At 38.9% G+C, this 72,089-nt stretch overlaps 1 long non-coding RNA gene across 1 annotated transcript; it reads left to right on the top strand.

Annotated features, from left to right (window-relative positions):
* Window positions 1-19,855: 19,855 nt before the first annotated feature.
* LOC139158524 (uncharacterized) lies at window positions 19,856-58,035 on the top strand. Its single transcript, XR_011557706.1, has 4 exons — window positions 19,856-19,971; window positions 21,377-21,486; window positions 35,615-35,704; window positions 57,798-58,035. It is a non-coding gene; the product is annotated as an uncharacterized lncRNA (long non-coding RNA).
* The last annotated feature ends 14,054 nt before the right edge of the window (window positions 58,036-72,089 follow it).

The following is a 72,089-nucleotide window of genomic DNA, read 5'->3' as shown; positions in this document are numbered from 1 at the left end:
TTTATTTATTTATTTTATTTATTCAATTTTTATGCCGCCCTTCTCCTTAGACTCAGGGCGGCTTACAACTTGTTAGCAATAGCACTTTTTAACAGAGCCAGCATATTGCCCCCACAACCTGGGTCCTCATTTTACCCACCTTGGAAGGATGGAAGGCTGAGTCAACCTTGAGCCGGTGATGAGATTTGAACTGCTGACCTAAAGATCTATAGTCAGCTTCAGTGGCCTGCAGTACAGCACTTTATCTGCTGTGCCACCCCAGCTCTTGGGTTTGGGTTAGGGTTAGGGTGCCTGGCCTCTTCTTGCCTCAAAGAGACACAATTTCCCTTACTATTATTGAACATCCAAAATATACTATTTAATTGTATGTACATTACTTAAAAAAAATAAAAGGAACACTTAAACAATATAACTCCAAATAAATCAAATTTCTGTGGAATCAAACTGTCTACTTAGGAAGCAGCACTGATTCACAATCAAGTTTACATGCTGTTGTGTACATTCAACTTTGTACAGAACCAAGTATTCAATGAGAATATTTCATTCATTCAGATCTCATTATCATTTTACATGAAAACAAATTGTTCAATGTATTTATTTTATATCAATCATTTAATTATCCACATAAATTTTGCATCCATTGATTCATAACCCTATCTTGTATTACCATGTACTTCACAATTACTTCACAAATACTTCACAAATACTTCATTTCCACCTATTTGCTCTTATTTTTCTGTATTTCTTGACACAGTCAGCTCTCAGTTCTGTATAGCAAAGTGGAAATAAACATCTTATATAGGTTTTTTTTTTTAATTTTTTCAATGAACAATAATTTTCAATAAACGAACACTACACATATTTACAATATGTAATATTTGAAATACAAATACTTGAAAATCTTCAATCCCCCCCCCCCCTTTCATATTCAGTAAATATTTTATCAGGGTAGACTTGGTGGTCTAGTTTTCCAGTTTTTATACATAGCATAAAGTCTTCAGAGAGGGGCGGCATACAAATCTAATAAACTAAACTAAACATTCACTTAATTTATCCTGTCAAATTATCTATTACTCCTTCCTTAGATGGAGGTCACATATACCTTGGTCTTTGATACAATAATTGTATCAAAATTATGGTTTTACAGTCAGTGGCTGGATTCAATTTTTTTTACTACTGGTTCTGTGGGCATGGCTTAGTGGGTGTAGCAGGGGAAAGATACTGCAAAATCTCCATTCCCCCCCCTCACTCCAGGGAAAGGTTACTGCAAAATCCCCATTTCCTCTCAAACAGCTGGGATTTGGGAGGCAGAGAATAGGAGTGGGGCCAGTCATAGGTGGTATTTACCAGTTCTCTGAACTACCGAAATTTTCCACTGCCAGTTCTTCAGAACTGGTCAGAACCTGATGAAACCTACCTCTGATTAAAGTCCAAGGATATTACTTCATACAATGTACCCAAAATTCACTACAAATAATTTGCCTTCTTAACCAAAATCACAGCTTTGTTGCTGATAAAATTAATATTCCCAACCAGCACACCACTAATGTCATCATAAATATTCCTATGCATACAGTATGTCCATGATTCAGCAACAAAGGAGACAATGTTTGCCTTACTATCTGCTCCATACTGAACCATTTACTAAATGTTCCAATTATTCTGATACATACTTTCATAAACTCCCATTTGGTTGCATTATCATCATATTTCTCATGTATGACTGTTGCCATTATCCTCCCCAACATTAATATTTATAGAATTTATTTCAATTCCAGTTTTGGACTATCATTCTTATACAACTCCCCTCTCCTTTCAATTTAACCTAAATTATCCTTTTTAAAATTCACTTCATTCCTCTAGAGGCTATTTATTTAATTCCCTTCATCCATTTCCAATGTTTAATTTCCATCAAAATTGCTCTGGATTCCTTATTCCAGATTTTTTTCAACTTTTTTCTTCTTGCTGACTTTGTTCAATATCTTTCTCTTGTTCTCATTTATTTTTCAGGATGTATTCTATTTTTTCCATTTTTTTATTTTTCTCCTCTACATCACATACAAGTTAATATGCATATACAATAATAATAACAATAACAATAACAACAACAAAACAACAACAACAACAACAATAATAATAATAGATTAGATTTGTATGCTGCCCCTCTTATTAAAAATAACATACATAGTTACACATTTTTATCAATTGCTCAAAAATCAATATCTTATTCTGCCCTTACATCAACAATAATCAATCTGCCCGACTTTTTTTCTTGCATTGCCTTCCCTACTTCATCCTTCTACCTTCTTATTCCTTAATTCCCCCACTATCTCTCTCTACTGCTCTTCCTCCCCTTCTACTTCCTCTTCCACCCTCTTAACCTTTTCCGGAATGTTTTTATCCTAACTCATCACATAATTAGCAGACTGATGATGCATTCTCAGATTTAAAACTAACAGTAACTCCTCCAAAATTGTTATTATTATAACATTTACTTACAAGGAAAACTCTTTATTTTAGGTATATATCGCCAAAAAAAAAAAAGCTACCTCCAAAAGGAAAGCATAATTTTGTCTTCTGGGTTCTCCATCAATTGAATCTAGATTTTAACTCCAACTTTTAGCTGCTGTTGGCTTATCATTCCAAAATAATTATTATTTCTTGTGCCTTTTAATTTTAGGTCTACTGCTTCTTCCCCTTCCTTAATCTCTTTCCTCAATGTTTGTTTTTCTTGTCCCCACTTTTATCATATCTAAGTACCTCTAGAATACATTTTGACTTATAATTTATCACATTATCTTGTGCTCATATTAATTATACATTTCAGTTCTGTCAGGATTTAAAATCTCAGGTAATATTTCAAGTACAGTGGAAATGCTACAATTACTGTAAAGTAGAAAGGCTGCTGAGTCTTGATGCATCAGCAGCAGAATGATGCCATCTGTTCTATGACCTGATTGGTCAATACTTGTATATATTGCAATACACCTTTGCATAGGTGTAGTTTGATAGTAGTTTGTGGTTTGTAGTGGTCTAGTTGTTTGTTGGTTGGTCTGTGATAGTATTGTCTAGTATAATAGTTTACTTAAGTGTTCTATATTCTATATAGTATAGAATTAATAGTTTTTCATACTAAGAAGAAGTAAAAGTCTTCTGAAGAAAGAACTCCTGCTATAGTGTCTTTATTAAGGAAACTGTCCAGTGCCTGGTATCCTCCATGTTTCCAATGCAAGTTCAAAATTAACTCTGAGAAACTCTTCTTATTCATCATTAGAATTCATATATTATTCCAAATCAATTAATTGTTCAGACCTCCATGTATAAATTTCAAATTTTACATTTAAACAGATCTCGTATATAAGGGTAATTTCTATCTCAGTAGATATAGAAAATTAATCAACCATTATTGTCCATTCCTTCCTCTGTTATACAATATTTGTTATACAAAATGAACAAAACTCTTAACAAAGTAATTTATTTATTTATTTATTTACTTACTTACTTACTTACTTACTTACTTACTTATTAGATTTGTATGCCACCCCTCTCCGTAGACTCAGGGCGGCTAACAACAATAATAAAACAGCATATGACAAATCTAATATTTCAAATAATAATAAAAAAACTTATTAAAAACCAAACATACACACAAACATACCATGCATAAATTGTATAGGCCTAGGAGGAAAGGAATATCTCAATTCCCCCATGCCTGACGACAGAGGTGGGTTTTAAGGAGCTTACGAAAGGCGACAAGGGTGGGGGCAATTCTGATCTCTAGGGGGAGTTGGTTCCAGAGGGTCGGGGCCGCCACAGAGAAGGGTCTTCCCCTGGGTCCCAGCAAATGACATTGTTTAGTTGACGGGACCCGGAGAAGGCCAACTCTGTGGGACCTAACTGGTCACTGGGATTCATGCGGCAGAAGGCGGTCCCGGAGATATTCTGGTCCGATGCCATGAAGGGATTTATAGGTCATAACCAACACTTTGAATTGTGACCGGAAACTGATTGGCAACCAATGCAGACTGCGGATTGTTGGTGTAACATGGGCATACTTAGGGAAGCCCATGATTGCTCTCGCAGCTGCATTTTGTCATCAAAATTCATTATGTTCTTTCAAATCAATTAATTATTTAGAATTTCACATAGTAAATTTTCAAATTTTCCTTTAAATCAATCTCTTGTATAAAAATAACTTCTCTGTGTATATTTATTTAATCAAAAAAGAAAAAATGCTCCAATATTATTATCTACTCACCCCTGCAGTATACAATGTTTTATTATATAAAAGAAACACAAAAACTCTTGATCCAGTAATTATATTTGATTGTGTACATCAAGTTCTAAATAATTTATCTTATAATCACTATTAAGTCCAATTTAATAATTATAGTAAAAAGAAAAACAAGGAACAATTCTATAGTATTCTAACACCCATCATCCATTTCCTTTAAATTTCTCAACTCTTTCCTGTTTATATATGTATTTTTTCCATCTCCATAACTTCTTTTCTTTTTTTTCTTTCACTTTCCCCAACTATTTTCTCCTTCTTTGGTCATTATTAATCTCCATGTAATTATCAACCCATTCATTTTTTAATGCGTTTTCCTCTTTTCTTGGTATAGCTATCAGTGTAATCATAATTATCAAAATAACAATCATAACAATATTCATGGTAATTTTGGTATTCATGGTATTCATCGTAATAATCATTAACCTCCATTTCATTTCCAGTATTTTTTTCTTCATCTCTGTGTATCTCAGTACTTTCATTAATCATTGCCTCTTCTACTGTCTCTTCCTTTACTTTCTGTTCCTCTTGTAGTTCATTCTTAACTTTTTCCTTTACTTTGATTCCCCAGATTCTTCTTCAGATATCAAACTTTTTTTAAAAAATCCAACCAATTCCACATAATTAATTTCCTCCATGCCTACAATCACAGTCCTCCAATCCAAACATCCAACAAACTTCAGTTATAATAGAAAGTCTGCCTCCATCAAGTCCAAAGGCCTTTCTGTGTACGCCACTAGTCCTTAAGAGTTGCTTACCTCCAATTCTCAAGATCACAAATTGTCCATTTTAAAATTCATCCAGCTGCTGAATTTCATCCAGCTGCTGAATTAGAGCCAGGGTGGCACGGTGGTTAGAGTACAGCACTTGAGCTAACTGCTAACTGCTGTAGTTCAGCAGTTCAAATCTCACCACTGGCTCAAGGTTGACTCAGCCTTCGAGTCTTCTGAGGTGGGTAAAACGAGGACCCAGATTGTTGTGGGCAATATGCTGATTCTGTTAATTGCTTAGAGAGGGCTGTAAAAGCACTATGAAGCAGTATATAACTCTAAATGTCATTGCCCTTGCTTTTGTATCGCCACCAGGTCATTTAAAGCAAAACTCCCCAGCCCTTAGGCATTAGTTACAGTTCTTTTAAAGGTTTTTTACTCTATGGTCTCCATTTGCTACATAGCCACTCCTTAATTTCTGGTCTCTTTCTTTTTTCCCTTTTAACTGATAAAATACTTTTCTAATGTTTTGGTTTGGCAAAATCACTCACCAGTTTCTGCTTTCTTCACACTCTCCAGCACTTCACTTTAGAATCCTCTTCCCACTTGACCCCAATCTTTCTGTTTTAATCCTGCACTTGATGTTATCTTCAGTTTGCTGCAAGCTAAGAGGACAGAGCTGTTTTCCTGGGGGGTTTGCTGCTTTTCCATCTTACCAGCAGGTGTCTCTCTTTTTCCCCACCCCTTCAGGGTGGTTTTCACCTGGTTCTGGCTGAACTGGGTCTCCTGGCAGTGCAGATATTGGGATTCCCCAATGGAGTATGGGGAACTCCATAGTGCCATGGCGTTGGCCACACCCTTTCTTCAGGAAGTATTCTCCTGCATGGTTGTTTCTCATCCTCATTCTCTTTCACTTCATCACCCATAAGCATCCTTTATCTTGCTCCCTATTGCCCTAATTCCATACACTTCTTTCCCACATCTTTTTTTCCTCATGTGCTACATTTGTTCTGCATTTTTGTTATATGTTTCAGGATGGATTGTTCATCTGAATCCAAGCAGAACTGCTATTCTCTAGTGCATACAAAACTACCAAGCCAGGGAAATCTGTGAAGATTAATTTTGTATGAAAAAGCATTCAAACATTTATCTCCCCAATGAGCTGTTGAAATGATACTGCTTCAGTGACAATTAGATCTCAGTCTCGATCATAGATTTGCTACTGAGAATTCAAAACCATGGCAAAATAATTTTATGAGCCATTCAGCAATTAATGTTTATCACAAAACTGGAATACAATAGCAATAGCATTTAGACTTACATACCGCTTCACATAGCCCTCTTTAAGTGGTACAGAGAGACAGTATATTGCTCCCAACAATCTGGGTCCTCATTTTACCGACCCCAGAAGGACGGAAGGCTGAGTCAACCCTGAACCGGTCAGAATCAAACTCCTGGATTGTAATCACTGTACCACAATGTCTCCATCGATATATAAAGATATGAACAGACAAACATGTTCGTCATAGTTTTAGAAATGTGCAAGAGGATATCCTTACCTGTAAGGATAAACTTACAGCATAAGTTTACAGGTCTATATAACTCCCCAAAAATGTTGGAAATGCTGGTGGTGAGCAATATTTTTAAAAGGTGTCAGGAAAAGGATAGGTTTTAAGGAAAAGAGTAGTGATCAGTATCAAGTTCTTATTACTGCCGATTCAATATTTTTCCTAATTTCTGAAAAGAACAATTATTTTTGTTCACTTCAGCTGTTTTAAACACATCAGAGACTGTATTTGAGGCTCTCAGCATCTTTAGCAATAAATAAATAAATAAATCACACACACCTGTTTGTAGAGTTAGGTGTTAACATAATGATCCTAATATCCAGATATCTCTGTACATGGAAAATTGTTTTTGTCTTTGTGCTTCTTTGTTTGGAAAAAGGAAGTATGAATCTTTAAAGTCACCTTGCAATACTATTCTTAACTTTCCATAAGAACTGAACAATACAGACAATCATGACATTAGATCTGATTAAATATTTTCTGATTTGTGAAGGTAATGAAAAATCAAATCTAAACACATTGAAGTGAATTCTTATTTTAATAGGAAAAATTTAAAAATGCTGGATACCATCATCAAAAGGAACCTTAAAACCTTGTTTTTAATTTAAGTATACAGCTTGCATTCAGTATTTTCACATATCCCTTTATATTTCGATAAAAGGGCAATAAGATAAGCTCTAAACATCAACATTTGTATGTTACTATATCTTGTTCATATTTGCTTTTCAACAGCTGGCACTTGAAAGATAAAGACAAAAAGTCACATAAAGGTCATTGCTTAAACAGAAGTCTCAGGTTTGGAGATTAAGATTCTAATGACATGTTGTATATGGCACTTTCTTGTACTTTTTCCTTTTATTAAATCTCAACTCATTTTGGAGCAAAAGTAGGGCAATCATCTTGCGATGGACTATGAAGCTGAAAGATAGATGATGGAGGGAAAGGTTAAGCTATTTGTCTTTATTAGCCTTTATCCACTTGGATACAATGGTGGAGGGTTCACTGAATTTTGATTGCAATGTGTTTCAAGCCTTAGTGATAAGAAAAAATTAAAATATCCCATATCTGTGAAGGCATGCAGCCCTCCCTCAGTGGGTCGACCTCTAGGGAGGCACAGCATGCCATAATTGCCACATCAGAATGAAGTGACAGAGAGAAAGTTTTCTCAGTGAGGCAACCTCTGTTAAATCAGGATCGCTCCTTTTATTGTATTTCACTCTTCTGACATGTGGTACAAAATAACCAATTCGCGAACGCCACATACATTAAGCCATCCCCCTTACTACCATTCACTCCTACACCATATAAGGCTTCTTCTCATGACTTCCCTATAGATAATTAATGGAAGCTCCATTCTTTGCCTTTTTCCTGGATTGTGTGTTTGCAAAGGAATGAGAGTAAGGCATATATTTCCTTATATGGAAGTTAGCTATAGGTTTTCTTCATGTGGCATACCAAGTTAATTGCTTTCCCGTGGTCATGGATTCTGCAGGATGCTTACTCAGCCTGGACTTTGCTGCCTTTCCATAGAGGAAGAATTAAGGTTTTATACAGCACACAATTGGGCTAAAATATCACCCTCCAGTAATATTCCATTCCCAAAGTTCAATGCTTATAAACCTATGATTACAACAATCTGGGCTAGTCTAAGATACTTGCTTCCTGAAATTAAGGATAAAATGGTGCTTATGATTTCATGAAAAGAAAGCAACTAGAGTGATAATTGAATCTCTTTTCTAGGAATGTTTCTCCAGCCCTTCTGAGTACTGTGAGACAGTTTAGGAGAAGTATCTTGTTATTTCTTATTTTGTCCTCCACTATTCCACAGCCCCCTCATACATTGCCTGAAGTGGATATCCAGCTTTATCTACTAGAAGGGCCAACTCTCCATCTCCCATCTCTTCTTTTCACCCTGGGTAAATGGGGAAACATGACATAAAAGGGTCTTCAAAACATCATTAATCTCAACCGAGCTGTCAAATAAATTAGGCTAAATGCTTTTGCACATATTAAGAGAGAGGTTTTAAGAAAAGGCCAGCAGTCATATAAGCCAATTTCTCCACAACATTGCTGACTGATCTTTGTCATGTAAGTGGGCCATTTGTCATTAGGAATAATCTGTAATTGGAGAAAAAGGGTTGCATCAGTAACCTTTTTTTTTTTAAAAAAAAGAAAGCCAATTGCAGATGAATGAATCAGTTACAAATAAGATAAAAGTCAATTAGAGATGAGTGAATGGTTCAAAACAAGTCATGATGACAGAGAAATGCAGAGTATCAATAAATGAAGGATCAAGAAAATGCTTTTCAGAGTCACTTTTGCTCCTACTGGGAACTTAGTGTTTTAGTCTGCTTCCTCACAAAAGATTCACATGCAATTTTTTTTTAAAAAAAGAAAACCCTCTCAGAACAGATTGTGATATTCTCCCATGAACACTAAACTGATTTGCCACACTTTTTGCTCTTATTCTTATTGAGGAACCCTATATCCATCGCATGGGCCTCTTCAAATCATTACATGAAAAGTTTCTGTCTTTCCTTTTTAGTCAAAAACCAGGAATTGCCATCCCACCCCCACTATGATCAGATACATAGAATTTTAGAAATAGGAAATCCACTGCCCAATTGCATCCATCTACTTTTGGCTAACAGAATGCCATTTTTCTCCTCCAATATGATATATATGGTTTACTGATACATTTCATTTGGTTAGATATTGATATGATTTATGAACCTGACCCTTGAATGAATTGTTTGCATGTACACAGACACAGCAAAAAGTTGTTTTTTTTTTTAAATAGAGTTTATTGAATATATATACAAAACTATATACAAAGACAATACAAACAGTATGGACAGGACAGGGTGTTCTTATCATATGTATCTAATTGTTATTCTCATTAAGGTCGAACAAACCATATTTAACACTAACAAAAAAACAAAACAAAAAACAAACGTAGGACGCCCCTTCCCCCCCCCCTCTGCCAACCTGCAGTTATATTTATATTTCATTTTTCCGGTTATATTTTCAGTGGTATCCTGTTTCTTAAAATTTGCTTGATCTATTAGTCTAGTGTTTCCTTTTCTAGGTGTTGCGTTTAAAATTCTAATTGTCATGTTTCTGGTATATTCCTTCATATTGAATAAATAAATAAAAGAATAGAATATCGGCGAGCAATCAAATAAGTTGTTTTGTCTTGTTCTTCTTCTCCTTTCTCTTCATTCCTGGTCTCTTTGTAATTTGTTCTAGTTTCTTCTCGTTTCTGTCTCTCTCTCTCTCTCCTCAATCCAGTTATAGAATTTATCCCATGTGGTTATATTTTCTGTTTCTTTATTATCTTTCAGTTTTTGTGTTAGGGAATCATATTCGGCGCAGTCAAATATTTTTTTAATTATTTCTCTGTCTGATGGTACCTCCTCCCTTTTCCAGTTTTTGCTGTCATGCTGAAGCATGCTTTTGGAACTGTAACAGAGGGAGTCTATCTTCGAACCAGATCAGACAGAAAACTCTTTAGCCTCCTTAAATTGAGAACAAAATCTAAAATCCAGCTGAAATGCTTACAGGATTTCCTTTTTGCTGACAATGCTGCCATTACTGTTCATTCTGCTGAAGACCTTCAGCAACTCATTGACTGTTTTAGCAAGGCCTGCCAAGATTTTGGATTAACAATCAGCCTGAAAAAAATGCAAGTCATGAATCAGGATGTGGATTCACCTCCCCATATTACAATCTTTGCACAATAATTGGAGGCTGTCCATGACTGTGTATTTTGGTTCAACCATTGCCGACACTCTCTCTCTCTCTCTAGATACTGAGCTGAATTGGTATTGGTAAAGGGGCCACCACATTCTCTAAACTCAGAAAGAGAGTATGGCTTAATAAGAAGCTGGCAGAACATACAAAGATCCAGGTTTATAGACCATGTGTCCTGAGCACACTCTTGTATTGCAGAGAGTCTTGGACCCTTTATGCACAGCAAGAGAGAAAGTTTAATACCTTCCATATGCTCTGTCTCCAAAGGACTCTTGGCATCACCTGGCATGACAAAGTTCCAAATAGCACAGTCTTGAAATGTACTTGAATTTCTAGCATATATACACTATTGAAACAGCGACATCTTCGCTGGCTTGGGCATGTTGTGAGAATGGATGAAGGGCGGATTCTGAAAGATCACCTGTATGGTGAATTGCTGCAAGGAAAGGGCCCCAGAGGAAGACCACAGCTGCAATATAAGGATATATGTAAGAGGGATTCAAAGGCCTTGGGAATGGACATTAACAGCTGGGAAACCTTGACTCTGATCATTCAGTTTGGAGGCTAAAGACGCAGCATGTCCTTCTCCATTTTGAAGAGACACTTGTTCAGCAGGCTGAGGCAAAGAGGAAGTCCCGGAACCAGAAAAATCCAGGGCCAGGCAGGGGACAGAATGGCTCTGTCCTCAGTGTGGAAGGGATTGCCATTATAGGAACTCTTTCCAGAGCATGATACCATAGTCTTTCAAGACTGAAGGTTGCCAATAAAACACACACACACACATCTACATAGAACTCCTCTGGAGCATGAGCTATATTTTCATGCTTGGGGTCGAGAATGCCAAAGGTCCAAATCCAGTTGTTAATCTCTTAATAATCTTAGTCTCTCTTTATTTTTGTTGGAAGTACCTGCATCTGATGTTCTTTGTGGTCACTCTAAATCCCTCTTGGCATGGGTTAATTGAATGGACATATTTCATTAAAGAAAGCCTTCACCATCTGTTTCCTTCCAATTATGAATGCAAAAAGAATGCCTGTGTGTTTATGCATACAATATCTAGAATGCATGTCCTGAATGCGTGTCCTGAATGCAAGGTTATATATATACAGTGGTACCTCAAGATACGAACCCCTCGTCTTACGAACAACCCGAGATACGAACCCGGGGTTCAGAAAATTTTTGCCTCTTCTTACGAACTTTTTTCGTGTTACGAACGCCAAACCCGAACTTCCAGGTTCGGCATTCTGGAGGCTGCTGGGAAGCCCCGCAGCCCGGCTGTCACCTTTTAAAACAGCCAGGGGGCTTCCCAGTTGCCTCCCGAAGCCAAACCCGGAAGTTCGGGTTTGGCGTTCGGCTTCGGGAGGCTGCTGGGAAGCCACCCGGCTGTTTTAAAATGTGACAGCCGGGCTGCGGGGCTTCTCGGCGGCGGCAGCAGGTACGTAAGATGGAAAATGTTCAGGAGGCCGCTTTGGGTTTTTGGTTGGGAGGGAGGGCAGGAGGTCCGACGCTGGGGGAGGGAGACAGGAAGGTCCTCCTGCTCCCCCCTCAGGGAAAACACAAAGACGGTCTGCCGCCGCATGACAGGCAGGGCGGAGCAGCGTGGAGCAAAGGGAGTCTGAAACCGCCAGCGGCTTCAGCTTCCCATTGCTCCGCGGGCAGCGGCAGACCGCCTTTGTATTTTTGGCTGGGGGGGGAAGCAGGAGGCGCAGGATCGGGCCGGCGGCGGGCGCGGGGAGAGGCAGCAGGTCTGCATCCTGGGCGGGTGGGCGGGTGGAGGGCGAGGAGGCGTGACCGAGCGGGCCGGCTCAGGCTCCGGCTAGGACGGGGTGGGCAGCGGCTGGGCGCGGCGGCGAGGGTGCGTCCGACTCGGGGCTGGCGGCACCTGATGCAGCAGGGAACATCAGCGTGGGAGGCAGGAGAGGACCAGGCAACCGGAGCAGAATCGCCGCCGCTCCCGCCTTGGCTTCCCTGGCCGCCTTGGCTTCCCTGGCTTCCCTGGCCACTTCCCTGGCCGCCTGGCGCTGCGATCTTCCGATCTTCCGATCTTCCCTGGCTTCCCTGGCCACTTCCCTGGCCGCCTGGCACTGTGATCTTCTGATCGCAGCGCCAGGCGGCCAGGGAAGCGGCCAGGGAAGCCAGGGAAGCCAAGGGAAGATTGGAAGATCGCCAAGGGAAGATCGGAAGATCGCCAAGGGAAGATAGGAAGATCGCCAAGGTAAGATCGGAAGATCGCCAAGGGAAGATCGGAAGATCGCCAAGGGAAGATCGGACGATCGCAGCACCAGGCGGCCAGGGAAGCGGCCAGGGAAGCCAGGGAAGCCAAGGGAAGATCGGAAGATCACCAAGGGAAGATCGGAAGATCGCCAAGGGAAGATTGGAAGATTGCCAAGGGAAGATCGGAAGATCGCCAAGGGAAGATTGGAAGATCGCCAAGGGAAGATCAGAAGATCGCAGCGCCAGGCAGCCAGGGAAGCGGCCAGGGAAGCCAGGGAAGATCGGAAGATCGCCAAGGGAAGATTGGAAGATCGTAGCACCAGGTGGCCAGGGAAGCGGCCAGGGAAGCCAGGGAAGCCAAGGCGGCCAGGGAAGCCAAGCCGGGAGCAGCGCACCGCAGGCAACGCGCGCTGCGATCTCCTGGGCCGGCCAGGCTCAGCAGATCCAGCCACGGCCCCTTTCCCCGTTGCGTCGGGTGCCACCAGCCCCGAGTCGGACGCACCCTCGCCGCCGTGCCCAGCCGCTGCCCACCCCATCCTAGCCGGAGAGTGAGCCGGCCTGCTCGGTCGCGCCTCCTTGCCTGCCGCCCGCCCGCCTGCCCGCCCAGGATGCAGACCTGAAAAACGTGGAGGTTGGTGAACAAAGGCCAGAACTTTCGGCTTCTGGGTGGATGGGAGGAGCTAAGCGGACGGAGGAATCAATGCCGCTGGGCTGGCAACATCTCCCCAACATAAAAAGCCGCTGGGCTGGCTTAGCTCCTCCTGTCCAGCCCGAAGCCGAAAGAAAAACGCGGAGGCTGCAGGAGTCGAGATGTGTGGGAGAGATCCGCGGGAGAACTGGGGGGACCCCAGCCCATGCCTGCTGCTTGCTCTCCCGGAAAGACCCCAGCCCACACCTTCGGGAGCTTCCCAGCCGGGTCCCTTCCACGGGGCAGTGGCCACGGCTTCTCCCAGTTCTCCCGCTGACCCTTTCCACACACGCACACCATCCCCCGCCTCCGCACCGCCGGTTGGCTGTCATCTTCTAAAGAAGCAAGAATAGGAGGAGGATCTGGGCGCCGGTGGTGGCAGAGGAAGGCGCCCAGCTCCTCCTCCTCTTCTTGCTTCTTTAGAAGATGACAGCTGGCCGGCGGCGTGGAGAATGTGGCCCGGAGGCTGGGAGGGAGGCGGAATACAGGAGGAGGAGGAGGAGGAGGGAAGCCAGGAGGGAGAGGGGGAAGGAGGGAGGGAGGAAATCAGAGAAGAGCCACATGCGTTTCCCTCCCGTGCGTTTCCCTCCCTTCCCTTCCAGTCATTGCAAGCCGGACAGTAACTGTTGACTTTTCCATTAATCCACCCACGAGGGTCCCTCCGGGCAGCCTGCACTGTCTCCCCCATCTCCCCCCCTCCACCCACACCCGAACAAAATCCAAATGCCGGCAGAAATGAGGCAAAAGGGGTGAATTTTGGGCTTGCACGCATTAATCGCTTTTCCATTGATTCCTATGGGAAACTTTGTTTCATCTTACGAACTTTTCACCTTACGAACCTCCTCTTGGCACCAATTAAGTTCGTATCATGAGGTATTACTGTATTATACATTTTATTTTATAAATAAAAATGCATACAAATAGCGTTTCCAAGGATATCCACAATGCATTCCACAATCCACTACCAGTCCCCCTAGCAGCAATAAATTGGGTTTGAAGACACCTCCCTCATCATACGAAAACATATCCCTCTTGAATAAAATAATAGCCCAGATGAGATCATGGCAGGCTGCGCTTGTGGGAAGTAGAGCTATTGTCAAACAATGCCTCCCTTATGAGTTGGTTTGTTACCAACTGTGCTTTGTTATGCATTGTGGAGAAAAAGGCCCCAAGTTAATATGCTGTCAAATTATTTATTACTCCTTCCTTTGACGGAAGTCACATGGATGTATCAAGGTGATATTGTGATTATGGCTTGAATAACAGCTGAAATATATCGCTTAGTATCTTTTTTCTTCTCTCTCTGTGGTAGCATCTTCTTTATTCAAGGCAATTTTACTTTACCAGGAGATGGAGAATTTCTTTATCCTCCTTTGTGTGATGTAATGCTTAAGAAAGTATTTAGTATTCCATTACTATGGTTCCTTGTAAATTAATAGCACAAGAGTGACTTGCCTGGAACCTATTGTTTTGCACTCTTCTTTGTTGTTCTATTTACTTTACTTCTATCCCAATAGTAAAGTTATTTTACCACAATAACTCTCTTTTCTTCCTCCCCCTTCAATCACATTTTATTTTCATCTTTCTCTTCCCTTCCTAGGTAGACAGCCATTTTCTTTTCATATTAATACCATAATATATAAGTTAAAGGTGAAGTAATGGTTCAGGGATATTAGGCCTTATTCTACGTGGCCCTCTCTGTGGCTTCCAAATAAGGCATATCATTCCTTGTTATACCACAGGATTTGGAAAAAATGCTTTTATACATGTGGAAATGAAGCTTGACTGTAAGCATCAGACTGAGAAAAAGATGTTTAGAGAAGATGACAAGCAGGACAGAATACAACAGAGCAGCTCCGGGCAGTCTTCTGAATCCACAACAACTACCCATACAATTCTGCATACAAAATACTAACTTTGATAAGTCAAGGTTTACAAAGCTATTCCTTCCACCCACAGTAGTATGCCATCTGTTGCTCTTGCTCTCTCTCTCTCTCCCCCTTTTTCTCTCTCTTTTAAATTTTTAATTCTAAATTGTTCATTAATTAATGATTGGTACTCAAGGGCTTTTGGCCAACACAATATACTCAGCACTTCTCTCCAAATAGCCTTTCATTAAAGGGAGGAAAAGTGCTTTGACAGACAGCGAACGGAAGCCTCCTAAAGGATTGGTTCTGCATGCTATGCCTTTACTGTCATCATCAGGTGCAATCTCACTGCGATTAAATGAAAGCTCCGGAAATGAATTTTCAAGTGCAACAGCCCTTTGGAGCTTTTAAACATCAGAATCAACAGTGGGATTATCAACACTGTGACTAACCTATCTTTATGCTGAAATGCCTACATAAAAGGAGAGATAAGGAAGAGAGATAAGAGTATCCCTGTTTCTTTCATAAATTTTCAAAATAAATGTGGCTGGCAGGGAACTGGTTAATGGGTCCTCTCGACATCCTGTCCTCCAGGATTCCAGAACTTGTTCTACACCATTTTCTCGGCACATCTCAGATAGAAGAATTGACAGCTTAGGTGCATCTATGGTAGCTTTCTTTCCAGTTTGCCATTGTGGTTTGTTTCTCTAAACAAACTGAGATCATGGTTTGAAGTGCTATTGAACATGTCTCTAAAACATTGGTATTGGGGCTGGAAGCCTCAGTGGTCCATTTGGCATTAAACAGTATTCTGTAGATCAGTGGTCTTTGGAGAGGGGCTGCATACAAATCTAATAAATATATAAATATAATATATGCCTGGTGGTCCGTGATAAAATGTTGGTGGTCCACAGAAAAATTATTTGCATTTGCACTAAATCAGGGATCCTCAAACTATGGCCATTGGGCTGGATACGTGCAATGAATATTTCTGTAGAAAGTGTTAGATCCTTGCAGGAATGAAGGACTGCAGACTTAGGGTAAGTAACGGTTCTTTTATTAACAGAGCAGAAGGTAACAGTTAAGGAACAAAACAAGACAACAACATGGCCGTGCCTGGCAGCTATATATACCCCTGGCTGCCAGGCTGTAGTATTTTCCTGCCCAAGGAATATGGGGTGGATACAAGGCCTAACTGTCCTCTGGACACAACAGAGAGTCTCCTCTTTTGAAGTCTTTTTGTGTGTGTGTGGGGGGGGGGAGAAATTCTGGGTTGGGATCTTTAACCTCTTTAACCTCCTGGTACAGGGCTTTGGGCAAAGGCCGGAGGGAAGTGTGGCTGGTGGCAAAGAGGGGGGCCTAGTTTCAGTGGGACTGCATTATGACCTGGAACTGGCTGACCATCTCAGCCTGCTGAGCATTCAGGTGCAGGTATCTGGCCTTGCACTCCCACAGGTCTTCTCTCTGCTTGGAAAGCCTATGTTGGTAGTCCTCAGTGAGAGGCTTCTCTTGGGCCTTCTTCTTGGTCAGATTGAATTTGAACTGAGGCAGTTGTTTGCCAATTCTTTCTCATTGTGGTGGCTTAGCTCCATCAACTGTTTCCTGTTGGGGCCCTAAGGAGCCCAGGCAGGCAGGAGATGAGTGGTTGGCAGGGGAGGGGTGAATAGAGGCCCATGAGGTGTAGCATTGAGTTGGCCACACCTACCTAGCCACGCCCACCCAGCTGGTCATTAGGCAGATCATATAAGTGGTCTGCAGGATTTAAAATTATGAATTTAGTGGTCCCTGAAGTCCTAAAGGTTGGTGACCCCTCCTGTAGATGGTGCAGTTGAGTTGAATGAGATATGGAAGGCCTTTTCCTTTGATATTTATTGATGGATTAGAAATCAATTTTCCCTGCAGACTTATATTTGCCATTGATGCCGTACTTTACTATAAATATTGAATATTTATAAATGTCATTTTGTTTGCTTTCCTTCAATCTTTGCTTAAAAATTGAAGATTGTTAATCTAATAGTATTATGTAAAATATTAGACAACAAATTGATTTTGGCAGAATCATGATGATTCTAATAAGCAGTGTAATGACAGCTAAATTTGATTAATAAATTAAAGATGGGTAACATTCAATAATAAAAGGATCATACAGTTGAGGATTATTTGGACCTGGTATATTACTTCTTCAAAGAGCAAAGGAGGATGAGGAGGAGGACAAAATGATGGGAAAGGAGGCCATCAGTAACTCATTTGTCATTTTAAGCCATCCAACATGGCAGTTCAAACCCTTTTTTCAAAATCTTTCATGTCAGTCTCTTTTGAAGTAGGGAAGAGTGGGGAGGAATGAAATAAAATTAAAACCCAGTTAGGCCAGCTAACTGCTTGGTATCTGTTTAAACAGGATTTGGACAATGTTAGAGTGACTAAGGATGGGCAAAAAAGGAAAGGGGGCAGGAATAATTTATAATTTCCTGGCAATTTTCCCATTGAGTTTCCTTGTGGAAATCTGGCAAGGAGAATCATAAATCCCTTCCCTTCCTTTTCCAGCAGGCAGGTAAATGGCTGCTGTTTGTTGGGGTCCAGGGATTGCAAGACTGTCTGGGAAACTGTCATGGAAGGCTGAAAATGAAGATCACATATATGATTACATAAGCAGCCTAGCAAAGCAAAGCAGCAGCAACCAGTGGCATTTAACAGCCACCACTTCCCCAAATTTTATATAATATGATGGGTCCTGGATTTTGGATATATTCTGTAATTTAACTCATTTGAGGTACCTTGCTTCAAAACATTTTGCACCATTTCATCCTGTTAAAGCTCATGACAATAAGAGTTTTAATAGCATGTGGACACAGATTCCATTGGAGAGAACATTGGACTCTTGTTAAGCTCCTGATAATCAGGGTCCATCTCTCTCTCTCTCTCTCCCCTCCCTCCCTCCCTCCCTCCCTCCCTCCCTACCTACCTACCTATCTACTTTGTCTGTCTGTCAGTCCATCCATCCATGCATCCATCCATCCATGCATCCATCCATCCATGCATCCATCCATGCATCCGTCCGTCCATCCATCCATCCATCCATCCATCCATCCATCCATCCATCCATCCATCCATCCATCCATCTATCTATCTATCTATCTATCTATCTATCTATCTATCTATCTATCTATCTATCTAGTTTAAGAATAATATTCCTGCAGTTTTATAAAAACCAGAAGCAATAAAGTCAAGCATATTAATAGATATTTGATTTTTGTTTTGCTTAATTTAGTGAAAGAATATTCCATTTCTGCTCTCCATATTCTAGCCAGCTACTCAGAAAATGATTTACTGGCCATCTCCAGCTCCACAACTGAATGACAAACATATCTGAATACTAACCAGTTAAGCAATAGTACAAAACAGTTTATGTTGGGTATGCATGCAGGAGTAGGGTGGGAGATAGTATTTATTAGTTCTTGGCATTAGCCATTCTTGAGAACATGTTTCAGTTGAATGAGAAAAAAGTATTTGCCAGATAGTGTTAAAATAAAAAAGAACAATGAAGCAGAAGGATAACAACTGTTATCAACTCATTCATTAATCACTATTAATGAGATAATTCTGTGGGCAAAATGGTATTATTTTAAAATAGTAAAGAAAAAATATCTGGAAAATTGGTGGACATAATGCACTATCATTTTTAATTTTCACAAAATGTTTAAATGTAAGCTTTTTATCTTCCAGAACAAATCTCAAAATGAATGACACGTTAAAAGGGTTAAAAAGGAAGGTACAATCTTTCTTAAAAGTCAACAGCAAGAGCTATTTAAAAACCAGAATGCCTTGTCATTCAGGACATGGAAACAAACCAAAAGCAGAAAATTTCTAGATCCCCACACAACAAAAGATAATAAAAAATCTGAACAATCAGTCCTCCTTGCGCTTAGTCATTTTTAATTTTGGTTTTATCTGCAAATGAAAATCTGACAATGGAAAACACGATGATGCTATGAAATGACTATCCTTAATTTTGTTCTTTACAATATAAATGAATAGTCTTCTACCAGGATTGTTCAATGCCCTACACAAAAGGAATAAGATAAAATATCTCTTTGCTTCTTTCAGAGCATCCAGAACAGCTTAGAATATTCCCATGTCCATAAGAAAATCAGTTGACCCAGTATACCCCAGGTTATAGTCAATTTTCCAGTGGCACCTTCTGCTATTAGACTACAAATTATAATAGGAGGATAATTTTGCACTGTACAGTTGCATTTTTGTTTCTGTGAAAGATTGTTATATGTTATTTCCTAGTGGCCTGAGAGTTGGTTTAAATAAAAATTCCATAAGGCATTATAGAAATGTGTAAGGGTTTTTTTGAGAAACGCTTAAGAAGGGGCTATTTTTAATTTTTTGCATTTTTTAAAAGAAATAAAGAACCAGCAGTATCCAAAATGCAAAGTAAAAGAAAAAAATGTAATATGCAACAAATTAATGAATTATCAAATTGTAAGATCAACATGGACAAAAAGAGAAAATTAAATAACATTAACAAATCATCAGGTCCTGCAAGCTGCTTAAGTCTAGGCTTCAGAAGGACTTAGGACCAGAAGGGATCTTGGAGGTCTTCTTCCTATACAGCAGCACATCATCTGTGTATACAATGTTGTTTCCTGGCCCCATCTTCTGGCCGGCCAAATACCACTTTAGAAACTGACCTGGCCCTTTAAAGCTGATCTACCCATCAACCTCAGCCCCAAAACAAGTGTATCCTGGGAAGCCAGATTCCAGTTCTTTTAGCAGTCAAAGAAAATGGAAGCACCAGGAAGAATCCAGCCTAATCCATAGCACCCATTCATCTGAAGTCAAAAATCCACATCCCATACACATAGCATCACTGGTGAGATTCAGGTTTACCTGTATTCATTAATTGTTATGCTTACCAGGAACTCAACACTGCTTATTTTGTATTTGGGTTCTTATTGGGTTTTATTTTCTGTTTCACCCATCTTGTTCCTTTAATGAAGCATCTACATTTACATACACGGTATGTTTTATTGGAGGATAGGTAGGTTTAGCTGAATGTCAAGCTGCACACAGAGTAATGTGGAGCAACAATAATTAAGCTTAAGATTTTAGAAAGCCTGAATTAATTAAATGGTCTGGATGTAGAATTTAAAGAACACAATTGAAATGCAACGATGGGAATATCAGCAGAAGGCAAGTATTATATTTGCTGTGAATATCACTACTTAGGGAAAATTGACATAAGATGTTTTACTCATGGTCTATTACTTCTATACTACTTGCTAAAACCGAAAACTAATTTATATTTTTTTGGAAATGTAATTACTAGGTTGAATCATTCTTTTATTGGATGGTAATGTGAAATCCAGCAAGTCTAGAATAATAAAAGTAATTCTAAAGGTTGAAATTGTGGTCTCTAACCAGCTATTTTTCTGTTAAAAAATCACTAGACCTTTTATTTATGCAAAATACACCGAGTTGGCTTTTTATGGTAATAGAGATGCCCTTTAAAAAAATATCTTGTGCAATTCCATCTATTTTGTATGTTTTGTGCAAAGCATTGCACAATTGGTTTCACCTTTGTTAGGATTCTTCGGGTATGGGCATCCTATGCCTGAAGAGTCATAATAAGGATGAATCAAATTGTGTACTTCCTTGTACTAATCAATATACCCAATTTTTCGAAGTATAAAATGCACCAGAGTATAGGACACACCTTAGTTTTGGAAGAGGAAAATAAGGAAAAAAATTCTGCCTCTGCTTCCCAGCAAACAGCAAACGGTACAGATTATATACATTGTTTGCTGTGTATTTCTGTGCATGTGTGCCTCATAGAAATAGAAAAGAATTGGAGAAATGTACATTATGGTAGTATATTAATGCCAGAAAGTTGTCTTAAATGTAGTCACACAAAGTCCTTCCAATTATAGATCTACTTCAAATATGACTAAGTCAAGGTTTAACTCAGCTGCATTATCTTAATATTAAAACAGGACACTGTTACATTTCAGACTATACTTGTACAGATGCTGTTAAAATTGTTGTGGCTTTCTGGAAGTATAGATATTCTCTTCTATTTAAAAGAAGATACAATACTACTGGGCTTCTTCAGATCAAGCATTTATTTTAAAAAGCTTCTTCATTTTGTTGTCTAGAACAATAATAAAGCAGGCTTTAAAAATAAGTCTAATAATTTGAACATTCTACAGACATAGTTATCGACTTACCTCTTTGCATCCAGTTCAGCAGAAAATAAAAATCTGGTTTTCTCTTCACAGGTAGTTTCACTTTCAGTTTAGCAGTGTCCAGCCTGCAAATCAGCTCAGGGTCGGGAAGCTGATAATGAGTTGCTTGACTTAACAGGCTTTGTTCTGCTTGCTGCGAGGAGGTAAATTGCTGGGAGGCAAAGGCCAAAGAGTGGGGGTGGTTGGGTGGAGCTACATTTGTTGTATAAGACGCACCCATGTTTTCACCCTCTTTTGGGGGATAAAAGGTGCATCTTATTGTTCTGTCGGGCTCTCTGGTACACTCCTCCCAAAAATTCAGGTACAAATTTCAGACACACACGTTTGAAAATTCAAAACAATGTTCTTTATAATGAAAATTCACTTAAACTAAGCCCTCTTTGGTATAGCAAAGAGCACTGGTCTCCAAACAAACTGGTAATTTGTACAAGTCCCTTATCAGTCCTGTGATACTTAGCTTGCAGCTGTGAGGCAATTCACAGTCATTCTTCTTTCACAAAGTGAAACACACTTTGCTCTGGTTTAGTTTCTAAGTGGGGAAAAATCAGCACACAAAAGGTCAAAGTCAGTAAAGCAGTCATGAAACACAACGATCAGATAATCCTCCGCAATGGCAAAACCCACAGGGTGCTATTTATAGCAGCCTCACTAATTACCACAGCCCCACCCAACCACAGGTGGCCTCATTTTCTTTGATAATAATCTCTCAGTTGTTGTTGCCTATGCATCGCTCTCCACATGCGTGGCTGTATCATTAACTCTTGTTCTGAATCCAAGGAAGAGCTAGATAATTGATCTCCTTCTGAGCTGTCTGCCACACTCTCCTCCTCCCTGTCACTCATGTCTTCTTGGTCAGAGGAGCCTTCATCATCAGATTCCACCAGGGACAAAACAGGCCTGCAGCATGTGGATGTCTCCCCCACATCCACAGTCCTTGGGGCAGGAGCTGGGCCAGAGCTAACCACAACACTTATACTCCAAAGGTAAGGTAGTTTATATGTCTAAAATGTATTTTAAAAAAACCCTTCTTTTAAAGTCTCAAAGTTTCCAGTATGAGGTTCAGACCCACAAAAATAAACCCCAAAGTTATTTCGTGTGTAGAAAAAAAAAGGTATCTGCGAGGCTTCTAATTCCCCCTATAAAAGAATGGCAAATTAAGCTATATCAATATAACACCCCCCCCCCCCCCCACATACACCTCATATCTGAAAAATAAGTTGACACAGAATTTGAAAGCTACTAATGGATTATAAGTCTGTAGCTCATGCTGACTCTGAAATTTGGACTTCTCTTAACACAAGCTTTTAATATCTAAGTCCTGTTTTGATTCATTCATGTCATGGACTACAAATCCAAGAGAACCAAGATAACCACACAGGCAACACATACACACAAGCACCTAAAGGCCAGTACTTATGGTTTTTCTACCCCTCTCTCACTTCCGCTGTTCCTCCAACTACTGCGAGAGCAATTATGGGCTTCTCCAAGTATGCCCATATCACTCCAACACTCCGCAGTCTGCATTGGCTGCCGATCAGTTTCCGGTCACAATTCAAAGTGTTGGTTATGACCTATAAAGCCCTTCATGGCACCGGACCAGAATATCTTCGGGACCGCCTCCTGCCGCACGAAGCCCAGTGACCGGTTAGGTCCCACAGAGTTGGCCTTCTCCGGGTCCCGTCGACTAAACAATGTCGTCTGGCGGGACTCAGGGGAAGAGCCTTCTCTGTGGGGGCCCCGACCCTCTGGAACCAGCTCCCCCCTGAGATTAGGATTGCCCCCACCCTCCCTGCCTTTCGTAAACTCCTTAAGACCCACCTTTGCTGTCAGGCATGGGGGAACTAAAACACCTCCCCCTTGACCATGTTGTTTTGTTGATTGATTGACTGTGTGCCTGTTTTTTATATATACTGTTTTTTATGAGATTATTAATTTAAATTGGAACTGGATGGGTGGGCATTGGATTTGGTATTGTGTACTGTACTGTTTTTTATTATTGTTGTGAGCCGCCCCGAGTTTGCGGAGAGGGGCGGCATATAAATCCAATAAACCTAAACCTAAACCTACTACTTCTTATGAGTCCTACTGCTGAAGAACACTAGTGTTCTATGCCTCAGGCTGATATACAAATAAACACACATCACCTTCCCTGTCTCCCACACACCAACATTACCACAGCCAGCTGCCTCTCTGTTTAGCTTTTATAGCCTAAAATTTCTCTGCTGGCTAGGGAAAGGACTTAAAGGGACAGAACAACAGCAGCACAGGTGCTGACCATTTGGTAGGCAGTCTGTCCTCTCAGAGTTAATTAGTACAAGAAGTATTAAATTAGCAATATTTGTTAGTTCCCTGTTTTGATTTATGATAAACCGGCTGATGTTAATTATTGCATATTGGTTCAATTTGAATAATGTTCTTAAGATCTTAATGGAAAAGACCATTGATTCTCCCTTTAGAAGAAAGGCTACTCCAATTATTATTGTTATTGTTATTATTTATTAGATTTGTATGCCACCCCAAATCATGCACATAAATTGAATAATATTGTTTAAGGAGTGTGCAGTTGAGTTATCAAAGACATGCCCAGAGAAAACATGGGATTCCAGCAGATATCCAGGAGATATGAGTAATTATTCAGTTTACATTAAAGTGTATAAAATAGTGTTTAGAAATAGCACAGTCAAGTGCAACAGCCTTGTCATTCACATTCAAATCAGTCAATATTTCTCAATACAATAATAATATTACAAGCTTGTTTTTGTCTTACATATCAGACATAACATTACAGCTTACAAATACATTAAACTACCATTGAACACACAAAGCTTACTACATCAGTTACAGTGAATCAGCAAAAAGAATAGAGAGAGCAGAGAGAGATAATCATGCTTTCTGGCTCCCTCTTATGGCAATTTGAAACACTACTTCTTAAAGCTATAGTACTTCAATACAAACAAACGTTCATTGTTAGCTTGTTTATATATTGCAATCCCAACTGTTTTGTACATAGTACTAACAAATATAAATATAAATAAATAGGATCTTAAAAGTGGAGCCTGCAAACATTTTAAAACATTTTATTGTACTTCCTAAGGGTCATGAAAGAGGCTTGACCAAACTGAAAAACAAAAGCTACCAATAAAAATCCCATTTCTCAATATTTTCAGTATTTTCCAGTTGAGCGTACATGCATGTGTGCCTCAGCTGCAAATTTAATGACCTCAATAAATTATGAGGTTGAGATAATCTGGCCCCTAGCGAGAAATAGAAACTATAAATTTTCTTGCCTTCTGCTGCACTTTTTTTTCTCAATAGGGCAGCTGCTAGAGATGAAAGACTTGACAGGAAAGGCATAGTGTCCTATTAGCTCTAGACAGGGTTGGCAAAGCATTGTTTCAAGTCAAGTGATTCTCACCTCATGTGCATTTCTTTATGCAGTAGGCTTTCGATGAATCTGGTAGACTACCAGGAATCCTCATTCAATTGGTTTAAGAGTCTGCACAGCCTGAAAATATACACAATGTGCTATCAATATGTCTTGTTCATCTCCCATTGATTTATAATTTGTCTTCCTCCAATTACATGTTTATATGAGGTAGCTGTTCTTATGTAAAAAAACACCCTTAAAAATTTATCCTTTGCTTTTAGATAAAATGGATTCAGGTTGATACAAATCATTGGTGGTATGTCTGCCCAAAGGTATTCATTTTGTCCAATGTATGGGCAGACATACCGCTATTGACTTGTTGCCATCAGTTCTTACCTCATCCCATTTCAACATGGTTACAGTGTATTGTTGTTTGTTGCTTCTTTGCATTATAGTTCTACAAATGTGGGTGTTTTTATTTTCTTTTGAGTAAACAGAGCCTTTTTGGGTGTGTAATATTTGAGGTCCTTGTTAAAAATAATTTGATAAAATTTAAGGGACTATTTCACCTGGAGACTTTTAGATAGTCTTTCTAAAAGCCTTCTTGTGGTCCAGCATGTGTTATCCAGATAATGAATAAGCCTGTACTTGTCTATTTACACAACCGTCTCCATAATCTTTTTGTTTTTACAACCCTGTAATCCCTGTAATTTACAACCCATACAACCCCATGATGACTGAATGGAGCTGAGCATTTACTGGCTGGATGCCTTTCCTGATGCCTACATAGAGTTTGCAGAACATATTTTCTTTTTGCATCCTGATAGAGAAACATCTATCACTACCCAAGACTGAACTCTCAATCTTCCCAGTGAGAGGAAAGCACCTTCATTTCTAGGCCACTGCACTAGAAATCTTAATTCTTTTTCTTGGCTGGTGAGAAAGGGTTCTCTCCATCTGTTTTAATTAGGAAGTAGGTCTGAAGACTTTTTTCTATCCTGTGGGTGAAACCAGCTTACTTGAGCTCAACATTTCAGAAGAATAGCAGATTTTTCTCTCTGCATATTTTGAGATGAGGTACAATGCCTCAGAGGCAGAGTTGTTCACCTTCAGATAAACAGTACTTTCATAGAAAAATGCAAAAAGAAGGTCCAGCCACTACCTGGACTATGAAGTGAGCTACAGGCAGTGTAGGAGATAAATCAACAGCTTGAGAAGAGCCTCAACCAGTTTGGCATGAAGGAACAGAATTTGGGGTGTCATATAAAAGAACTCTCCCACTTCAATTTGTACAAGTTAACACTCTGGTTGCCTAGTCCTGGATCTGAGGTTGCAATGGGTTCCTTAGATTGTTTTAAATTAATCCCAATCTTATTAAATACTGCTACATTCAACATTATATTTTTCTGCGAAACATGGTTAAATACATTCCCCCCTGACTCCATTATCACAATAGGAGACTATTGTGTTGAGTCTACGGAGAGGGGTGGCATACAAATCTAATATACTATTATTATTATTATTATTATTATTATTATTATTATTATTATTATTATCATCATTACCATTACTATTACCATTACCATTACCATTATCATTATTATCATGGTTACTGCTCTGATCGCGAAAACCACAGAGGAGGCACAGTAGCTATCTTCTATAAAAAGACACTAAACCTAAAAAATATTCAAGTTTCACATGAACTCACTCTTTCTGAAACCATCGTTTGCGAACTGTCTTTAAATACGACACGTAGTTTCCTATGTTATAGAGCCCCTGATTACAACATTGCACATGTGAACAAGTTAACTTCATTACTAACATGGGCAATCTCCTGCCCATACCCTCTTATCTTTTTTGGTGATCTCAATCTACCTCTTATTAACTGGACCCTAAATGAATGTACAACTGAACCCATCCATAGTAATGCTGTTACTAATCTGGGACTAGATCAACTAGTAAATAACAACACTAAACAACTGCCTCAATCTCATCTTCTCAACAATATAAACTCAATTTATAGACTACAAATAAAAGAATCCTTTTCCAACAGTGAACACAACATGATTAACTTTTGTCTCAATATACGCCCTTACAAAAATGATCATTAATGATAGCCAATTACAATTTCAAAAAAGCCAACTATTATCTCATAGACACGGACTTCTTATCTCTTGATTGGCAAATTTTATTATCTGGCTTAACCCTGTCAAAGATCATTATAACATTTCCTTGCTCAAAGTTAAAAGAGTTATTAAACTATACATACCATTAATAATCACCAAAACCCGAAAAAACAAATTACCCATATCAATAAGAAAGTTCCAATCCAAAAAAACCCAAAACCCTCTGACAAAAAACCAGAATTGGCTATGTAACAAACTTTAAAAGCCGTTACAAAAATATATGCCACCAAATAAAGACTGAGTGAACCAATTATCACATCAAACAAGATGAAAACATTCTATGCACAAAATCCAACTGCAGCTTCTATAATTTTGTAAATAACAAACCTAAAGACTCTAGATTCATCCCACCCCTGAAAAGACTTAACAGTAAAGAATGTAATGAAGCAATTAAAGCCAACCTCTTTAACACATTCTTTGGCTCAGTCTTTGTAAACAGCAATGGCTCATACCCAACATTTCCTAGCTGTACTACAAATAATCACAAAGATATGACACAAATAGATTTCACAGAAAATAATGTTGAAAAGGCACTATGCAGCCTAAAACCATCTCTATCTATCACATCTGATGCACTATGTGCATACTTTTTAAAAAAGCTTTCCACTGCTATGGAAGGGAGGTGGCCGCAGGAGGCTGGAGGGGAGCCGGGCAGGAGAGAGGGAAGCTCGTCCGAGGCCAGGAAGGAGGAAAGAGGAAAAAAGCAAGAAGCGCAGACGCAGCAGCAGGGGAAAAAAGGAGAGCCAAGCCGAGTGATCCAGGAAGTGACAGCTGCCAATCAGCTGAAGCTGTGCATGTATCTTCATTTTTGCCGGTGGAACTGCATTACACACCGTCCTGCCTGCTGCCCACCCCTGACCTCACCCCGTTCCTAAGAGGCCTGTAAGGCCTGTAAGGGGTGTGCATAAACGCAACAGCATGACTATAGTCACTGTCCTAATACCCTATTATTTTTATTTGTATTCATTTCATGTATTCAAATCATGTTTATACTCATATGTACTATCTAATACATGTTTGATGAAAAAAAAATCACAATTCCAGCAAAAGTGTTCCTTGGCCTTTTTCTGCCAATACTTGCATTTTCTCCTTGGGATATCAGAATCCCTACTAGAGCGAGTCCATCTGCAATAGCAAGATAAGAGTCACTCTTTTGAAGGTAGCAAAATCCACATTTTGGATAGGGAGACCACTGGTTTGAAAGAGGGGTAAAAACAGGCCATTTATGTTAACACTGAACAGCCCTCTTTCAGCAGAAGAGAAGGGATAAGACACCATCTATGCCCAATTTACCACACAATCCTTTTGGCTGTTCCACACCTCTGATTCAGAAGGAGAATTTATTACAGTCAAAGGCCAAAGACCAGAACAAATAAATACACTCAATAAATATACAATTAAAGATGAAACCTCAAGTAACCACAATGACTCTCAGAGAGTGTTAAGACCAGTTGACTACAAAGAAAACACAATCTTTCCACCACAACTAATCTCAGCTGTCAATGTCCTTTTATCTCACACACCATTCAATACAACTGATGAAGCTTCCAGGATAGGAAGCAAAACTTCTTCTTCTTCCTTAAAAAAAAGCAACAGACCAGTTGTCTATTGCCAATTGTCCAATTCCGATTCTAATCACCCATCAGAAATTGGCTGAGTTATGTGCAAATATTGCTTGAGATTAATGCTCAATTCATGAGAACTGTGAGATTTTTTTTTTTCGGTGGAAGGCCAAATGAAATGACAACTACCATGTGCTGGGTGTGGCCATAATGTGGAACTTTCTGATCACAGAAACCATTGCTGAAAGCTACTTTGTGAGAATAATAAATATTATTGTCCCCAGCCTGTCACTTTATCAGAAAAGGAACAAATGGAATGGAGCACTTTGCAGAGTTCTTGCCAATCTCTTTGCTCGGCAAGAACTGTGAGACAGTGACCCTATATATCAGGTTTCTGGTTTGGACAGGTTCATCCAAACAGGTAATGATTGGTTGGTGACATCATGATGATGTCACCAAACCGGATCAGTCCATTTTGGTCCGTAGGCGCCACCATTTTTTTAAAAAAGAAATTGAATTGTTTTTTATTGTTTTCTTCTGTGCATGAACAGAAACCAAGTTTCCAGCATCGGGCCTGTGGTCGCCATCTTGTTTTTGTCATTTTTATATTATTTACATTTTGGGGGAGCGGGTTATGCTGCGCATGCACACACGCAGCCCGAGGCACAGTTGTGTGATGCAGGGGGAAGCGAACCGGATATATTTGTATATTCAAAAGATCTGCATTCAGTGGGGCTTGTTGGGAAAATGAATTCCCTTTTATTCCATTCCATAATTCTATAAAATTAATCAACCTGGAATTCAGGAAATATGAGTGTAATAGAGGCCACAGTTAACTCAGAAGTTTATTACAGAACTCATGCCAGGCCTGGCAGGTACAGACTTAAGCAATAATATACACACAGGCTTATATATAACAAGCTGCCTGAGGCAGCACCCAATCCCGCAGAGAGAAACTTCCCGCTTACATTGTAACTACGGGCTGGCGGCCAATCAGCACCCTGGATAGGGACGCCTATCGCCCGGCTCTATTCTGCGGCTGTAACTGAGCAGATACAACACTCCTATCCCTTTCGTTAGCACATACGTAATCTTTCAAATAGTCCGGTCTCTTGCAAATACGTCCCGATCTCCGTGGCTCTATTTCTTGTTCCTCCCTGGTCCCCGGACTCGCCTCTCTGCTTCCCTCGCTTACAAACGGCGAGGCTTCTTCCGAGCTGCCAGTTTCCCCATTACTTCCACCCCGATTTAGGGTTTCCTCCATAACAATTCCTGGGTGGCCTTGACCCCTTTCCTCGCCAGTATTCATTCCCTTGTCTAACCGAATTTGGTCCAAATGTCTCCTCCACACTCGGCCATCCCTTAACATGACCTCAAAAGACCTGGGACCCAGCTCCCTGCTTATTTCACCTTCAGCCCAATTCTGCTCTCCAGAATATGAGCGCGCAAACACCCGGTCACCCACTTTCATCATTCTGGCCGGGGTTTCTGGCCAAGGCACCGACTGTGAATACCACGGATGAAGCCTATCTAAAACTATTCGAAGTTTGCGACCCATTAATAGTTCTGCAGGGGTCTTGCCCGTGGCCACACAAGGTGTGGTGTGCTGTGCTAATAACAAATCTGCCAACCTTTTCTGCCATGAACCCCCAGTCATCTTCTTTAAAGACTCCTTGACTGACCTAACTGCCCGTTCCGCCTGGCCATTACTGGCCGGATGCCAAGGCGAGGTCAGCGCGTGGCGGATGCCCACCGATGCCAAGAACGACTCGAACAGTACAGATGTGAATTGCGGGCCGTTGTCGGAAACCAGGAGGTCTGGAAACCCTTGCGTGGCAAATACTGTCATCAGTGCCTCTATAATCGTTTGTGACTGTGTGGATTTTAGGTGCACCACCTCCACCCACTTAGAGTGTGCGTCCACCATTACTAGGAAAGACTGCCCCATGAAGGGGCCAGCCAAATCAATATGTATCCGAGCCCAGGGGCCCGCAGGCGGCTCCCAGGCCAATGGCTCACCTCGGGGAGGGAAAGGCCGGTGCTCTTGGCATGTCCTACAATCTGCCACTCTTTGCTCTACCCCCTTATCCAGCCCTGGCCACCACACGTAATCCCTCGCCAGGCTTTTCATGCGCACAATGCCTGGATGGCCATCATGCAAAAGAGATAATACCTGGCTGCGCTGCTTGCTCGGAATTACCACCCTGCAACCTCTCAGCAGAATTCCTCTTTCCACGGAGAACTCGTTCCGACACCTGAAGAAGGGCACATACTCCTCGGCAGGGGCTGAGACAGGCCACCCCCTTAACACCCATTGCCTTACCTGGGACAAGATGAAATCCCGCCCGGTTTCCCAAGCTACCTCAGCTGCAGATAAAATAAGACCTCCTTCTGACAATGCAAAGACTGAACATGCAGGTGCGGGATCCACTAGAACTTCGGCCAGGGGGCATCTGCTAAGGGCATCTGCATGAGATATGTGGCGCCCGGGTTTGTATGATAAAGTGTAATTATAGTTTGCAAGGAAAACTATCCATCGTGACATCCTGGGGGAGATTACTACAGGGCTTTGACGGGACCCAGACAATAAACCCAATAACGGCTGGTGGTCGGTCACCAGTTCAAAGTGACGGCCATACAGGTACTCGTGGAACCTTCGGACTCCAGCAATCAGAGCCAGCGCCTCCTTGTCGATGTGGCCGTAATTACGTTCCGCTCTAGCCAGCGTGCGGGAGAAGAAAGCCAGGGGGGCTTCTGTACCATTAGGCAGTCTGTGGCTTAAGACTGCGCCCACCCCATATTGAGAAGCGTCGCAGGTGAGCACCAGGGGCAATCCAGGTGAGTATTGAGCTAGGATGTTATTAGAAGTGAGTAACTCCTTAACCCCCAAGAACGCGGCTTCCTCCCTCTTTCCCCAATGCCAAGGGGACTGTTTGTCCAGAAGTCTGTGTAACGGCTCGGCCACCGATGCTTTATGCGGGATGAAGACCGCATAAAAATTTAGTAAACCCAGGAACGCCTGAAGCTCCCCCTTGGATTGTGGCCTGGGGGCATCTCTGATGGCACGAATCTTTTCAGGAGTAGGGTGTATTCCCTGCCCATCCACCGTGAAACCTAGAAATTCGACCTGGGGCACACCAAACAAGCATTTCTTAGCCTTCAGTTTAAGCCCAGCCTCCCTGAATTTAGCCAAAACCTTCCTTACTCGTGCCATTAATTCGTCTGTGGAACTCCCCGACACTAGAACATCGTCGAAATACGGCACAGTTCCTTCCAGTCCATATAATAGGCGCTCCATCAGTCCTTGGAAGATGCCTGGGGCGATGGAAACCCCGAACTGCAGTCTGTGGCATTTAAATACCCCCCTATGGGTGATGATCGCCTGGGCCTCGGCTGTCAGGGGGTCTACGGGGAGCTGCTGGTAAGCCTGGGATAAATCGAGCTTGGCAAACACCCGACCCTCCCCCAGAGTGTGTAGCAGCTGTTGCACCACTGGCAAGGGGTATGAATGGTGGGCCAATGCACGATTCACAGAGCACTTATAATCCCCACACAATCTGATTCCCCCATCCCCCTTGAAAGCAATCACCACAGGGGTCTCCCATGTAGCCTGATCTACCGGCTCTAAAACCCCCTGGGCAATTAATCTGTCCAACTCTGCATCTACTTTGGGACGGAGGGGAATAGGGACACGGCGGGCCTTTAAGCGAACTGCTGGAACCTTAGGATCTAAATTGAACGAGATGGGGGTGCCAGTATAACGGCCCAAATTGCAGTCAAAAACGGCAGGGAACTCCCGTGCCAGCTGTTCAAATCCCGACTCCCCCACAATTGCATTAACCCCCTCTACGGAGAGTCCCAGAGAAGAGAACCAGTCCAGTCCGAGCAGGCTGGCAAAGGGTCCATCCACCACTACGAGAGGCAGTCTACCGGCGAAAGTCTTGAAGCAGACTGCAAAACGGCCCTCTCCGATGATAGGAATCGCAGCTCCTTGGTAATCCCTCAGGCTCAAAGCGCAGGGCAGCAGGCGACTCTTCCTCCATGCAGGGAAACAGCGCTTGAGGGTGGCCCAAGAAATTAAGGAATGAGCAGAACCGGTGTCTACCTGCATGTTACAACGAGAACCCCCCAATTGAACCACCACAGAAATTTTCTCCGCCGAGCCGGCGGTCCTCCTGACATAAGACGAAACCGGACGATGGCAGCTGTACACCGCGTTGCAGTCATCTCTTCTAGGGGGGGGAAATCTTCTTTGGTCCCGAGAATTGAAGCCAGAAAACTCACGCTGCTCTCGGAACGGGGCAGCCGGGGATCTACGAGACCGGCAAACTCTGGCGATGTGACCTTTGGCACCACATCGCCAACATGCCACATCTCGGGACGGGCAATTGGAACGATAATGACCCCCCCCACAACCACGGCAAGGCGACAAAGGAGGACGAGGACGTCCCGTCGGTGCTTCCCTAGCCCGATTAGTAGCCAATCTGCAGACCTCTTCATCTTCTTCGCCCCCTACATCGCCCACCTCCTTCGGGGCCAGCTTAGGTTTATCCGACACAGTGGCTGCCTTTTGCGTGGCATTAACTGAGCTGTCCATAGAAGCCAAAGATTGTGTAGATAACTCGAAAGCACGAGCCTCCGCCACCGCAGCTTGAAAGGTTAAATCCCGGATTGCCAGGAGGCGCCGCTTGAGGCGACCGTCTCTGACTCCGAAAACTAGTCTATCCAAAAGGTAGTCATTAAGGTCCCCAAACTCACAATATAATGCCGCTCTACGGAGAGCAGCCAGAAAGTCATTAATAGACTCCCCTTCGGCTTGATTTCGCTGATAAAAAGTGTAGCGACGAGCACACCTCGAAGGGGCAGGGGCATAGTGATCTTGTAACGTTTTCAAGAAATCCTCCCAAGTCACATCATGGATGGAAACTGGGGCAAACAGGGCACGAGCTGTCTCAAACATATCGGGTCCACAAAACCCCAAAAAATAGGACCTCTTCCTATCCCCGGAAATGTCCTGGTATCCATTTGAGATCAGGAAACAATCAAAACGGGCGACATAGGAGTCCCACGTCTCCCCTTGAGGATCAAAGGGGGGGAATGTTAAATGCACAGACATCCTGACTTACTGTCACAACTGTCAGTCTTCCGCATAGGCTCGCTACCTCGTCGCCAATGTAATAGAGGCCACAGTTAACTCAGAAGTTTATTACAGAACTCATGCCAGGCCTGGCAGGTACAGACTTAAGCAATAATATACACACAGGCTTATATATAACAAGCTGCCTGAGGCAGCACCCAATCCCGCAGAGAGAAACTTCCCGCTTACATTGTAACTACGGGCTGGCGGCCAATCAGCACCCTGGATAGGGACGCCTATCGCCCGGCTCTATTCTGCGGCTGTAACTGAGCAGATACAACAATGAGTGTCTCTGTTTTCCAATCTATGGAAAGTCAGAATCATCATTATCTTTCAGATTTCTCCAGATCTCATTGTTTAGAAAAGATAAGCAGCTGTATTTTGAAAATTGTTCTCACACTTTTCACTGCTCAAAACCAGATACTCTTTTCAAAGCTGAAGTGTGTGTTAATTTGGCTGTCTTCTATGTCATTTCTGACCATCATAACCTGTCGTGTTTTTATTTTTTTTGCTTTAACCGTAATGCAGAATTCATGTGCGGGGGGGACGGGAGAGGCATAATACAGCCAATTACCAATTGGAGTGGCAAATTTTACTGATGTGATTGATTAAAAAAAGCAACAATGCAGAAATATACTGGCAGTTTAACTGCAATCACGTATTAGCCTTGATTCTGCATGCTTTGTGCAAAGCACATTTCAGCTTTTTGAAGAATTATCTCCTGACAATGGTTTTCCTGGGTCCTTTTTAATTTAATTTTATTTCTATTTTGTAGAAAAAAGAGAGAGCTTGGCAACATTAACCTAGCTTCTCAGGAGGCAAAGTTAACAGAAGGTGTAGTCAGCCGGTGTATTGGACAGATGGCTGAAGGATAACCTCCAGGGGAATGCTTACTAAAGAGGGAATACCGCATTGGGAATTCTCTTACATGAGCTGATGCTTTATGAAAAATAAACCCGGTGACACATTTTAACAAGCAGGAAGGCACATAATATATGATTTAAAATCCAGCAAAACGGTTTCCACCTAAACAGCTTTGTAAACTACTGTAGTGGGTGAGCCCAGAAAACCCCATCTTGCATTGCCTGTTCTAAGTCCGCCCTCTACTGGTTATTTATCAAATATGTCTAACTGCAGCCAAATAAACGGCTGCAGTTTCACATATGCTGTTCACTCAGTATGGCGGCCAAGCCACACAATATAGTATCAGCCAAAAATGTTGCACACATTGAAATGGAGGAACAAAGGAGTGCAAAGTTCATGATTTGTACAGTTTTTGTAGCCTTTTAAAACGGCTGTTCTCCAATCTAATCTTGAACTGGTAGGAAACTACATGGATCTAAAATGTATTGTTTCCCATGTTGTGTTTCTTCCCATTCAATATAGGATGTGTATTTCTCTGTCTAAAATACTACTACTACTTTAATGCTGATACAGTGAAAGATAGTTTAAGATTATTTCAGTCATGAACTGGAGAAGTGGTCAAGACAACGTGAAGGAGATACAGTGGGGTGGGGTGGGTAGAAGAGTAATATATTTTTAGCTGCTTCCAACTAGAATCTAGAAACCAACTTTGAATTGGTTATATGGGATGGTTTTCTCTGCCCACAAAAATAGTCTTGTTGAACCTAAGGTTGCATGAACATTTTTTAAATTTAAGAATATATTAATATTTCCACAATATTTTTGGAACAAAAGCTACAAATAATTGGAGATTTACTGTGGGAGAAAAACAAAATAGACAGGTTGGGGATTTTTTTTTAATGTATGAGGAGCTGGATTATATGGTCTTTTCTTTTTCTTTTCTGCCAGAATCTTCATCATTATTATCTACATGGTAAATCAATTATTCTGCCTGCTCCCCACTTCCTTCTCTTTATTATACATTTATACCAAGCATGTATACATATACATTTATACCCATGTTCATAAATAACCATTGTCCATGCAAAAGCAAATCCAAGAGATTTATGTAATATGAAAAATATAATAGAAAATAATTATTTATATCATTTACAGTAAAAAGGAGTGGACAATAATAAAGGAAGAAAAGAAAACACCTTTGTACTCAAAATTCAGATGGCAAATATCTCAAAAAGCATCTAAAAAGTAGGTACTTTATGAATTTCATTTCATAATGTAGACACTACTTTCTCCTTGGTAACTTCCTGAACTGGGGAGCTGTCAATGATAGGAATTATCCTTCCTTCCTTCCTTCCTTCCTTCCTTCCTTCCTTCCTTCCTTCCTTCCTTCCTTCCCTCCCTCCCTCCCTCCCTCCCTCCCTCCTTCCTCTTAACAGTAATTATTGATTGCATTTGTTTTGTGTTTGCTTTATTCTATATTATTGTTTAGAGCCAGTTTGGTGTACGGGTTAAGGCATGGGAGACTGTGAGTTCTAATCCTACAAAGCTAATTGGGTGATCTTGAAAAAAATGACTTTCTGTCCTAAACAGGAGGCAACAGCAATCCACATCTGCAGGACCTTTCAAAGAAAACTGCAGGGACTTGTCCAGATAGTATCTGAGAACGGATATAATTGAATAGAAGTAAAATAAGCATATTAGTGCATATTGTTGCTTATTGTTGTATTGGCTGTAGCAATTGCTTTTATGCAAAGTTTAGAATTAAACGTCTGGCTACTCCAAATGCTCTGTTCTACACATTGGTAAAAAGAATCAGAACACCAAATACAAGCTGAATAAACAAGACCTTACAGACAACCCTCACTCTCTAAAAGACCTTGGAATACCCATATCAAATGACCAAAAGTCAAATGCCAAAGCCCACTGCAACAACATCGCCAAAAAAGCTTCAAGATTTGTTAACTTTATCCTACATAGCTTCTGCTCGGAAATCTTACATTACTAACCAGAGCATACAAAACTTTTGCTCATCAGAACCCACACCACATTTTGGACATAAACACTCTAGAAAATGTCCAGAGATACTTTACTAGAAGAGCCCTTCACTCCTCCACTTGCAACCGAATACCCTACAAAACTAGATTTACAATCTTCGGTTTAGAAAACTTAGAACTACGTCACTTTAAACACGATCTAAGCATAGCCCATAAAATCATATGCTACAACGTCCTTCCTGTCAACAACTACTTCAACTTCAACCACAACAACACATGAGCACACAACAGATACAAACTTCATGTAAACCGTTCCAAACTCAACAGCAGGAAATACGACTTTAATAACCAAGTAGTTGATGCATAGAACTCACTATCTGACTCTGTAGTATCATCTCCTAACCCCCCAAACTTTACCCTTAGACTATCCACTATTGACCTCTCCCAATTCCTAAGAGGTTGATAAGGGCCATGCATAAGTGCATCAGCATGGTTTCTGTCCCCTCTCTTTACTGTTTCTTTTATTTTTTTACTAGTACCATGCATATGAATATTATTATATCTAATGTTTCTTTTTTTCCCTTATTACTAATATCATGTATATGAATATTATTACATCTTTACATACCTCAAATATGTACTTGACAAACAAACAAATAAATAAATAAATTGACTGGACATTATAAAGTCTTTTTTTTTAATGTGAAAATTCCCTTCAAGTTATTTTTTGATAATAATTAATGTTCACAAATCTAGAGACACACCCTGAGGTAAAAAGTTATATGTGAGAGACCATGAATATATGTATTAAGGCCTTGCCCAGTAAAAGAAACTGCCCAGAAACTTTTTTTTTTTAGAATGATCCCAAATGCAGAAAGTTAGTTCATAAAGTATTCTACCCATCTTTTTTTCTTTAGAAAAAGATCCCTGTGATCTCAAGTGCACTAACCCAAAGCAATGCAATGAGTGACCAAGAAGGGCTGGAATTTCATCTTTTGATTTCTACTCCCAAACCATAACTATTGCACCATACAAGCTTTCATATGAAATGTCAGAAACCACTATTTCATATGCTTGATTAATTTTAGCTCAATAAGAGTCTTAGGGCTGAATTTTCATCTCTGTAAGCTCAGAGGTAATTACTACGGTAGTTGGTATTTTTTACTAGTTTCTTTGGGGAAACTACCTGTAAGAGTCAATTTGAGAATAATTCAGTCAAATCACCCTGTGGGATATAGAGCTGAATTGATGCAACCCATTTCAGATGCATCTCAAAATTAGTTGGATTTTCAAATGTAACTATACATTGTCATCAAATCAAATTTCACATTCAGATGAGATGGGTACTTTGTACTTTGTCCCTCTAACATGTTGTTGGTTTTCTGAATTAGTATTATCTTTTACCCAACCATGTCTTTTATGCTGGAGATCACTCTACATGGTATCTATGAGTTGACAATGACTTGATGGCACCTAATCCATCAATCAATAAATCAATCATTCCTTAATCTAATTCTTAGATTACAATTGCTTCCTCTTATCTTTTGTCAGATGAGGATTGATTGACTACAAATACTTTGAAAGAAGATTGAAAAAATATAGGAGCTGAAACTCTTCCTCTTTTCCTTATTTCTGAGGATTATCTCACCACTCTGTCCAAGAAGTTGCCCCACTGCTTTCTAATTTTCTAATTGCAGATACAAACTCAGAAGTCGGTTCCTCTTGGTTCGCAAGGGCTCTATAGAATCTGTAGAAAACGGCTGGTAATGTCACAGTGATGTCACAGAACCAGTCCTGTCGGTCCATGAATGCCACCATCTATTTTAAGGTTTTTTTCTTTGGGATTTTTTTTTCCAGATTTTTTTGGGGGGATTTTTTTTTTACTTATTTTTCTTCTTCTGCACATGTGCAGAAGCTGAATTTCCAGCACTGCACATGTGCCACCATCTTATTTTTGGCTCTTTTCTTTAATTAAAAAAATTCTGTACTGTGCATGTGCGTGCACACTTCATGTCCTTTGTGCCCATGAGGTCCAGCCACACGATGCAGGAGGAAGTGAACTGGTGGCAAAGTATGTTAGAATCCACCCTGTACAAACTATGTGATAAATCTCTTTGGTGATTACATTGTACACTGCATTCTGGATCAAATCAATTGGTCCAGAATGCAACTGCACAAGTTGTTGTGGGTGCACCTATGTACAGCCACATTACACCAATCCTCCACAAACTACACTGGCTCCCGATTGGTCTCCGAACGCAATTCAAGGTGTTGGTATTACCTTTAAAGCTCTACATGGCTTAGGGCCAGAGACTATCTTCAAGACCCTCTTCTACCACATAGCTCCCAGTTCCGGTAAAGGCCCACCCAGTTGGTCTTATCTGGGTCCCCTCAGATAAACAGTGTTGGCTGGTGGGTCTATGGGGGAGGGCCTTCCCTATGGCTGGCCCAGTTCTCTGGAACTAGCTACCTCCTGAGATCTGGACCACTCCCACCCTATTGGCTTTCCAGAAAGCTGTGAAGACCTGGCTTTTCCGACAGGCCTGGGGCCGTTGATCTTATGGGGGTAACCAGGGAGATCCAGCCATGAATGGTATGCAGGAGTTTAATTGTTTTAACTGTAAATTGTTTCTAAACAGTTTTTAGAGGTTTTGTATTATTATTGTTGTTTTATATTCCTGTTTTGAGCCGCCTAGAGTCCCTAAGGAGTTGGACGACATAGAAATTAGATGAATGAATGAATGAATGAATGAATGAATGAATAAATAAAATATCTCTGTTTGTTTGTCTCACTTTATTATCTGTCTGTCTGTCTGTCTGTTTTTTATCTATCTATCTATCTATCTATCTATCTATCTACCATTAATAAATCTATTCTGGTAAAGAGTGTAAATGTTTATTAATGGTGGATGAACATAGGAACTAGTGTATTGCTGGACCTATTTTAAAATAGAAATGAATTCTTTTTTAACTCTAGAAGATAATCTTCACCAAATCAATAGAAATAGATCAGCAATCTTCACCATCACCTAAGAAAGGGAAAGTGCCGCATTATGATGACTGTGTTCCTTTTTTCTTAAATCCTCCTCAGTCCCTAGCAGGACTATTGACAAGCTCCCCACAAACACTGAGCTCTTAAGCTGCTCCTTAAGCAAGATATTAAAGGATTTAACAAAGCTCTAAATGAAAGCCATACTAACTGGATTAAATGCTAACATGGATTTAGACTTTCGGTTGGATTAACTCCAATCAATCCAAGTAGGGATTCCCCACCCCCACCCCATTTCTTTATTTTATGGCTGACAACATTAAGAAATCTCCATATTTGGAGTTGACCTTTAAAACTTTCTAGAGCATTTCTTTAGAAGTAGTAGTATCTATTGTAGGTAATATGAGACAACAATATTTTAATAACCATTTTAATATGATTACTGTCCACATGCTCCTGCAATAATGCTTTGTAAATTCGTGTTAGTATTCTCCAGGGTAACTGTTAAGATAAATCTGAAGGATTTAGGGGTAGTGAAAATTGGTGAACAGTGTGGTCGGGCGGTAGGGAAAGCAAGTAGAATGCTTGGCTGCATAGCTTGAGGTATAACAAGCAGGAAGAGGGAGATTATGATCCCGCTGTATAGAGGAATGGTGAGACCACATTTGGAATACTGTGTTCAGTTCTGGAGACCTCACCTACAAAAAAGATATTGATAAAATTGAAGGGGTCCAAGATGGGCTACAAAAATGGTGGAAGGTTTTAAGCATAAAACTTATCAGGAAAGACTTATGAATTCAATCTGTATAGCCTGAAGGACAGAAGGGAAAAGGGGGACATGATCGAAACGTTTAAATATGTTTTTTTTTCAGGAGGGAAGTGTTTTTAATAGCAAAGTGAACACAAGTACATGGGGGCACAATCTGGGGGAAAGATCAAAAGCAATGTGAGAAAATATTATTTTACTGAAAGAGTAGTAGATGCTTGGAACAAACTTCCAGCAGACGTGATTGGTAAATCCACAGTAACTGAATTTAAACATGCCTGGGATAAACATACAGTGATCCCTCGAGTTTCGCGATCTTGATCTTCGCGAAACGCTATATCGCGATTTTTAAAAAAATATTAATTTAAAAAAACCCCACTTCCGGGTTTGGCTTCGGGAGTCAGCTGGGAAGCGGTGCGGCTGTTTTAAAAGGTCGCAGCCGGCCTGGGGGGTTTCCCAGCACCCCCCCGAGCCCCCAACCTTGGTCTTCCCGGCCGCCCACGCAAAGGGGAAACCCCAGCTCCTCGCTGATGCCTGCCGCTCGCCCGCCCGCCAGCAAGAGGGGGAAGACCCAGGGAAGGTTCCTTCGGCCACCCAGCAGCTGATCTGCTCGGTAGCGCAGCAGCAGCGAGGAGCCGAATCGGGTTTCCCCTTTGCGTGGGCAGCGGGGAACGCAAACTCCACCATCTACGCATGCGCGGCCATAGAAAAAAGGGCGCGCATGCGCAGATGGTGTTTTTACTTCCGCAACCCTACATCGCAAAAAAAGATTATCGCGAGGGGTCTTGGAACGGAACCCTCGCGATAATAGAGGGATCACTGTATATCCATCCTAAGATAAAATACAATAAATAGTATAAGGGCAGACTAGATGGACCATAAAGTCTTTTTCTGCCATCAATCTTCTATGTTTCTATGTTTCTATGATTATAGTGGAGGTGAGAATATGACATAAATATTGCAACAGGAGGCCTGAAATATTTCAAGGACCCATTACTGTATCATGTATACCAAGTTGCTTCCTCCCTATGTTATTTCCAGAAAGCTACGTCCAATCCCAATTCCCTGGATGTATACATCTGTATTATTTGCACAGATGTGTTTGGAATAAAAAAAGTAAATCTTAAAACAAAATCCAGAAAAGAAGGCTAAGAATCTTTGAAACATGGTAGACCCAGAAGCAGAAGGCTATATGGCTATATGTTGTGGAAATAATGATTTTCCATAGCTTCCTACCATTCTACTATGTACTTTCTTTTCAAACACTTGATAAAATGTGCAAAAATAGAAATAATTACATTTAATTATATTTATTTCAATTTTCCAGTGCCTTTTCTTTTAATGAGAAACCTTTATTTTTAAAATAACCCTCACCCTTCCTAACTTTCTTTGTCTTAGTCACCTGCAGTTAATTACTATATATTTGGTTATTATTCTTGATAATAAATCCTTCTACTTTCTATTAGAGAAAGTCTAATTCTATGTCATTATTTTACACTTTGTTTACTTCCATTATTTCACACTAGCTGGCTTGCTTCCTGACTTCCTTGATCAGTAGTCAATATTCATTCATTTCCAACATGAATTTTATTTGCAGTCCTGACCACCTAGAAAAGGAAACTTTCCCCCCAGCTGTCTAGTTTCTTATATATTATCTTAGTGGGTATTGCCATTAATTCTTCTGGTTCTCTTAAATCATAGGATTGAAAACTCTAGACATACAAAATACACTGTTGGCAGATTAAGAGTAAGAACCTTCTACACTACTAATGGCTACTCCATTACTTTTCCTTCTCTCATCTGACAACATACATAGATCTTATCAACTCTGCACCACTACATTTTTAATAGTCACAAATACAAAATATTATTTTTATTTCTATCCAGGTAGTGTCAGGACTTCTTAAATTTTATAATTAGTTTATATTTTAACTCTGATCAAATAGATTGACTTTTTATCCCTTTCTTTGGCCTTTAATCTTTAATTCATCAAATTGCTACCATAGGATGAAATCTCAATTCAAACTTACTTTCTTCCATCTCAAAGATTTATTCAAGTCTGTAGAAACTCTTGTGAATCCAATAATAAATCTTTGTCCAGATAATTTTTCTCTGACTCTCTGTAGAACCTAACTTGGATTTAAAGGCTAGACAATAGGCTGTCTTCTACTGGCAGTCAAGTGAACAGCTAGTCCTTCGTTCCCCTTATTTCCTTGCTTTCTTGGTTCTTCTATTCTTCAGTCTGAAGCCAAGTTACTTTTTAAAAGAGATGGAGATTGGAAAGGAGAGGGACATCTTAAATGTAGTACCTAACTGGGACAGGGGAGAGGGATCAACAATATGTCTCTTCCACCTTTTTGTTTATCTGTTTGTCATCTGCATCTCTATAACTGTCTGGTTCAGTTCTGCAACAAGACAGACATAGACTTCAGAGGATAATCAGACCTGCAGAAAAAACAATTGCTGCCAACTACTGATGGGCGAACCCAACGGTGTTCAGGTTCGGCAAGTTCAGACGAACTTTACGCAAAATTCGGCCAAACCGGAACCGAACCTGAACCCGAACCCGAATGGGGAATCCCACCCAGAGATTCCGGGGGTGGAGCTTTGACGTCATGTATACCAGCAGGTTGCTAAGGTCGCCAAAGTGATGAAAGGATTGCGCATGTGCCGAATTGGTTTCTAGGCATTTCACCTCTGGCTCCGAATTAATATATAATGTAAAGGGTTTTCTCTCCCTTAAAAATACTATAAATCCTTCTTAGGAAAAAAATACAGGAGGTACAGGAGTCTACAGGCATCAAAGAGAATTTGAAGATTTACGATTTCAAGCAAAGATGGAAGTGCTTTCGCTGTAACAAGGAAGTGATAAGTGAGTACAATAAATCTTAAAATGGCAGAGGGAGGGAAAAAAGAAGACGCTTCCAGCTTAGCGAACATTGAAAAAAAACTGGATAAATTGCTGGACATTTGCTCTGGATTTGAGCAGAGATTTATTAAAGTAGAAAGTACAATGGATGAGTTGGCTTCAGAAATAAAACAAATTAAAAAGGAGGAGGAATCCTCTGCTGGAAAGATACAGAAAGTTGAAAAACAAGTGACGGATTACGATGGAAAAATAAAACAAATGAATGATAGAATTGCTAATTTGCAGGACCGACAGAGAAGAAGGAATTTGCGTTTACGTGGGTTCAGAATGGATTCTGCCTCTGATTCAAAGTTAACAGAAGCTGTCTGTGCTTGGTTAAATAAACAGACAGGCGTACATGTCAGCTTGGAAGATTTATTGCGAGTTCACTGGGCGGCCCCGAGAAGAGACGGGAGGCAGAGAGACATAATTGTCGCTTTCCTCAGTGAAAAAAAAGCAGAGATGATTTATAAATCTTTGAAGACTTCTACGAGCCTTAAACAAGATGGAAATGAGATAAGGGTTCTGAGGGATCTTTCCTGGGAAACTCTGAGAGCGAGAGCTGTTTTGAAACCAATTGCAAGCCGGTTATATCAAAGTGGAACCAGATTTAGCTGGGGCTACCCAGTGGCCACCTTGGTGTTCCAGGAAAATAAAATGTACAGAGCACGTTCATTGGAGGAGGGAAAGGCTTTATTGGATCAACTGGGGATTAAGTTTGATGAAACTGGAGCACTAGCATATGAAGGAGAAGAGGCTTTTGACGGTCGGAGTGCCCCAGACGAGGAGGAAAGATGAAGGGAAGAGCAGCTGAAGGAGTTAAGTGGGCAGGTGGAGGCCATCAGAAAGGAGCAGAGAAAAACACAGGCTCTGCGTGAGAAGAGAGCCAGAAAGTGATGGTGTTTGGTCCCTTGTCTTGTTGTGAAAAAAAAAAGAAAGAAAGGAAAAGAATTATTACTATTACTATTATTGTTATTATTATTATTATTATTATTATTTTTCTTGGAGATGCCTTGGGATTCCTGTATATCTATCATTCAGTGGGGGAAGTCTAAGGGGGAGAAAAAGGTGGTTTAAGAATTTAAAATTAAAGAAGGAATTATTTAAAGGAGAAAGGAGGGGGGGAGAAGTTTTCTCTTTATTATAATTAAAAAGGGTTGAAAGAGGAGCTAGTGAAATGGGAACGCAATCCAGATAATGTGCCTCATGTATGGGCAAGGTTTTTTCTTGTCTTCTCCCCACTTAGTGGGGGGAGCACAGGGGGAGGCACGTTGGGGGGGGTAATAGGGGTAAAGAAAGGGGCAAAAATAAACCAAGGGCAAAACAAGAGGGGAAAAGGGTGATTTTGGTATATTATGATGGAGTGTAAGATAATGGTTTTAAATGTGAATGGTTTGGGATCGGATTTGAAACGTTTTAGGATATTAAGGATGGCTAAGCAATATAAGGTGGATATTATGATTTTGACAGAAACACATAAAAGAACGGGAGGAAGGGATAAATTGATTAATGATAGAAATTGGAAATGGGTGTTTGAATCTAGAGGAACACAAAATAGCCGAGGCACAGCGATTCTGATTCATCAGAGGATTAATTTTGAAGAGGTGGGAATTCAGAAAGACAGAGAAGGAAGGTGGATATTTGTTAAAGGGAAAATAAATCAAAAGAAGCTGACATTAGCAGCAATTTATGCCCCAAATGTGAAAACAAAACAATTTATAATAAATACTAAGAGGAAGTTAGACAACTTTATGGAGGGCTCAACTTTTTTGGCAGGAGATTTTAATATGCAATTAACAAATGGGACTGCAAATAGCAGGATGTTACATTTAAACAGACTTAATATGGTGGATCTACATGCAGATATTTTAAACAGAGCTACATATTATTCAGCAAGATATCATACATTTAGCTGCATAGACTACATATTAATGAATAGGGGAGGCAATATACAAGTTAAAAAAGTAGACATTAAAAGTATATGGATATCAGATCATGCCCCACTATTGGCAGAATTGGAAATAGTTTAGGAACGTAATCAAAGAATTTGGAGATATAATGCAGTTGTAACTGCTAGGGAACGAGATAAAGAGAAATTGCAAACAGAGTTATCAGAATATTTTAGAATTAATGATGTGGGTGGTATTAAACAATCAATTGTATGGGATGCATGTAAGGCCTTCATGAGGGGACAATGTATATGTATGGAAGCGGATATTAGGAAGAGGTGGGGTAGAGAGAGGGAAAGGAAGATAAGGGAAATAGATTTGATACAAGAGCAGTTAAGATTAACGAAAAGTAGAGATTGGAATAGTTTATTGAAATTGAAAAAGAAACAATTGATGGTGTATGATGAGATTAAATGGAACAAAATGAGAATGACGATGCGACAAAAAATACAGAGCTGGGGGACAAGATCAATGCAGCAAATGGCGAGATATCTGAAGAAGAGGAAAGAAAAATCATGTATTTTAGCATTGAGGGACACTAGTGGAGTGGTTAGATATGGTAATGACCAGTTAGAGGAGATAATGAGAAAATATTATGAAGATTTGTATAAAGAGGAGCAAGTGAAGATAGGAGTCCTCAAGGTTGGGAAAATAGTAAGTGAAGAAGATAAACAAATTTTGAATGCAGAAATTACACAAGATGAAATTGCTAGAGTAATTAAAGGGTTAAAACAAGCCAAAGCACCGGGCCCAGATGGGTTTACAGGGGAATTCTATAAAACTTATGTGAATGTGTTGTTGCCGCATTTGGGGAAATTGTTTAATAATATATTGTTAAATCGTGATATCCCGCAGACCTGGAAGCTTTCAGAAATTGTTACCATTCCGAAGATGGGTCGAGATTTAAGAGAGCCTGGGTCTTACCGTACGATCAGTTTGGCAAATCAGGATTATAAAATATTTATGAAAATACTGGCAAATAGATTAGAAAATATTTTACCAAAAATAATTGAAGAGGATCAATATGGATTCGTGAAGGGAAGGAAAATAAGTGAACCAATTAGAAATGTAATGAATGTGATGCACCATGCTACCGCTACTAAAAGGAAATTGGGAATTTTGAAATTAGATGTTTATAAAGCGTTTGATAAAGTTAACCATAGCTATTTATATAAATTATGTAATGAACTAAATATGGGGGGGAAATTTTGTGAAACTATAAAAGAGATTTATAAAGGAAATGAAGCGTATATAAGAGTGAATGGACAAAGAACGCAGAGTATTAAAATATTAAACGGCACCAAGCAGGGATGCCCTTTATCTCCAAAATTATTTGTAATAGCAATAGAGATCTTAGCTAATAAGATAAGACAAGATAACACTTAGGCAGGATATAGAATAGGGGAATTAGAAATGAAAATAAATTTATTTGCAGATGATGCAATTATATTGACCCAGACCCCGATGGAGATGATTAAAGGTATAATAAATATTTTACAAGAGTTTAAGCAGGAATCGGGACTGTCGGTTAATATGGAAAAATCAGAGATTATGTGTTTAAATATAGATCCGAGAGAACAGATAGAAATTAGGAAAGAATCAGGGTTGAAATTAGGACTTAAAAAAATAAAATATTTGGGAATTTGGTTATTGAAAAACCCAGTGAAAATTGAAGAGATTAATTATAGATTAATATGGAGGAAAATGTTGAAACAGATGAGGAGCTGGAAAGATAAAAAGCTAAGGAGACTCTCTAAAATAAGAGCTTTAAAAATGATGATAGCTCCCAAGATGATGTACCTATTTCAGGTGCTGTCGGGGGGGGGGGGGGGGGGCTATCGGTATGTAAGGTTAAAGAGTGGGACAAAAAACTAAATTATTGGATTGAAGAAGACAAGAGACCAAGAATAAGAAAAAAGTGGTTAATTGCAAATGAAAAAGAGGGGGGATGGGGAGTTCCATGTTTGGAGCTGTATAGGGAAGCTTTTCAAATGGAAAGGTTAATGGAGTTGCAATTAGGTGAAAATAAATGGGTGAAATTGGAAAAACAGATAAACGGGATGAACAATAGAGAATTAATTTTTAGAAAGTGGAATAGAAGTGACATAGGTAAATTAATAGGCCCAATGAAAGGGACTATGGAAATTTGGAAAAAATGGCAGGGGAAAATAGGATTATATAAATCTAAACTGTCATCACTTTATGTAATAAATAGAGAAAATGAAACTAACTTAAATAGGGTTATAGGAGAGTTGAAGGGAAGAGGGATAACTAAGATAGAACAGTTATACGAGAAGGATGGCAGGCCAAGTAGAAATCGTATAGAATGGTGGTTAGGTAAGGGAAGGTGGCTACAAATAAATGCAATATGTAAATATCTAAATGAAAGGGAGAATAAAGAAGTATTATGGAGGGAGGAGACAGGGTTAGAGAAAATAATAAGAGAAAAAAGTGAGGGGATAAAGGCGCAAGCAACTAATATATACAAATTGCTAGTGCAGTCAGAAGGGGATACGATCGATGGATTGACTAAATGGTGGCAAAATGAGATATTAGTAGAGGTACAAGAAATGGAAAATATAGTAGAAGATATAAGGAAAATTAAAAATACAAGAATCAGGGAAATGAGAAGGAAAATATTACATAAGTGGTATTTCACTCCCGTTCAATCCGCACATTTTCAGCAGAATGTCAGGGGGAATTGTTGGCATGGTTGTCAAGACAAAGGAGTGTTTATGCATATGTTTTGGGAATTTCCGATAGTGCAGGAATTTTGGCAAAAAGTGAAAGAGGATATCAATAGAATGTTAAATATACAATGGACAATCACTAAGGAAATGGCAGTACTAGTAAAAAGTAATGCGATGGGAGAATTTAGAGAAATAAAAAAAGCAGCAATAAAAAGCGCTCAGGCAATAATAGTTCTGGGTTGGAAGGATGCGACAAAATGGACAATGCAAAATTGGTATAGGTACATGGTGGACCATATTCAATTTGAAATTATGGAAAAAAGGATAAATTTGGATAATGAAACTGAGTTGGGACAGCTGATGGGACGGTGGGACAAGGTAAGACGATATACGACGAGCAGAATCCGAGACCAAGCTACAAGAAATAAATTGGAATCACTCTATAATATGTAAACAGATATATTGCTCTTGGGTTAAGTGGACTATACAAGAAATACCCCCAATTTGGTGGTGGGGAATGTGTGTATGCCGGGGTGGTGGGCACAATTCACTATGCACTGTTTTATGTTGTGTGATGTTAAATTGTTAAAAATCAATAAAAAATATTTTTTAAAAAAGAAGAAAAGGTCGCCAAAGTGATCACTTCCTGGATTCCATGGAATCCAGGAAGTGATCACCTTGGCGTCCTTAGCAACCTGCCGGTGATGTCAAGGCTCCGCCCCTGGAATCTCTTCATGGGAGGGATTCCCCAGCTCTTTCAAAGGGAGGTCTTCACGTAAAAATAAACATTGTTATTTTTACGAAAAAGGACGCCACAGCAGCGCTGCAAGCAAAGGGCGGTCCTTTCACATAAAAATAAACATGTTTATTTTTATGTGAAAGGACCGCCCTTTGCTTGCAGCACCGTTGCAGTGTCCTTTCATGTAAAAATAACAATGTTTATTTTTACGTGAAGACCTCCCTTTGAAGGAGCTGGGGAATCCCTCCCAGGAAGAGATTCTGGGGGTGGAGCCTTGACATCACCGGCAGGTTGCTAAGGATGCCAAGGTGATCACTTCCTGGATTCCATGGAATCCAGGAAGTGATCACCTTGACATCCTTAGCAACCTGCTGGTGACATCAAAGCTCTGAACGCCGAACATGACCCCGAACTTTGCCGAAGTTCCAAAAAATTTCGGGTTCGTGTTCGGCATACCGAACACTGCAAAATTCGGTATGGACCCGAATTGTGCAGGTTCGGTTCACCCATCACTACTGCCAACCTGTCAACCTGCCTACCATTCAGGACCAGTATACTGCACAAGTAAAAAAGTGAAAATATTTATTGACCCCTTGTATCCTGGACGTAAAATGTTTCAATTCCTACCCTCAAAACGATGCCATAGGGCTCTGCACACCAGAACAGCTAGACACAAGAACAATTTTTCTCTGAATGCCATCACTCTGCTAAACAAATTATTTCCTCACCACTGTCAAACTATTCACTAAGGCTGCATTACTATTATTATTAGTCTTCTCATTGTTCCTAACACCCATCTACTCCCACTTATGACTGTATATCTGTAATATGTTGCTTGTATCCTTAAGATTTATATTAACATTGACTGTTTCCTGACTGCTTATTTGTACCCTGTGACAATCATTAAGTGTTGTACCTCATGATTCTTGATAAATGTATCTTTTCTTTTATGTACACTGAGAACATATGCATCAAAGACAAATTAGCTTCCCCAAGTCTCCAGAGAGGGGCGGCATACAAATCCAATAGATAGATAGATAGATAGATAGATAGATAGATAGATAGATAGATAGATAGATAGATAGATAGATAGATAGATAGACAGACAGACAGATAAATTCCTTGTGTGTACAATCACACTTATAGAATAGAATAAAGAATTCTATTCTATTCTATTCTGTTCTATTCTACTCTACTCTATTCTTATTGAAGAAATGTGACTTTCTGTGCAAAGGAGGAATGATGTTAACAAAGAAAAAGGTTTGGGGAAGCTCATCCTGCAGTTGCCTTTTATGCAAAGATGTACTTCTCAATGCCATGAAAAAGAGAGAAGATCCTTACAATCTTCCCATGGCTAACTGGTGGGGTGGGCAGCTGATCAGCACAGAAAGTTCTGAAAGACTAGGGAACTTGTATTTCTTGGCCCCAGTAAGGCAAGGAAGAAGGGGCAGAATTAGGAAAGACCAGTGTGGCCTACTTTGTGTCTCCTTGGCCAAACAGCTGTGCGGTGGGCCTGTATGCAGGATGGAGAGGCCTTGGGAGGTCTGAAGCAGGTGAGCTTGTGCCTGTATAAGGCTTCACACAATACTTCTCTCCCTCCCCCCAGCCTGAACTCCACTTAACAACCCATGAATTCATTTAATGAACACACTGGAAGAGCAGGGATGACTGGTAGTTACTTGAGACAATTCATTTAACTTTGTTCCAATTTTTGACTCTAATTGGCAGGCTCCACTAAGATCACAATCTAAAGACTACCTGTACTGTTTTTTCACCAAACGTGGTGAAAACTTGCCAAACGTGTATAGTAAAAATATCCTATTACTCCAACTCTAGCTATTTCTGATGCCTCCTATCTAATTATAAGGCTAGTTTTACCTTACTATCCCTAGATGAGCCCCTTTTTAAAAGCAAAGTAATTTATATTGGGTTTGTATTCAAAAAAATGCTGGCATGATTTCTTCTGGGAAAAAAAAAAGAATATTACCTCCATATAAAATTATAGAAGATTTTGATAGGTCCTGAGTTTCCAATATTAATTGAATCCTATCTTACAAAGTTCTCTCTGAACTGAAACTTACTTCTTGTAGTGAAAAAGTAGGGTATAAACAGCACACACAAGCTTTTAGTATGTCTGTTTTCATTTATAGACACGTGAAATGTTCTTTTTCAAAATTCTCTAAGATCTGATGCTTTGGCATTTTACATCATGGTGTTGTCACATCACTTTTAAATCATGCCTTAAAATAAAGGACATTTCCCAGCCCCGTGGCCTTCCACGAGATTAACAAGGACACAGAGATACAAAGAATAGAACTAGTGTGGACTAAAGAAAGTATAAGCAGACAATGTTTGACAGTTGACAAAGGAAAGAATGCTTTGGAGGCAGAATCAAATGGTTGTTTCTTAAAGCTTTATATAAAATTTGAATACAAATAATAAAAACAAACATAAATCACAATTTTAATGTAAAAATTATACATGGGGATGTTCAATGCTTGTCTTTGTTTAACTGAAAATGGTATCATGAAAAAATATGGCTTAATCAATTTCATGAAAATGTTCAGTAATAACAAAACAGTCTAAGACTTGGTATAGCACCCGTCATAAAGTTCTTGGAAAATGATATTCAGATGTTGTGATGTGTTTAGGCCTATAATATAAGATTATAGCAAGCCATCGTGTTACTCTATGGAAATGAAAGTTGGACACTGAAACAGTAGGAGAGAAGGAATATTGATGCTTTTGAATTTGGGTGTTGGAGATTCTCCTGAGAAATATTATGTACAGCAAAGAAACAAACAAATAGTTCATTGAAAAAAACAACTCAGAATTTTCATTTGAGGCACAAATGACCAGGATCAAATTATCCTATTTTGGTCACTTTATGCAAAGACTTAACTCTATAGATGAGGCTCTAATGGTGGGAAAGAAAAGAGAAGAGGACAACCAACAGTAAGGTGGTTAGACTCATTTACAGTGGCGATAGGTGCAACATTGGAAGATCTGAACTGGGTTAAGGTCAAACTGTCATACAGAGAATCTATATGGTCATTAAAAGTTGATACTAACTTGATGATACAAAAGAAATCAATGAATTAATAATTGCAATTCCTCTATTGTCCACACAAACCTAGATTTCACATATCCATGCACATTGTTATATATAGAATAGTCTGCAAAAGTTACAATGATCACTTCTCAAAAAAGAAATTGAATACAGTGATACCTTGTCTTACAAACTTAATTGGTTCCGGGACAAGGTTCTTAAGGTGAAAAGTTTGTAAGACGAAACAATGTTTCCCATAGGAATCAATGGAAAAGTGATTAATGCGTGCAAGCCCAAAACTCACGGACTTCCGTGATTTTTCGATGTTGCTTGGGAATCCCAGCATCGCAAAAACGGGTGCTTCGCTGGCAACGGAAGTCTGGAGGAGGGGTTTCCCAGCGAAGGGAGCATCAGTGAAATCGCAGCATCGCAAAAACACCGAAGTCCTCGAAACCCCACCTCCGGACCTCTGTGTTTTTGCAATGCTGCGATTTCACTGAGGCGCCCCTCGCTGGGAAACCCCACCTCCGGACTTGCGTTGCCAGCGAAGCGCCCGTTTTTGCGTTACTGGAATTCCCCTGCTGGGATTCCCCTGCAGTATCACAAAAACACGGAAGTCCGGAGTTGGGGTTTCCCATGGAGGGAAGCCTCAGGGGAATCCCAGCAGCGCAAAAACGGGTGCTTTGCTGAAAATAGTTTGTAAGAAGAGGCAAAAAAAGTCTTAAACCCCGGGTTTGTATCTCGAAAAGTTTGTATGACGAGGCGTTTGTAAGATGAGGTATCACTGTACCTTGAAAATATACTAAAAGCAACCTTAATGAAAGACTGTTAGCTCAATCATTATTGCTAAGAAGATGGCAGATGGGTTATGGGAAAAAGAGACATTTGCTTATAATTTTGTACAGGGAAAGAGTTATCAAATATGTTTTTACTTGTGATGAAGATGGGAAATAACTTCTTTATATATTTTCTTTTTTTCTTTTTCTTAGTTTTTTCTTTTTCTCTCTTTGCATTTTTTAATTTTTCATTCCTATTTCTCCTTTCTCAGATTGTATTTAATTGTATTTGTTTCTACTATTGCAATTAAAATCTTCAGTTAAAAACTGTATAAAAATGCAAAATGCTTTTCATATTTGTATGCAAAAACAGCACAAGCTTTAGCTTTATAGGCTTTACTTCCCATCACATTTTAATGAGGGAAAATGAATATCTAATAATATAAGCAAATGGCCAGCCAATGCATTATAAACAATTTATAGAAAATAAAGTATGCGGTCAGTTCTGATGAAGAATTATGAACTAAGAGATCATTCAAGATAAAACTGAATATCATGCATGTTTGACTCAAGTTGCAATGCTGTGGAAGATTAGTATACAAGTATTATTCTTTTCACCATCTGCAGTTATACATCTACGGAGAGTCTACGGAGAGGGGCGGCATACAAATCTAATAAATAAATAAATAAATAAATAAATAAATAAATAAATAAATAAATAAATAAATAAATAAATAAATAAATAAATAAATAAATAAATAAATAAATAAATAAATAAATAAATAAATAAATAAATAAATAAATAAATAAATAAATAAACAAATAAATATTTACATTACTTTTGTGGTATTATTTACACAATTTCTTTCAATTACACATTGCTCTGAATTTGTATATAAATTGAAGGTAAAGTGCTCATGATAAATAAAGCTATGCATTTAGCAATTTCTCTAAACTGGAGGAAGGGAGGGAAAGCAAGAAAGACAAATAATCAATTCAGGTTTTGGACTGGACAGATAATAGATGGCTAGATCAGGACTGAAACTTCTAAAATCTATTTTGTCCATTTAAAATGACTTGCCAGCATGAGAAGAACTTCCGTCTGAGGCAGACAAGTGAAGACAATCTCAACCATGATCTGTATGTCCTATTTTTGACAGGTGATATCCTGACATAGATCTCACAGCAGATAAATAAAACTTTTCACTTGATAAAAAATGGAATGTTTTGTCATCTTATGCTCCATTTCTGTGAATAAAATTGCCATTGCACAGATGCTGCAGCAATGATTCTATAGGTATAGCAATATGCTCATCTGCATGCCAAATTTGGATGATTAAAGAGAAGAAATATTTTTAGAGACCTCTCTAAGCCTCAGAATTATTTGTTTGTTTGTTTGTCAACAAGTGCAAGTAAACAGAACACATGAAAAATGGCACAAATAAATGGATATAAAGAAGCAAAACATAGTCATAAATACATATCTACGAGACCGCCTTTTGCTGCACGAATCCCAGCAACCGGTTAGGTCCCACAGAGTTGGTCTCCTCCGGGTCCCGTCAACTAAACAATGTCGTTTGGTGGGACCCAGGGGAAGAGCATTCTCTGTGGCGGCTCCGACCCTCTGGAATCAGCTCCCTCCAGAGATTAGAACTGCCCCCACCCTCCTTGCCTTTCGTAAACTCCTTAAAACCCACCTGTGCCGTCAAGCATGGGGGAACTGAAACATCTCCTCCTGCCTATGTAGTTTTTTGTGTATGATGACTGTATGTTTGTTTTTATATATTGGGGTTTCTTGTTTTTTACACTTTTTAAAATATATTATTGTTATTTTAGATTCCAACTATTAGATTTGTTATTATATATTGTTTTTATCATTGCTGTAAGCTGCCCCGAGTCTACAGAGAGAGGCGGCATACAAATCTAATAAATAATAATAATAATAATAATAATAATAATAATAATAATAATAATAATAATAATAATATGAGTACATAGAAATGGGTACAATAGGACAGGGACAGTAGGCATGTTGGTGCACCTATACACGCTTTCGCCCCCAGGGACCTCTTAAGGAACATGTAAGGTCCATGGGAGTTTAATGTATGAGGGTTAGAGGATCAGGTAAAGTGGTTAAAGTAAAATAAAGTTCCAGGTATTTACTACTCTATTGCAGAAGTTGTATTTTCTACAATCAAGATTAGAGCACATTACATTTATTAATAGCCTTGGGGTTATTGTGGTTGAAATTAAAGTAGTCATTAACAGGTAGGACATTAAGGTAGATGCTCTTGTGTACTAAGCTTAGATCAGAATGTACATGACGTAGTTCAAGGTTATCCAGGGCTAAAATTTCAAGTCTACTGGAATAAGGAATTTAATTGTGATCGGAGGAGTTGAATACTCTTCTTTAAAATACATCTAGACCCTCTTTAATGTATTAATGTCCAAAATAGACTGTGGGTTCCAGGCAAGTGATCCACATTCAAGGATAGCTCTGGCAAAAGCCCTAGTTAGAAGTATAACATTACCAGAGAGAAACTTCATAAAATAAGGTGTTGATTGTTTTGACTCTTGACACTTTTGATTTTGATAGGCTTTAAGTATGACCTCTTTTAAGCTGGTGTCAAAAGATTAGCTGACCACTCGCTGTTTCATACATGGGCTTAAGCTGAAGATTTAAAAATAAAAGTTGAACGATTATGGCAGTGGAGTTCTCAACAGTTATCAACAAACTGAACACCATACCAAAAAGCCTTGGGTGACACTTAAATCATGCATTGACAACATTTCAATCTTGAAATGAGCAACCAGGGCCAGCACTGCAGGACTATGGAAAAAAGTTGTTTACCTATCACAAACTATATATAAATTGAAAAAAGAAAGAATGATCTGCTATTACAAATCAACTCCAACAATAAAAGCATAGCTGAAAAAAAATGGACAGAACGTTTAACATAAGAAATAACAGAACAGAGGTTAGCAGATCAATGTTGATTTATAATATGAAATAAATTATTCATAGAAGCAGAATAGGGAGAATTGCAAAGATCTACTCAGGACAAAGACATCAAACCTTTACCAGAAGAAACTCAGACTGAAGCTGCAAGTCAGAGAAAGTCAGCATTAGAGGAGCCCAGCATTGAATATCTTTCATTTCCAAACCAGACATCCTTCTCCTTTGTCTTATCCTCAAAAAGAACAAAGCTGTATAATTAAAAAAGGAGAGAAACTGAAAAAATAATTTCTGAGCATCTAGAACAGCACAAAAATAACACAATAAGGTTGCTTATAATTCAAAGAAACAACTAGCACAAATATTAAAAGGTGCCAATACTGTAATATCAAATATAAGGGCCAGCTCACTACAAAAAACAAACCAAGTAACATACAGCATAGATGAAGTTATAACTGAATATTTTGAATGCAAAAATAAAGAAAAACCAAACAATGCACCACAAAAATGGAAGATAACGATGGAAATTAAGATCTGCATGCTAAGATCAGATGCAAGGAAGTTGAAACAGATGAAAGAAAAGTTGAAGAATAAAAAGACCAAAGCTAAATATTACCTAGAAACAAAAACAATCAAGGAAGTACTGGAAACAATAAAACAACAATGGACATAACAACAAATGTATAGACCAGGGACGCCAAACTGACAGTCCATGGGCCAGATGCGGCATGCATAGATTACACCCATCCCAGTTGTGTGAAAAAAAATATCATGAAATGTCAGATGAACAGCAATGTGATGCCATGAGTTTGACACCTGTGGTGTATAGGAAGGTGATCACTATAAATACCTGGACATTCTTAAGTTGACATCATCAAGCACACTGTCAAGAAGGTTAGAAATGAATATATTATGAGGCTGAAAAAGATCTCAAAATTGAAACTTAATCGAGGAAATATTATGAAGATAGTTAACATATGAGCAATTTCAGTCAATAGAAAAACAGGTGGAATAGTAATAGTCTCAAGCAGAACTAAAAGCCTTGGCTAGAAATCCCACAAAAATAAGAACAATAAATTACACCCTTCATTTATGCAAAAATGTTGATAGACTTTACTTACCATGTACAGTACAGTTGTCTGAAGAAAGAAAGGGGACACTGGAGGAAGGGCAGTGAAGGTGATGTCCTCAAGCTAGTATACCATGTCCTGGATATTGGAGAACCCAAATTGGCCTACAAGAAAGACAAAATAAAGAATAGAAAAGTGATATGTAACATGGCCAATACATGAAAAAAGTAGCAAGCAAAGCAGATAACAATATCAATGGCTAACAGCAGAAAAAATTGAAGAAAGAGAAAGGGGGGTAATTTTTGCCTGTACAAAACTAAGCCTTAAGAACAAATGCATACAAAACCAGAATTGAGAAGACAACCACAGATGGAAATTGCCATCCCTGCAAAGAAGCTAAAGACACAATGGATCATCCAATTAGCTAATGCAAGAAATTTGAATAGATTGCAGTCAATAGTATGATAAAGTAGCAACAAAGGTCCATTGCAATATTCAGAAATATTGTCTAATATGATTGCTCAGTAAATATTTCTCCAATTTCATGTGCTTGAGAATTTAAGGATTTTTAATATTTTATTTCTTTAATGGTAAAAATGAAAAAAAAAACCATAACTGAAACTAATCTTTCTACTGTTATTATGCACATTGTGTAATATAGTTTCAGTTCACTGTAGATGATATGAGGCCTGGCACTGACTCACATACACTCACCCCCTATAGGTAGAAAATGCTTTAAAAACTCCAGGTTTTGTTCACAAAAGCTTAGCACAATTATATCTTCCCAATGTGAATATTTTGCACAAAGATATTAGAATTGCACATCAAATACAGCAAAACAACACTAGCTAGTTATCAGTGTATCCATATGTAAGTCACATATCAAGTGAGCTCAAGTGCACAATATTCAAAAAGAGATTAATGGACCATCTGGGCATCTGGAGACTATGTAATATCAACATTCAAAACAAAGGCTTTGTGCATACATTTCTTTGGGATCAAATCCTCAGAAGCCCTTCCAAATGTTCCAGGCATTCTGAGATACAAAGAGAATTTTAGAATTTCATCTTGAAATAGCTAAATGAACCAACTGTAATTTGTTTGCTTTTTTCTCTTCTCAGATTTTCTGAGTATCCTAACCCGATTCTGTCATTCTTGCCTACACCCTTGTGAAATACAATTCAGGACAGCAGACAGCTAGTACCATTGTTCTGGCTTCCCTAAAATGGGGACATAAATTTGTGAACAATTGTCAGGTAGAGTTCAGAAAAATTATCCATGAGCAAATAATACTTCTCTGTTATTTTCCCCCCTACTATATTAGACCTTTTCTGTCAGCCTTGAATTAGAATAGATAATTTGGCATGAGCCAATATATTTTTACAAGTCAGCCAAAGCTTCCATTGTATTACCCATTTTCTTTGCCAAATGTATTTTTTAAAAATTCAACAGTGACGTATTTGGGAAAAGAAGCAGAAAGGACAAATTGACCAAAGCTGTTTTCTGAAACTGAATGATTGTACATCCAGGATTAAAGAGTGCATTCAGTTTTTGCTCCAAATGAGAACTGGACATATATGGAAATTCTGCCCCAAGAAAAACTAACTTGGCTGCATTGAAGGACATTGGATACCCAAGGCAAGGTACATAACTGTAGAGTTATTCACATCAGGGCACAAAGGCTACATACTGTACACCCAATGCCTTTGTTAAAAATAAGAGACCACTGTAGAAAAGGTCAGTGCTCCCTGCCTCAGGGCATTTACACTACAAATGTGCTAATGTAGGATGTAACCAATGTACTGTTGTGTTACAGCAACAAGGATCAATGAGACAAAACAACAATTTCAATTAATCTGTACTGTGTAGTTGGGTGTTTAACAATTTAATTATGTGTAATTGGCTGAGGGAGAATTCCAATCCTGTAAATGTTGCTATTAATTATTAAGTATTGGCTTTTATCCATGAAAGGCTGTTACACATCAACCACTATAGACTTCATCTTACTTAATATCAGATTTTTTTTGGTGGTGTAGTGGTTAAGGCATTTGTCTGGTCCCACTTTTGGCATAAAGCCAGAGGCCAATCACCTTCTTCACCCCAAAGAAGGAGAGGTAAAGAGAAAAGATGTTAGTCAAGGATTTAGAGATAAAATACAGATTTGTTGATAACTTTTTTTAAAAAGGGGGAAAGGGGGGAGGATAAAACTATTGCTAGAGAAGATTGTCTACTCCAGCATGTGACATTTTGCCTTTCAGAATTTTTAATTAAAAGAATGTTAGCTAGAACTTCTGGGAATTGTAGTTCTACTGTATTTAGCTGTAGTCTATTTAACTTGACAAGGCTGGAAGAAAGTAAACAAAAATAAATAAATGGCTTAATAGCTTGGTTCAAAGTATATTTTATGCATATGTAATTAAACAATGCTAGAATTTTGCCACCTAAATAAATTGCATTCTGCTAATTGTGATAATTTAGCCTATGAACCTCAGTAGAGGTTCATAGTCACATGAGATGTCTAAGCAAGAAAGAAAAAGCCAAACCTTTTGCCATTATAATTGTAGCTTCCTCTTTCTCGGAGCTGTCAAACTCGCGGCATCATGGTGGCATCATGTGAGGTATCCAGACTTTCCCCCTTCACTAAACTGGGTAGAGGTACAATCAGAAGTATGTGACAAATCCATGAGTTTGAAACCCCTGGTCTATCTAGAATAATCAGCATTTCACAGAAAATCAGAAGAACAGAATCAAGGGTTCACAAAAAAAGAAAAAGTTCAAAAGAGTTACAGAATTATTGTAGATACTGTGGCTTGCATATATCTATGGGACAAGCATTCCCATAGCTCAAATATGATCGGAGAAAAGGAGGCACTGCCTATTGCTCTCCTATATCTCCTATACCTTTCTTCTATTCCTATATCTCTTCTATTCTTTCATTGATATACCTTATTTTCTATTCTTTCTTAGATATATTTTACTATGAGCATCTCCTCTATAACCTTCTTCATGTATTTTACTATGTATATCAGTTACCAGCTTCTTCTCTACTGCCCTTCTTGTGGAGAATGGCCAGTGTTGTGCCTGTTCACAAGAAGGGCAGTAGAGAAGAAGCTGGTAACTACAGGCCAGTTAGCTTGACATCAGTTGTAGTTAAAATGATGGAGACTCTACTCAAAAAGAGGATAAATCAGCACCTAAAAAACAATAACTTATTGGACCCAAATCAGCATGGCTTTACTGAAGGCAAATCATGTCAGACTAATCTCATTGATTTCTTTGACTATGTCACAAAGGTGTTGGATGAAGGTGGTGCCGTGGATATTGCCTACCTGGACTTCAGCAAAGCCTTTGATACGGTTCCACATAAAAAGCTGATAGATAGATTAGTGAAGATTGGACTTAATCCCTGGATAGTTCAATGGATTTGCAGCTGGCTGAAGCGTAGACATCACAGAGTTATTGTTAATGGCGAGTATTCTGAGCAGAGTCAGGTTACAAGCGGTGTGCCACAAGGGTCTGTTCTGGGTCCTATTCTTCTTAATATATTTGTGAGTGACATAGGGGAAGGTTTGGTAGGGAAGGTTTGCCTTTTTGCCGATGACTCTAAAGTGTGCAATAGGGTTGATATTCCTGGAGGCGTCTGTAATATGGTAAATGATTTAGCTTTACTAGATAAATGGTCTAAGCAATGGAAACTGCAGTTTAATGTTTCCAAATGTAAAATAATGCACTTGGGGAAAAGGAATCCTCAATCTGAGTATTGTATTGGCAGTTCTGTGTTGGCAAATACTTCAAAAGAAAAGGATTTAGGGGTAGTGATTTCTGACAGTCTCAAAATGGGTGAACAGTGCAGTCAGGCGGTAGGGAAAGCAAGTAGGATGCTTGGCTGCATAGCTAGAGGTATAACAAGCAGGAAGAGGGAGATTATGATCCCACTATATAGAATGCTGGTGAGACCACATTTGGAATACTGTGTTCAGTTCTGGAGACCTCACCTACAAAAAGATATTGACAAAATTGAACGGGTCCAAAGACGGGCTACAAGAATGGTGGAAGGTCTTAAGCATAAAACGTATCAGGAAAGACTTAATGAACTCAATCTGTATAGTCTGGAGGACAGAAGGAAAAGGGGGGACATGATCGAAACATTTAAATATATTAAAGGGTTAAATAAGGTCCAGGAGGGAAGTGTTTTTAATAGGAAAGTGAACACAAGAACAAGGGGACACAATCTGAAGTTAGTTGGGGGAAAGATCAAAAGCAACATGAGAAAATATTATTTTACTGAAAGAGTAGTAGATCCTTGGAACAAACTTCCAGCAGACGTGGTAGATAAATCCACAGTAACTGAATTTAAACATGCCTGGGATAAACATATATCCATCCTAAGATAAAATACAGAAAATAGTATAAGGGCAGACTAGATGGACCATGAGGTCTTTTTCTGCCGTCAGACTTCTATGTTTCTATGTTTCTATATAGATATATACCCACTAAAACCCTCATTGTGTATTGGAAAAAATAAATAAATAAAATAAAATAAATAGATAAAATGAGGCATTGCCATAGATCAAAGCAGAGTTAGGGGAAGTTCACATGTTTAATTACAGCAGTTTTCTCAGTGCCACAAGATTTATAATTTTGTTTGGACTGGGTCAGTGTTGGTTAGGAAGGCATGGTGTCATTTCTTATTTATATTTTTTCCGCTATTCTAGTCCAGCTGCTAAATTAACATTATTCTGTGCAAAATGACCAATTTACATCTATTAAAAGTTGTCTATTGAAATCCAAGCATCTCTTATAAGATGTTATAAGGCAGTCAAGTCCTTTTTAGAAAAGGCTGTTTCAGCAGAGATGAGCCATTCATTCCCCTCTGAATAGCCATCCCTGGCGGCTGACACCTACTTTAAAATGCATTACATTCTCTAATTCATTATTTAAGGCTAAAGATGACTCGCTGGACAGCAGTGTAACCAAAAAAATCGAAAGAAGGGGCACAAACTTCTCTCAGTGCATACTAATATTGTAGTAAGTAACTATGCTGCAACAAAATCTTCAGAAGAAGAGGGCCAAGCTTACCAATAGGTGGTCAACATGAAGGTGGCTGGTAGTAATGCCTTCTTATCTGTCTTTCTGGAATCATAACAAACATTCTTTTTTCAGCAAGAAAAAGAAGACAGTTTGCACCAGAATTAAAAACTACTACTTAGCATTTTCCCAATTTGCAATGATAGTATTATTGGATAATGTAGAATGTTGATGCTGCTGCATAAGCAATTGTTCTACTATAACATGGAAACCACATGTTTCAGAGTCCTTTCAAAATTGGTGTTCAAAGATATCTCCTGCCATCCTTGGCATCATGTTTGGAAATATTTGGGAGACTATTTTATGGCTTTTTGTGAATTATGTATGCATATTTGTAATGACTTTAAAAAATTGCAATTCACAAGGCTTTTCCTTCTTGTCCCCTCTTCTTTTAAAAAAAATTAGGTAGACATAGGATACTTCCACATGACACAATTTTCACCCTCCAGCTCCCTCTAAAGTTGACTTGCTGTGAGTTTCAAAGCTGGAAAAAGCACCACTATAGCCTAAATCTAAATGTAGAGAGTCCCATAGACTTCTCGCAATTTCTGATAATATAAATCGCAGCATAATGTAGCAGAGGAGTATAGATATGGTGCTGATGAGAAAAACTATTTTGTAAATAAAACCAACTAAGGGGGGGCGTACATAAGTGCACTGGTGTGCCTTTTGTCCCCTGTCCAATTGTCTTTTCTTTCTCTCACTTATCATATATATTTTATTTCTTTCATATATCGTCTCCTCTAAGTTCACTTTACCTTATATATATTACTGCATGTCTATTTTTCTTCCTATGTATTTATGTATTGGACAAATGAATAAATAAAATAAATAAAATAAAATAAATAAACTCAGTCATGAGAAAGAAAAAAAATATGATGAAGAAACTCCAAAGTAAGCTTGCTTAGTTTGCTTAGTAAAAGACAAAGTAGAGGGATATTTAGGCAGGCTTTCAAATTCTGTATAATTAATGTACCACTCCAATAACCCTTTAATGTTTGTTTCTTGAGTAGGCCTAGATTGTAGGGCTATCAAAATCTTTGTTTTTTGTAAAAGATGGTAAGTGCAATGACCTATCTATTGGCTAAGTAGTCAAAGATGGCAGCTTAAAGTTGAATCTTTAAACTAATATCTATTTTCCAGCTGTAGTAAACAACTGACTCAACTGACCTTTTACTGATAGGGGGAGCAGGGATGAGAATGTAGAGTAAAAACAAAATAATGGAAACAAAATAGTGGCAGCAACAGCAAAAACATATGAGAGGGTGAGATAAGTAGCAATTGTGAAGGGAAAGAAGAGCAGGTATTGAAAGAGGAGGTAGAAGCAGTAATGGTAGTAACTAGATTAAAGTAAAGAAATGACAAAGAGGTGGAAATAAACACTGCCTTGCTAATGCTGCCCATTTCAAATCAGGTGGTTCTCCAGTTGTAAGTACTTTTTGCTTTGTGTTTACATAAGTTATACTGAAATATATGAGATGCTGTCTTTTTAGAATCAAAAATTATATGTGTGTATATCTGCATGATTTTATTTTCAGACACTTTTCTTAATAAATAAGCATTACGTTTAAAACAAATGTTTGAGACAGGAAGAGACCAACATGTTTTGAACTGCCCTATTTGTATTGCAGATCATGTTTTGCTTGTTTCACTTCACTCTTTCTATGGTCTCCTGTAAAGTTTTTAAAAACCCTTTTCCTCTGGGAAAGAGATTTGGAAAAAAGATGATGGATATCAGCGAGTACTTGGTGAGAACCCAAAGTTTATTTAAAAAGCTTCCTCACAATAATAACCTGTGGCGTAATTCAAGCAGCAAAGAATAAGAGATTTCAAGCAATGAAAAGAGCAGTCTTTCTGGTTCAGATAAATAAGTAATTATCACTGGAGGACCCCAGGGAGTTCTTATCTGAATTGCTGGTAAGCAAGGAAGGAATCAGTTTCACGCTAACAATGTTATATTTATAGCAATGATAAAAATTATGGAAGCATTCACTTTGTATTATCTTCAAAATTTCAGTTCTCTGTTATCTGATACTAATAATGATACTTCCAATTGCATCCAGATGATATATCAGCTTTGCAATATGTGTTCAGAGCAGTTTCTGCTTAATATCTATCTATCTATCTAATAAAAGTATTCTGGGATTTGTTTTTCATTTAAAAAAAAATTAGGATCTTTCTCTAGAATCTAGGAAGAGAAGATAGTTTGGCTTCCTCGAGCATTTATTAAGTACCAAGAAGAACCCATCTGTTTGTTTTATAACTACTATTAAAAATAGTATCAATGAACATGGAGGAAAATAATCCGGTTGCTGTTAGGAGAAATAGTCAGACAGGTTACATATAAATTTAAGAAATTAATAAAAAAAGTATGCTGTTGCTATAATTGGTGAAGAACACATGTACCATGATCTTGTTGGATAAACACTCGTATATCAGAAATTGTCACTTCCTTCCCTCTCCCGGGGAAGCTATTTTCTTTTTGGATTAAACTGTTTCAGTCAAAGTATAACCATTGCTTATACACATCAGAAGCGAATAGAATTCACCGTTCTCGCTCAGATCTGTACACAATTTTCCTTTTTGTTGCAATACTCTTGTCTCTCCTCTTATACATAGACACACCCATTTTTAAAATTAAAGGTTTCTTGCTGACTTTACAGAAAAATTGTTCATCCTTGGGTATAGTATGTTGAGCAACATTAAAATAAGTTCAAATTGAGTAAATTGTAAGGGAAATCAGTTCTAATTTACCATCTAGACATGCAAAGGAGGATTGAGATATATGGATATATATAGATATATATAGAGAGAGCCGGGGTGGTGCAGCAGGTAGAGTGCTATACTGCAGGCCACTGAAGCTGACTGTAGATCTGAAGGATCAGAGGTTCAAATCTCATCACCGGCTCAAGGTTGACTCAGCCTTCCATCCTTCCGAGGTGGGTAAAATGAGGACCCGGATTGTGGGGGCAATAGGCTGGCTGTGTTAAAAAGTGCTATTGCTAACATGTTGTAAGATGCCCTGAGTCTAAGGAGAAGGACGGCATAAAAATTAAATAAATAAATAAATAAATAAATAAATAAATAAATAAATAAATGATAGATAGATAGATAGATAGATAGATAGATAGATAGATAAATAAATAAATAAATTGACATAATGTAGAGCCAGAATTTGAACCCAGTCTGCTTTTCTCCATATATCTTTAATAATCTGAAAAAAAAATCCATCTGACTGGATTGTTTAGAAACACAAATATTATTAAACTGAGGTACTAGAGATTCAATATATTTCTTTTCTTTAAATGTAAAAATCGGGTGGGTTCTAGCTTACCTCTCTGCTGATTCACTTCCATGTCTTTTGGCCGTGTCTTGTGGCAGTGCCAAAAATTCTCAAAAAATTCCCCAAAAAAGCCCCAAATAATATGGTGTCACATGCGCAATGCCAGAAACCTGGCTTCTGCAAATGTACATAAGAAAAAAATATTAATTAAAAAAATCCCCACAAAAAGTTGGCAATGTCCATAGATCAGCACCAACAGAACCGATTATGTGACATCACTGTGATGTCACCAACAGTTTGCTACTGGTTTGGCCAAACCTTTCCATACCAGGACGAACCCGTTTCTGGTAAAAATGCACATCTCTAATTGCAGCAGTTTGGCTGTTATGAGTATTGTTACTAAAGTAGAACATTGCTTTAAAAGAATGTAAACCTTCATTAAAATGCATAAGCTGATAGCATAAAAGTTATGTTACTATCATTAACCATACAGAAATAGTAGCTCTGCTAGTCTTTCTACATACTTTGTAGAGAGGAATTGTAATGGTTGGAGATTTGTTATCACAAATTTGTATTTGCTCTTTTAATTATCTAATTCAATCCTGTGAAAATCCCATAATAAAATGTAAAACACTGTATCATCAAATAAATCTGGAATTTACACTGAATAATAGATAGGCAGCAATGGGAATTTCAGTGAAAGAAAAAATATTAAATTTATAGAGAATATTATACTTAGAGAACACTGCTATCAAATATTTTACTGATAAAATATTACCACAGTATAAATTGTAAAAACTGACAGTTCATTTTCTTAATGATGCTGGAGATGTTGTAATCAAGTTGGAACCCCCTTCATATATTTCATAGTAATATTTTAAAGCTCAACCATTTTGGAAAATGATAAGAAACTGAATGAAACAAATTCTTAAAGTAGAATTTCTTTCCACTCTTCCTGTTAAATATTACTAAATTTTACAAGCCTGGCATGTATACTGAATTTTGTAAATAGTAACTGTTTTCTCACTGGAGAATAGTTACAACTCCCTCTGAAAATCAAGTTTGGAGAATATTGATGTGTGAAATAATTTTACATCTGAATAGCAAATCGTATTATTTAACACAACATGAACATAATTTTTAGCCTATAATTTTATATATGAACTTGTATCACATCTGTAATTTGGTTTCTCCTAACACAAAATCTTTATTTAATTTTCAATGGTTCTATAAATAAGGATTGATTTCTTATGGACTAGATAGAAATTGCTGCAATTTCCTATTGTGCTTCATGTTTTACCTTACATTGATAGCTTTCAGTGACACTTAAATGTGATGTTAATAATGACCTGCAATTTTAAAAGCAACATAAGAATTTATCTTTGTTAAATAAAATTAATACTGTGCTGAAAATTCTTATTTAACTTTCAGTTTTATTCAAATGTTTGTAAAACTCTTTTCAAAATATGAGGGGGCATGTGGAGAGAAGGAAAGTGGTCTCACCTTTTCTTGTCTGTCCTCTTTTCCATTTAAATTATTTAATAATAGTAGTAACAAGAAAAAAAATAACACCATAATCTGGATTATGCATTCCTCCTCACCATGGTAATTTTGCCAGGAGCAGTGAGGACTTTCATGTTGGTTGGAAAGATGAGATCCACAGTGCTTGACTTCAGAGAGCCAGTTGAATATTAATTATCATGATTTTTGTCATGACTGTCCATATGGTGCCTCCAAACTCTTGTAATAGCAGTCTACAAGTATACGAGGGGATGTCACAGAGAGGAGGGGATCACTTTATTCTTCAGGGCACCAGAGGGCCGGACGAGGAACAACGGCTGGAAGCTGACCAAGGAGAAATTCAACATGGAGATAAGGAGGAACTTCCTGATGGTCAGAGCGATCAACCAATGGAACAACCTACCAGTGGACGTTGTGAACTCCAACACTCTGGACATTTTTAAGAGAAAATTGAACTGCCACTTGACTGGTGTGCTATAGGGTTCCTGCTTGGGCAGGGGGTTGAACTTGATGGCCTTCATGGTCCCTTTCAACTCTAACAATAAATAAATAAGTAAGTAAGTAAGCAAGCAAGCAAGCAAGCAAGCAAGCAAGCAAGCAAGCAAGCAAGCAAGCAAGCAAGCAAGCAAGCAAGCAAGCAAGCAAGCAAGCAAGCAAGCAAGCAAGCAAGCAAGCAAACAAACAAACAAACAAACAAACAAATAAATAATTTATAATTACCAGTATGTGACTGAATAAGATTTTTGCCTGGTCTAGCAGTGGGACAGGAAATTAATTGGTCTTTCATTCGGGATTCTCTAGTAATAAAAACTCAATGCCAATAGCTTTTCCAATGGACTCTTTTGTTTATTGCTTTCTTTAACACTCATTTTCTTAATTCTGGCCTCAGTTGACTTTCACTTACAATGAATTCCAAACTGGCTTCTCCAAAATTAATTTCCTCCCATAACTTTCCAGATAGCCATATCATTTTATTACTCTTTATCCACTCCTCCAGTAGCTGCTTCTGCTTTTTAGTAGAAATCATGCTTGCGGACATTTAGATTTAGAGATTATGAAACAAACAAAATGTTTTTAAAAATCATGATATTTATGTAGTTACTTACTAAGCATATCTAAATTATATTAAAATAACCAAATTATATTTACAATCCCCAAGCCATGTCACAACACCCTTAATGTTTGGAAATTGAAAGTGTAAAAAATTGTCATGCCCTTGCATAACTGCCATTGTATGGTAAATAAGAATAACAACAGCAATACTTAAATAAGAATCCACTCTTCCCTCCCTCTTTCTCTCTCTCCTTTTCCCTCTCCCTCCATCCCCCACTCTCTCTCCCTCTCTGCCTCTGCTTCTTTCATTTTCTTTTTCTCTCTCTTGCACACATACAGACCAACCAACCAACCAACCAAGCTCGGCAGCCCAGACAGTCAAATAGGAATAATCTACTCCCATAAATCTATCTCAAAATAAATGTCCTTCTTGCCTGTTCTTACTGGGGCAACTGTAAATTGTTCCTTGTTACACACCTCAAGATAGCTTCCCAGCCACCAGCCTATCAATAGAACAATGGAGTCAGGCAGGTGGAACAAGTGGATAATTGAGAACTACTTTTGAGCTGCCACAATAAAACTGCAAGAAAGATTGTGATGCTTCCAAAGTGAGTCAGGAATTAGCATGAATTTATTGGCAGGTTGGGAGGCAAAATCAAATAAGTATTGGATTCCCTCTGGGAAATTCCCTTCAAGCTTCTTTATCCCAGAAAGAAAGCTATCTGCCATTAATTCAATTAAGTGGAAGGGTTTAAAACAACAGTAATTCTTGTTCTTGGCAGATCCTTCATAATTTGGTTTCCTTTTTCATAACAACGTAAAAAGTGAGCCAAGGTAGCAGAGCACAAGCTGCATATGCCAGCTACATGAACAAGCCACCTGCCTGTGTAAGCAACTCTGCACTATTTAATTTAATTTATTTGACTTCTATGCCACCCAATCCCGTAGGACTCATGGCGGCTTACAACAATACAGATATAATACAAAATAAAAAGAAGTCGAACATCAATAATAAACTGTAAAAACCCTAATTATAAAACCCATGCTAAAACTAAAAAGCCCCATTATAAAACCCAAAAATTTGATCTATCAGACAACATACATACCAAACAAACATAACTTGGCTGTCCCGGATGTTAAAATTCGCACCCCACAGGCCTGCAGGCAAAGCCAAGTCTAAACAGCCTTTCAGAAAGTCAGTAGATCGGGAGCAGTACGGACATCAGAGGGGAGTTTGTTCCATAGAGCCGCGGGAAGCTACAGAGAAGGCCTTCCCCCATGGTCCCACCAAACGACATTGCTTAGTCGACGGGATTCAGAGAAGGCCCACTCTGGGCAATCTTATTGGTCTCTGGGAAGTATGTGGCAGGAGGTGGTCCCTTATATAGTCAGGCCCTAAGCCATGCAAATTGTTCTGAATTGTGGAACAAGTTCTAATCAGTTCCACTATTTTCTTTTTCCTGAAAGAAGGGAAGTAAAATATTCTCTACATAAATTAGCACTTCTAGCTGGGGTCCTGAATTCACCATAAGAAACAAGATTGGAGTCCCCTGCAGAATATCTACTCTTGGGCTGTGCTCACACATCTCATGCAACCAGCTGCTACATGAAATGGAAAGAGGAATCTAGAAAACATTCATCTTTAACAGTTACACTGATGGGTAAGCTGTTTATTAACACAGTACGTAATAAGCACATTATGCCCTGAAATCGCTGAGCTTATTGTGTGATTTACTAAGTGCTTCTGAAGTACCATTCCACTCTACTTGATCATTCCCCATACAAAGAATTTGTAACAGCCATATTATTATACATAAGCACCATTTCTTCATCATCTTGTCCAGCATATTCTTTTTAAAGAACAAAAAACATAGAGGATATTGTCTCAAGAAGATCAGTTTAAATTGCACATCATTGTTCCATGGCAGTCTTCAGCCTTGATTCACAATATGTGCAACATCAGGTTAAAAAAAATCTAGAAATGTTTCAAAGACAAGTAGAGTGGTTGACAATGAAATGAATTTTAGGTTAGAGTGAGGTCAAAATGCCACAGGATATGTCATGTGATCCTTCTCTATATATCCTATGTTCTGTTCTCTTAATTCTTTCCAGCAGGAATGATGACTTATCCTTGTACTAATAATATCTGATCTTTCACCGTCCTCTGTTTGTTTCATGTGAAAGCAATGCAAGCCAGAGGGAACTTAATTGACATAAACACACATTCTCACATTTCTCAAATCAGGCAAACTTTAAGTATCCTTGGAAATAAGAGGCACTCCCCCCCCTTCAAATACGTACATTTTTCTGTATGTGATAACTTGATATCAATACATCCCTAGCCTATTTCTGTCATACTGTAAACACCTTTTTGTGTCAAGTTTTTTCTTCTGTATTTGCTTCTTCCAAAGCATCTCAACTGATTAGATTTGACCCAGGAACATTTCTACTAGTGCATGATCTGCTGCCTTTGTGAGAATCAGGAAAGGCAAGCAAGTGGATGGTGACTTTGGATGAGAATTTGTCCTAAAAATAATTCAATTTACAATTGCCTCTTGACACATGTACCCCTGAACTCTATCTTTACAAATGTTGCTAGAAACATTATATAATTCAGATGAGGGACAAAAACACATTGACATCCAAGTTTCAAGTTAATTTTTGTGGGTAGAAATGCTAAAAGAAGTCTTGAGTAATGTGAGATATTATTATTATTATTATTATTATTATTATTATTATCATCATCATCATCATCATCATCATCATCATCATCATCATTATTATTATTATATGCTTGTTGATGACAAAAGTCTAATTCATGTGTTTATAAAAAAAGAAACAGATCGATCTGTTTATCTTTTTGACCCCAAGGCACATGCTTTCATCTATGAACAGAATGATATTTTGATTCTCTGCACCATCCATCCATCCACCAGCTGCCTGGCAGAATTTAACATGACCACTTGTTCCTCCATCTGCCTAGCACAATCTTTCATTTTGAAGAGATGAAACTCTGCTGGTCTTCCTTTTGCTAGCTACTTTTTTTCTGTGTGCCCATTTTGCCATGATGAAAATGCAGTCTTTCAGTAAGTGTGCATAATTTCTACTGTGTCAGCTATCATTTTCTCAAACTTTCTCTGTCTGCCCGTTTATCTATTAGAATTTGTCATATTTGTCTGTTTCAGTCACTCACCTTTAGTAGCAAGGCACCTTCTGTCTTTTTGCTAGTCCTCCATTCCCACACTGCCATTGTCTACCACTGTAGCCTCTCTTGAATTTACCCACCTGTTTGGCCCCGTACATCACCCAATTCTGATAAGCACATTCTCTGTGCCATCCATCTCCCTTTCCTTACTCTATTATTTCTGCTGCTAACCTGCCTGTTTCTTCTATCTGGCACAATTTCCCAACCATGACAGGCCACACTTGTTTTCTTCTAGCTTCCAAACCCAGTGCCTAATTCTGCTCATCCACATTACTCTATTACTTGTCAGTATCCATTCTGATAGTTTGGCACTCTATTGCAAATTTCTTTGCCTGCCCAATTTTGCTAGTCTGTTAGGCAATCTGGTACCTCTCTGTAATAAAGTTATAAGAGATAGACATCCTGTCAAAATAAGACCTCACTATTTGCCAGCAAACCTCAGCCTTGAAGTTCAATTACATTATAGTGAGATTTGCTGTTTGGCATTCTTCTGAGTCAATGTTTAAAGGAAGCAAGCCCATCAAGCTTAAAGAGGGCTTGGCAGCCAAAACAGCAAGGGGCAGGGGTAAGAAATATAGATTCATCAATCTCTCATAGGAGTAAAGAAAAATTGCCTGCTGGCCCCTTTGATCATAAAACTTGTTAAGCTGGGTTGTGATAAATTTAAATATCAAAAAATGAGTAAATAAGCAGGCACACATGGGGTAGAGGTAGAGTTAGCAGAGGCAGATAGTGGTATTCCCATCTTGGGGTTGGTAACTAAACCAATGAATGGGCTGTAATCTACAAATGAAATAATTATTAAGGTTTGGAGACAGATCTTGCTCCCCCCCAAATGTGTACTGCTGAGAACCACTGCAAATGTGTTCACAAGGCTAAAAGAGGCCTGGGCTTCAGTTTCTCAACTTCAGCTTCCTTAGATACAGCTCGCCATGTTCCTTTCTCGTTTCTTTCGCTAGTTGAATGTTACCCTTCTGTGCTGGTTATGCCAACACAGTAAGAGTTCAAGTTATATTCTTGGAGCAGACCTTACATTTAAAGGATTGGGCCAGCTTGAAATCCTTCAACAATGAATGAAAATGCCAGGCTAACACAAGTGCTGGCCCAAACATTTTGTAACTTTTAAGAACATGCTCTGCACGGAGAGACTGCAAATAGCACTTGCTATAGACCAATCTCTTTCTAGGCAGGGCTCTGTTTGTCTTTAAATGTGCCAATCTATTAACTAATTGCAGCAGAAGCATTGCTCCCAAGCCATAAAAGACACTACTGTAATCTGAGAATTACAATTGGCTCAGATGTTCTTAGCTTTCCAAAAAGCTTGAAATGTGCATTGCCTTTACATAGGCTTTGCATATAATTTTTAGTTGATTTTTGCATGATTTTCTGTCTGTAGTCAAATACTTGATGAAATAGAAAGCAGACTAGGTAAATGAAGAAAATTAATTATTGCTATACAGTATATTGTTAATAAATTACAATGCCCTGGAACAACTATGCCCTGCCCAGAAGAAGTGAAGCTTTATAAGATGAGATGAGTGGCATACAATCAACATAAAATAAAATAATAAAGCCAGTGATTGGGGCAAGGGGT

The sequence above is a fragment of the Erythrolamprus reginae genome, chromosome 2 (assembly GCF_031021105.1).
Source record: "Erythrolamprus reginae isolate rEryReg1 chromosome 2, rEryReg1.hap1, whole genome shotgun sequence".
Taxonomy (NCBI): domain Eukaryota; kingdom Metazoa; phylum Chordata; class Lepidosauria; order Squamata; family Dipsadidae; genus Erythrolamprus; species Erythrolamprus reginae.
This window is presented reverse-complemented; position numbering and strand designations above follow the sequence as displayed.